The sequence below is a fragment of the Dendroctonus ponderosae genome, unplaced genomic scaffold, assembly GCF_020466585.1.
Source record: "Dendroctonus ponderosae isolate FM_Combo_2020 unplaced genomic scaffold, Dpon_F_20191213v2 Dpon_F_20191213_1, whole genome shotgun sequence".
Lineage (NCBI taxonomy): Eukaryota > Metazoa > Arthropoda > Insecta > Coleoptera > Curculionidae > Dendroctonus > Dendroctonus ponderosae.
Window position 1 is genome coordinate 28,077,700 of NW_026017110.1, and position 69,873 is coordinate 28,147,572.

The window sequence follows — 69,873 nt, forward strand, 5'->3', positions numbered from 1 at the left end:
CGTATCGACATCGTATAAAATTATCAGTTTGCAAAACGTTTTCAAACGCTGTAAATGATAGGTCAATAATGAACAATTTCAATTTTACTCAAGAGCATGCTGTTTTTAACGCACGCGGTAAATAATCGGTTAAAAATAAGCAACTTGAAATTGGTAGCAAGTTGATATATGCTCGCCCTATAACGCACAGTCTAAGCTAAACATCCCAAAAATTTCACTTAATCGTTTAAAATATTGACTTCTTACATCGCTGGAAACGATCGGTTAAAAATTAACAAAATCACTCAAGTGTGCACTTTTCTTCGGAAATTATTGCGACTTGAAATTTTGCCTGCCCTAGAGGAGACGCTTGAGTATAAAAGTACAAAGGCTCAAATCGTATAAAATTTTACTTTTTGAAAACCCTGTGAATTATTGATCAAAATGGACAATTCCACTGAAACACACGCTTTTCTTTAAAAACTGCTAAGTCCAATCCACAGCAGGTAGCGACTTGAAATTGACTCACTCTATAGAAGACGCATGAAGCTCAAAACGTTGAAATCGTAATCCATACCACTGAAACAGTCGCGTAAGATAAATATATTCAGCTGAAATTTAGCACTAAACTAAATCTTCATCTTCCAAGCGTACTAATTTTTCTGTAACTTTAACTAGGAACTTCTAGATCGTTAAAAAATCAGCAAAACCGATTTAAGACCAATTAAATTAGGTCAGTTCAGAAATGCTTCAACAAAAAAACCCTTCAAACTGTCGATATTTGAAAAAATGTCCTGTGGCTTGACCCATCCGGATCCGATGATCGATTTCCGGTCTCAAAGGATTTGGGCAAAATAATATTCAACTCCCCGATATCCCCGAGTTCATTTGCGAGACAATGAAAACGTAAATAAGGAATAAGCAACGAGGGCGAGCCGACAAGTCAGGACGAAATCAAATCGGCGCGTAGAAGAATATGGAGTAAGAGACTGGTGGATGATAAAAATTGAAAGAGGAAATTTCTTTTCAGACTCGATTGTTTCGCCTCGCTGGCTCGAAAATGGACTTCGTATAATTCGGGAGAAGAACCGAGTCAATTTGCTTGTACAAATTACGAGTAATAGAAAGGGCCTCAGATATCAGGGCTTAGGTTTATTGAGCGAGGGAGGGACGTATTTTGGCCACTTTCCGACCAACTTCTTCTGAATGAGATAATTTAATGAGCAACATTTCCATTAGCAAGCATCTTACCGCAAAAAAAGCACATTATCATAGCCGAAGTAGAGCGCAGAAATGCTTTATCTAGATGCGGGAAATAAATCAGCTTTTGTCCACAATCCTCCTACGGGGAACCCAACACTTTGTACATCAATTAAAACACATTTAAGTGATAATTGCTGTCGAAATGTCGCCCATTTCTGACGACAATCGTATCGACTTCTGATCTTTGCCACGCTCTTTCGCCTGCCTAATGCGTTTCGTTGTAACCGTTTTGTGTGGGCAACCCTTGAGAAGATCGGCAGATAACCCACGTCTATTTACTCCTTCAAATTGTGATTTTATCGTTCTTGTTTCCAGCAGATCGGGCTGCTTCTCAATTATTCAACGTACATTTACAGGGGTTTACGCAACTATGGCTAACAAGAGTGTCGCTAGAAATTGGTGGAGCTTGTCGACGATTTTGGCTGATGTTTGATCGGTATCTGCAGGGTTCTTTCAAAAACCCCATACTTTCACACTTCGGCTAATTGTTTTATTAATATTGGGCAAATTAACGATTTGTCCGTTTCTCCTCCAGTCTGAGAGCATTAATTTGTGTTCGATGCTGGCCAATGGAGAGACTTTTCAACGAAGTTTTCCTATTTTAAATATTGTAAGTAAAATTTGAGGAACATTTCTTTGAGCAAATTTCTTCTAGTTTAATGGTTTGGAAGCTAGAAACTTTATATGCGCCTCACTTAACACTTTATTAGTGAGAAATTCCAGCTGAAAGATTATTACGAGGCATTGGATATTTGCACCAGGAACAGATATACAGGGTTATTTAACTTGCAAACCTTATCAACGTCTTGATATTTTAGCTTCTGTTTCTTATGAGGTTAGGAATATTCGATTAAACCTAAGTGAAGAAAAACAGATTTTGTGATTGGCCGTCAAAAAGACCACTTCATTGATTTAGTTCCCACACTTTTTACTACAAAACAACCCGGATGAAGCGACGATTTTGAAATAAAAAAAAGCCGAAAAAATCGATGTTGGACTTTCAAACGCATTTTTGAGATACTAACAATACCTAAAGACGTTGAATCTACAGCCAGATTTTTCAGGGGGAGTAAAATTTTTTAAACCTTCCACACTTTTTCCTTCATGACAAAACACACTTAAAATACTGGCATTTCCTAAAGACTGAAACTGCAGTCTGATTTTTCCAAGAAAATTCGTTATTTTTAACCTCCCACACTTTTCACTTCAACAAGCCTGATTAGACGCCGATCTTGAAATTTAAATCAACCGAAGAAACCGAAGATTTCGGACTTTGTATCATGGAACCTCCCATACTCTTCATGCAAGGGCTATTAAGAGCCAATGAACTGTGAAAACATACCGTTTTTGGGGGTTAAAGATGTCTAACGCTGAATCTACAGCCAGACGAAACTCGAAACGACGAAAGAGTTTCGTTTTTTTGAAACTTTTCGAACTTTTTTTGCAAAACAAACCCAAATTTCGGTTAGTTAAGAATATGGCTAATATAGAAGCGCTGAAAATACAAAGAATTTTTCTATCTTTTTCCCAACTTCTTACTTCAAAAAAGCAATTAAGCGCCTATTTTGATATTTGAGAAGACTGAAGAAAGCGAAAATTTTGGACTTCATCTTATCAATTTCAGATTTAGACGGTAAAAATATCTGAAGATCCTGAAATTACTGCCGTATTTTGCCAAAGTGGTTGTTCCGTTTTGTAAGGCTTCCAGACGTTTTTTCTACAAAGGATCCCAAATCCAGGTTTCAGCCACTAGCGAAAAACGCTTCAAACGATTTGAGCAAAATTCTCAGGATTTTTAACATTAAATATCTTCTATAAAATGGGGGAATTTCAAATCGTTAACACCTTTGGATTTGAAGATACAAATTTTGAAAGAACGCACATTTGAGTGAAATCTCGCGAAAATCCACAAAAGCGAACGGTGAGGAAAGTGACACAAAATTTACTTTAAATTGAGGTAGAAAAGAGTGAGGTTGATTGAGTGGCTTACCTAGGAAGAATTTAATTTTTCTTCCTCTCCCACAGCGCTTACTGTAAGGGCCGATGACGCGACGATTTTAAAATTAAAAAAAAACGAAAAAGGAGAAGATCTTGGACTTTCAAACGCGTTTTTGGGATGCGAAAAATACCTAAAGACGGTGTTGAATCTACAGCCAGACATTTCAGAGAGAATTACATTTTTTTTAAACCTTCCACAATTTTTCCTTCATGATAAGCCCAACTTGAGGAACGTTTTGATATTTCTAAAAATTTCCGATAGCGAATATATCGGGCCCTCTCAGACACACTTAACATACCGGTATTTCCTAATGACGCTAAAACTGCAGTCCTTTTTACCTCCCACACTTTTCACTTCAATCAAGGCCAATTAGTCGCCGATTTTGAAATTTAAATCAACTGAAGGAAGCGAAGATTTCGGACTTTTGCACGTTCGTTTTCGATCTAAACACCTTTAACGACTACAAAACTACATCTGGCCATTTGACGGGGAGTTAAATTTGTTGAACCCTTCTACACTTTTGTCTTAAAACAAATAAACAAATCCAAATTTAGGATGATTTTATAAATTACAGACGGAAGAAACTAATTGCCTAGAAACGCTGAATGTACAGCCAAATTTGTCCAGAATAGTTCGCATTTTGAAACCTCCGACACTCTTTACCCCAAAGAAAGGTCTAAATGGCGCCGAATTTGAAAATATATATATTCAATATATATAATAATATTCAAATAGTAAAGAAAGCGAAAATTTCGGAGTTTTAAAACTCCTTTTTAAATGCTGAAAACCCCTAAAGACGCTGAAACTACAGTCGAACTTTTCAGAGCGAGTTCCTTTTTAGTAACACCAAACCCTTTTTCATTTGAAACGAGCCCGATTTGGATAAGATTTTTATATTTCTGAAGTCTGCAGATCGAAAAGATGGTGGTCCCTGAAGCATCGGACTCAAATATCGGCATTTCTGAAGACGCTAAGATTTCTAGAAGAGCTTTTCCGGAATGTTTGTATTTTGAATACTTTTTACCCCAAATCAAGCGCGATTATGCGCCGATTTGAAAACTTCAAAAACCAGAAGTAAGCGAATATTTTGTACTTTTGAATACCCTTTCCAGATGGTGAACAGCTTTAAGGACCCTAAAACTACAGTCGGATTTTATAGCAAAAGTTTCTTTTTTGAAACTTTTCATAAATTTTTCCCCAAAACGATCTCAAATTAGACCCGATTTTAAAATGTCTCAATCAAAAGAAAGCTAAGATTTTGGGCCTTTGAACGCAGTTTCAAATATTGCCCTTTTTCGGACACGCTCAATGTACAGACGGGCTTTTGGAGAGCGAAGATTTGGACCCTTCGACCGCAGATGTTAGATACCGGTATTTTCTAAAAATGCTGAAATTACATCCGGCTTCTTCGAGAAAAGTTCGTTTTTGGAAACCTTCCAAACTCGCTACCACAAAGCGAGCTTAATTTAAAACGGATTTTGAACTTTCTGAATACAAAAATTAGCGAATATTTCGTTTTATAAAGCGGCATTCAAATGTCGAAAATGCCTGAGACAAACTATATAAGGATTTTTCCGGAAAACACTGCTCTAAAACAAACCCAATTAAAATCTTACTTTTAAATTTAAAAAATGCAAAATCATTGAAGATTTCTAACAGTCGAATACCGTTTTTGGTGAGGAAAAGTCCTAACGACACTGCAACTACAGCCTAATTTTTCTTAGAGTTTATGTTTTGAAATCGGTTACACTATTCACCCCATAACGAGCCCAATGAAATACCGATTTTGAACTATCAAGTTGCGAAACAAAGCGAATATATCGGACTTTCGAAGGTTTTTTTAGATGCTCAAATTACCTAAATATGCTGAAGCTACAGCCGGACATTTCAGGGAGAGTTTAACTTTTTGAAACCTTTCACACTTTTTCCGCCAAATGGATACAAATTTGAAAAGGATTTCGATATTTTTCATATCTTCAGATGGCGTAAATATCGGGTCGGTGAAAATGCTGAAACTATAGCTAGATTTTCCCGGAAAAGCTTTTATTTTGAAACCTCCCACACTTTTGAAGCTGAAAATTCAAACAATTTTTCCCGTAAAGTTCGTTTATCGAAACTTTTTACTTCAAAAAAGCTCGATTAAGCGCCGAATTTGAAATTTCAGAAAATTCAAGAAAGCGAAGATTCCGGTCTTTCAATTTCCGTTTTCCCAGGATCCCAAAACCAGGTTTCAGCTACTGGCGAAAAACGCTACAAACGATTTGAGTTTCAATCGGAGTTTCAATTCTTTAGCAGTTCCGGATTTGAAAATACAAATTTCGAAAGAATTGAGCAAAGAAAAACAAACAAAAATGCTGATTCCTCATAAAGCAAGTCTTCTACTAGGAATGATTTCAGAGTTTCTAATATTCACTTCTTATTCTTCACGTCCCATTTAAATGGCGAATTCTTGAAGATTTTTTCTTCTGGAAACTTCATGGAAAATCCGATGTTTGTGCCAATTCACTTTACATCTTCAAAAATACCGCCCCTAATTAGAAGGCAATAATACTATTACCACGCTTCCGCTGCTAGAGGAAAAGAAGATATGAATGAAGAAGACACAAATTGAGCAAAAGCTTATATGCTGAATCTTCATAATAAAGTCTTCTGTTAGAGGTGATTTCAGATTGTCAAATTTCTACTATTATTGCACCTCTTTAAAGAGCGAAGTTCACAAACTTTCTTCTTTTTTAAACCTTTTCAAATGCTGAACTATGCGCCAAAAATGTCGCCCTAAATAAGGAAGCAATAATAGTATTACAAAGCCTCACCTCTAGAGGAAAAAGAAGACATGAATGGGACAAATTAAGACTTTAGAACTTCCATCTAATAAAGAAACGCCAAAACTATTAAACCAATAAAAAAACAGCTGCAGAGAATACGGCGCAATACCATTCAGATTGAGCTGAAAATAGGTAGCAAAAGCCACAAGGGGAAGTTGAAACATTGTGCAGAAACGAAAAAATTACTAATAGCCATCAAAATTTGCATTAATTGGGGTAAATCGGCTTGCAAACACACACTGAAATTTTAATTTTCTGCAGTCCCAAACACGATTAGTTCATTTCAAAAAGTTTAACTAAGGTTGCATTAATATTTATTCAATTTCTTCTAAGAACAACCAAGAATCCTTTCTACAAAACAGGATAGCTTGCAGCTGTAGCCACTCCACATTGATTCTCCTTGTTCCGGCTCATTCGTATAAATCCCTTCTCGCCCCAGTCGGCTCCCCAGGAGTTCTTCACCAGCCAATACTCCTGTCCATTATCGGTCCCATATCCCACAGCCAGAATTCCATGGTTTAGGGAAAGTCGCGAATTCAAGCAGGCATCATTATCAAAAACTCCTTCTTCGTAATGCTGGAAACCTAAAGCATCCACAGCTATGGAAACTGGACCCACCGTACCCACAGCTGCTTGGAGCTCAGGCTCGCTTCCACTGGTCACATCCACGAAAGATTTCACTTTGACCACAGCTTTACTGGAGTCGAAGTTGCATGTCGAGTCGATTCCCAAGTAGGGATAGTCGCTTTCCGACATGATTCCATTATCGCAAACGTATTTGAAGGCGTAGTCCATCAAACCTCCATTGCAGCCGTAGTCTCCATAGGAGGACGTACAGTCAACCAGATTTTGCTCACTTAGAGAAACCAGCTGGTTGTGGGCGATGAAGTATTGGGCTTCAATGGCTCCAGTCTGAAAGGTATTGCGGATTAAAGCATTGGAAACAGTTGCAGAATGAGTGCTTACAGCACTGAAGCTCCAACATGATCCACATTGGCCCTGATCTTTCACAGGCGTCACCGCCCCCAAATCCACCCAGTTGATTTCTTCAGGAACATCATCAGCTTGGAGGGAAAATGTTTTGTTCGTTTGGGGACCGACTTTCAGTCCAAGTCGCTGAGCAAACTCCTCCACAGTCAGATCGGCAAACTTGTTCACTCCCATTTTGTAGGACACCAATCCATTCTCATACTTGGCGTTGTGGGAGGCGATTTTTTCCAGATTGACCCTAAAAGTTGCGTAACGTGCTTGGTCCTCTAAGAGGCTGGAGTAGGAGCGGCCGAATTTCGTCTGAAATTGAGGATTGAGGTAGAAAAGAGTGAGGGTGATTTAGTGGCTTACCTTGAAAGAATTCCATTTCTCCTCCTCCCCTAGGGCGCTTACTGCAAGGGCCATGGAGGCAACCAGTGCCAAAAGTTTCCACTGAAACACGTTCAAATAGTGAATTTGCTTGAATATTTAAAAATTGAAAATTGTCTATGGCAAAAATAAATATTGATGTATTTGTGTGCAAGTTATGTGTGGGAGTGAGAGGTCGATTTGTTTGGGAAGGGATGACGCCATGTGGGCAACCGATCTAAAAGGAAACTTATAGTGCAACAAAGACATAAAGATCTATCTAAAGGACAACGCTAATATGAGTTCAAAGAAGTCGATATTTTGAGAAGAAAATAATCCGGAGATTTTTAAAGAAAAAATATCAGTATTTAAACAGAAAAATTTCAAAATTTTTTTAAATCTAAAACAATCTCGAAAAAGTGTTAAAAATCAAGAAAATTTTATACAAACCATTTCGATGAGTAGATGCCGTTGTTTCGACTGAATAATGCATCTCCTGCCTCTTTTCCAGCATTTATACGAATCGCCTCCAGTTCAATTCGGAAATACTTGAGATAAAAACAGGTTGCGATTTCCAGAATTCGAAAAAACAATCGCTCCTTATCAGCTGGACAAAAAAAGCCAATAACTCTCCCGTCTGAGTGGTTGAAGTCAATATACCATCAAAAGTCAGTAAACTGACCTCCCAACGGCTCACAATCCTCCAAAACGAGTTCAATTCCAACGCATTTTTCCCACTTAGAGAGTTCAACAGACTGTGAAAAAACTGCGCACAACTTAAATCCCTTACGCTGCATGCTCCTGTTGTTTCGCTGTTACCCGAAACCCTTAATGTTAGTGAAATTGGCCCCATCAATTTGGCCATCCATTTAAAACCAATATCGGGTAACCTACTCTTCTTAAATGAGGCGCGCACGTCTGAAATAAAAATCGCCCATGCAAACCGACCCTTAGCTAATCATCTGGAGGATTATTAAGTGAATTCGATACTTGCATCGGTATCAAGTCGAAAATCGCCTTTGATTTTCTGATAAAGGATTTAACAAAAAAAATGAAGATGGGCCAAGACATGAAGAACAATCATCAATGACTTCAGACTGTTCAGAACCCTCTTGCCTAGAGTAGTCAATCAATAAACTATTTTCAAACCATCATATCTTCATATATTACTGTAAATAAAATAAAACTAAAGCTGGCTCAAGCTGGGCAAAGCTCCAGCCTCATTTCCTTCAAGTTTTTCTGCATCTAAGACTGCATTTATAGTAATTTAGTTCGAAGCGAGAATCTTAGATCGATGGGCTTGGAAATAAACGGCGATTTGCGCTTGGTGGCTATTCGGATGTGTCTGAGGACATTTGCATAAGCTATTTTCAGCAGAGTCATTGCGTAGTGTTTTCCTGCAGGTAAACTCAAAATTTGAATTATAATGATCATCTAAACTAAGGTTGTGTGAGTGTTACCAATGCAACCTCTTCCCCCCCCCCCNCCCCGCCATGGAAAATGGCATATAGGAGCCAGGGACGACTTTCTGGACAGTTTCTGGCAAGGATCGAGTTGGGTCAAACTGCTTGGGGTTTTTCTAGTATTTTGGCTCTCGGTGTAGATGGTGAATGACTGCAATGAAGTCCACAACTTTCGGAAGAATCTTGGTTTTCCCTAAAGGAATGGTTTTTAGTTTCATCGTTCCATCGAGGTTTTCTTGTAAAAAAGCGAAATTGCCATGTCGTATTTCTTGTTTGCTGTTCCCGTGTTCAGTTTCTGTTGCACTTTTTCTAGATTCTCAGTGTTTCTTTATTTGATGTATTTTTGTGGTGTAACAAAAACTTTTATCCCTTTTCTGTATATTGACATTGTCTGTAGTCCTTGTGTCTTCTTTTTCTTTGGAACTAGTATCAACACTTTATTCCTTAATGAATATTTGTTTAATGTGTTAAATTTTATGCTTTTTTAACTTTAATTTGATTTTGTTTGTTTTTCCTTTGTTTTTTCTAAATCCATAATTGACTGTGTTGACCATTACTTGATAGTGTTTCTTAATAGAGTTTATTAATTTGAATAATCATGTGCTTGTTCGAATTCTTTAACTTTCTTTTAACCTGCTTCACTGTTTAAATTTAAATTTTGATTAAATTTAAAAAAAACTCAAATTTTCCAAGTTGTTTCAAGCTTCTTATCGCACATAATTTTTTTGTACGTTTTTCTTAATATTTCCAACTGAAAATTGCGGAAATGTCGATTCTAAAATTTATTGAGAATCGTTTCGCTTTGACTTTTTCCTGCTTTACTTTTGAAGCTTCTGGTTTTCGGTCTGTAATTTACAGGTAAATGAAGGAAAAATTGAAGTAAACGTTTGTTTGCTTTTTTCCACACACTTTCTGCCCTTTGTGTCCAGATCCTTTTATCATTTTACCTTCTTGAAAAGTTTTATTCCGTAGTTATTGTTCAATTGTTGATTTTTTTGTTCATACGATTTAGTTAAAACCTTTGTATATTTGGATAATTTTTCGTTTCTTATTTAATTTCTGTTGTACATATTCCAGATTATTAGATTTACAGTTTCTTCTTACTTGATGTATTTTATCGAAAATTGTTCTTGTTCTGCTTCGACTTTTTACCGTTTTACTTTTGAAGCTTTTGATTTTTGGTCTGTGTTTTCCAGTTATATGAAGAACAAAGTGAAGTCAACGTTTGTTTGTTTTTTTCCAAACAGTTTTTGCCATTTTTGTCCAGATCCTTCTATTTTATCTTCTTGAAAAGTTTTATTCCGTATTTATTCATCATTCGTATTGTTCAATTGCTATTTTCTTTGTTTTGGTTCAAACACCACTTGGCTCATATCCAGTAAGTTGGCTGCAAGCATTCAAAATTTTCCCGGATCCTGCCTTGAAAAGTTCATGCAAATCGAGAAATTGCAGAGTAAATGGAAGCTGGAAGCGAGAATCTTCCCTACTGGCAAAGAAAATCGCTTTATCAGCATCAAATCAAGAGGTTTTTTACTTACGTCTTTTTCCAGTCAATAAGGCCACATAGGCGTTCCCAACAGCAATTTTTTGAGCTGATGAGTCTTAATTACGTTATAAATTAGGCATTATCGAGAAGTTGACACAGGTTTACAAATTCTAGTAAACCAGTCACAAATGACTCAGTTTTTTGGAGAGAGAAGAGAAGCGGTTTGTTAGAAACGATCAGTTTTTGCTGGAAAAACCTGTGAAAAGTTCTCAGTGCGCTATTGATTTTTTGAGAAAACTCGTAGTTTTCTCTATTTTAAAGCAAACATTTTCTCTTCTTCCTGCATGAAGCAGAAAATGGAAATGTCTGACTTTCAGAGCAATACATTCCTAAAAATATATCAGTTTGGAGACTATACAAATTTTTCTCAGCCTGCTCCTGTATGCTCAATAAAAGTGAAAGAAAAAAATCTTCAATGTGCTCCCACCTGCCTAATAAACTTGGATGTTTTGTGACTCTCACAGCAATTATTTTTCTATCCAACGCTAGGACTTCTTTATTCTTTTTCCAACCTTTTTCGTGTCAAAGCAAAAATTTTCTAAAAATTACCAATACTTACTGGGAAATGCTGTGGACATTTCTTGGTGCGCCACTGACTTTTGAGAAAATTCACAATTTTCTCATTTCTCAGAGAATCTTTGCTCTTTTGACTTGAACAAATAAAAATGAGAATTATTTAGGCCTTTAGGCCTCAGAGCACTGAATTTCAAAAAAATTATTAGTTTCTATAGGACGACGATGCAAAAATTTCGAAGTACGCTCCTGATTAACCAATATACCTGAATATCATGTGGTTTTCAGCGCAAAATTTGTTCTTTAAAACCATCAACTGAAATATGGAAATTCCATTCAGGGTCAAAGCACTAATTTTCTTAAAAATCACTAGTTTTTACTAACAGAATTTGTCAGAAGAGCCCATAAATTTGCTAAAAATGACCAATTTTTACTAGAAACTGTAAAAATTTCATAAAGCGCCACTGATTTTTGAGAAATTATATACCCGAGAATTCTAGAACTCTCAGACGAAATATTTTCCTTTTCAACCATCAACTGAAATATGGAAATTCTTGTCACGTCCAAAACACCAATTTTCTTAAAATCATCATCACTCATTGCTAAGAGAATTTGTGAGAAATTTCCAGTGCGCCCCTGACTTTTTGAGTAAAACAACAGTTTTGCTACTTTTAAGACAACTTTTGTCTCCTGACTGTAAGAAGTAGGAAATGCGAATTTTGTCAGGTTCCAGAGGACTACATTTTCAAAACATGATCACCGTCTTTCTGGAGGAAAATCTTCAATACCTTCTCGTTTTCGGAGTAAACCAGGATATTTAGTGACTTAGAGCAATTTATTTTTTCTTGAAACAAAAGGACTGAATTACTGAAACACAAATTTTCTGAAAATGAGAAATTTTTACTAGGAGAAGCTGTAAAAATTTCATAGTGCGCCAATGAATTTTGAGAAACTGACAATTTTTCAATTTCTCTGCGACTCTTTGCACTCTTACTTCAAGAAGTAAAAAATCTGAATTTGCTTAGGCTTTAGAGCACTAGTTCAAAAAAATTATCAATTTTTTTTGGACAAAGACTCAAAATTTTCTAAGTACGCTCCTGAGTACCTATATATACCTGAGAATTCTAGGACTCACGGACTCACAGACCAAATATTTTTCTTCTAAACCCGTCAACTGAAATATTGAAATTCCCCTCACGTTCAAAGCACTAATTTTCTTAAAATCACCAGTTTTTCCAGAAATCACATAAATTTCCAGTGCACCCCTTATTTTTTGAGTACAATAACAATTTTGCTATTTTTAAGACAAATGTTTGTCTTCTGACTGTAAGAACTAGGAATACTAGGCATTGGTAGGTGTGTTAGGTTCCAGAGCACTAAAATTTGAAAACATGATCCGTTTGTCGGAAAGATTTTTTTTTAATCCTCAATACACTCAACTTTTCAAATAAACTTGTATATTTTGTGATTTTCAGTGACTTTCAGAGATTTTTGCTTCACACACAAGGACTGACCTAATGAAGAATTTTTTAAATTAATGTGCGAGAATTTTCTAAAAATGGTCAATTTTTACTGGGAGAATCTGCAAAAATGTCTTGGTGATTCACTGATTTCCAAATCCGAAAAATTTCCAAATCCGCTCCTGATTACTTAATTTACCTGAAAATTCTGTGGTTTTCAAAGCAAACATTTTTCTGTTAAAACCATCAACTGAAAGTTGAAAATTTCTTTTCGCTTCAAAGCACTCATTTTCTAAAAATTATTGGAGAAAAATCTTCTACCTGCTAGAAGTAGGAAATGGAAAATAATTTAGGTTTCAGAACATTAAATTTCCAAAAAAAAATATCAGTTTTTGCAGGGAAAAGGTTTAAAAAATCTCAGAACCAAGGACCCGGACCGAAACGAAATAACTGTTCCGTTCCGGTTTCGGTCCAAGGCAAAATTTTAAATTTCGGTTCCGTTACGGTTCCGGTTTAGAAAATAATTTCCAATTCGGTTCCGTTCCGGTTCCTGTTTTTTTTCGGTTCATTTCGGTTCCAAAATCTATATATAACAACGAACGAGGACAAAGATGTTCTAATTAGGAATCTCACTATATTTTTCCTTGCTTGTTGTATTATACAAGACAAAAGATGCGCAAAGGATCCACTGCTTCATACGATACTTCGGCTGGTTGTATCATAGGGGGTAGGAGTGTAGGAGGACTAGCAACCCCACACAAGGATTGAAATTCAGGTAACATTAAAAGGAACAACATTGCAATAAAAACTCCCATACAAAAATTAATTTAGTCGTTGTATTTTTGAAAAGTGATTTGTCAATGAAGTTTCTTCTGACTTTAGCGCTTTTCTCTTCTTTCCTTTTTCACTCAGGTCCACAACTTCGTCAATTCCTCTTCTTTCACTCTTATTTCCTTTTAAACATCGTTCTTCCTGGTTCATGTCTTCACCATCTTTTGAGGAGTTGCTTTTGTCCAACATTTCAATTTCAAATATTTCTTTGCTGGTGATCGAAAAACTAAAATGTTTTCTCCATGCAAAACCTGAAATATTGAAATTCGTTTTAGTTACAACGCAACAAATTTTTAAATATGAAGTTTTTGGTGGAAGAAGCTCTGAAATATTATCAGTGCGCCACTAATTATTTGAAAAAAAATGAAATTGATGTTATTTTTGAGACACTTTTATTTTCTACATTTTTTGCCCATTTTTCTTAAATTAGAAAACTCAAATATTGAAATTGACTTTAGTTTCAGAGCAGGAATTTTTTAAACGTGACAAGTTTATGCTGGGAAAATCGCAGAAAAAGTATCTGTATGCCACTGGTTTTCAAAAAACTAACAATATTGCTCTTTCTAAGTAAAACTTTTGTCTCCCAACTGCAAAAAGTAGGAAATGAAAATCTCTATAGATTTCAGCCAACAAAATTCTATAAATTTTTAAGTTTTTGTAGAGGGAAACTTCAAACATTCCTGGACCTGTTACTGCTTCTTCAATAAAATTAAAGTATTTGTGGTTTGTGGGCCTCAGAATCAAACATGTAAAATCACGTTTTAGTAGAAGATTTGAAAATTTCCTCGGTACACTTCTGATTGCTAAGTGAAACTCAATATATTCATTACTTGAAAGCAGAGCTTCATTTTTTGAAAGCAAAAAGTGGAAGTTACTTCAGGATGCGTCCATAATTTGTTTTAAATCAGTTTTCATAAAGGCAAGTTTTGAAAATGGCTGAATACGCTTCAGATTTGCCCAATCAACCTAAGAATGTGGTGGCACTTATTGCAAATATTTGGTTTCTGAACACAATACTTAAAATCTGGCGCAATTTGAGAAATTTCTAGAAAAAGTCGCCGTTCCAAAGCAACAAGTACAAACTGAAAAAGCGGCTCTGACCAGCAATTTTACGAAGCAAGACCAGTTTTCGTTAGGAAAAACTTTGAAAAAATTCCGGTACGTCTATAGTTGGCTGAAAAACTGATATTTTGTTTCCTGAAAAAGCGAGTTTTATTTTCTGGTTGGAACAAGTGAAAATGGAAGTTTTTTAAGACGCGTCTAAAAAAATTTACTCAAAATGGTCAGTTTTCGTAGGGGGAAATGCTGAAAAATCATGATTTTAATCCTGACAAATAAGGCGCACACTGAAAAATTTTTGGAAACAAAGCCAAACTGGTAGTTTCTTTGGGAAGCGTCCAAAAATTATATCAAAAGATTGTCAGTTTTCATAAGGAGAAACTCTAAAAATTCCTGAGTCCGCTCCTGATTGCTCCATGAAATACAAGCTTTGGTTACTTTTACACGTTTTGTTTGGCACTTGAACCCAATTAATAAAATCCGGAAATGCCTTTTAGTGTAACAGTAGCAATTTTTCAAAAAATTGCCAGTTTCTGTCAGGAAAAACTTTAAGAAAAATCCCAGTACGCCACTGATTTTCGTATGAAATAAGGCGCAAATTGACCAATTTTTTGTAACAAAGTCGTCGTTCGAATGCAACAAGTGAAGAATGGCCAGTGTTCGTTAGGAGAAATTTTAGAAAAATCTCGGTACGCCCTGGCTGGCTGATAAAACTGAAATTTTGCTTATTAAAAAAGCGAGGTTTGTTTTCTGGACAAATCGGGTGCAAAATAGAAGTTCCTTTGAGATGCGCCCAAAAAAATTTAAAAAACTGTCAGTTTTCATAAGGGAAAACTCTCATGTTTGGCTTTTGAACTGAAAAAATTTATTCTAGTAGTTCCTTTTATGATCCCAGCAGTAATTTTACAAAAAACTGCCAGTTTTGTCAAGAAAAGAATTTTAAAATAAATGTTGTGCGCCACTGAATTTTGAGACAGCAATTTTTTGAAAAAAGGTGAAAAGTGCAAAATGGAAATTTGTCAATTCAAGATAGTCAGAATAGGACGCTTCAAGATAGTCAGAATAGAAAAATCTTCATCTCTGGGCAACTCCGTTACCCTACTGCTAATCAAATTAATAATGCAAAAAAATGAGAAAACCATGAATCACATTCCATTTTCCCAGGAAATGTTAAAATTGCTACTGACTGCGCCAAAAAAGGGCCTGTCAATCCACAAGTTTCCCATGCAAATAAGCGCTCGTCTACAGCCAAAATGACCAAACCTGATTTTGCTTGTACGTTTTTAACGCTACATCGGCTTTTAAAAAGCAATCCTAATCCAATACATCCCTTGTTTGGTCGCCCCATGTTTACCGAATACTAATGCAAAGATTATAACATAACCGGGGATTAGTTTAATACTTTGCAAAGTGAATGTTGGCCGCTCCCTCCGCTTGTTTCACTCCCTCACTGGAAAAAAACAGAACGATTCCTCGCGGGGCCCTCTTTATTCCGCTGTTTTTTTCTCTCGATCGACACTAATAGGATTTAATGGTGTATGTTTTGTTACAATTACCGCCCTTCTGGCAGATGTAAATTGGACTGGGATCGAACGTGTTTCGTTTTAGATTACCGATGTAATCCCCTCGCCAATCTATGCGGGTTAGTGATGTTTTAATAAGGTGTGAAATTGCAGTTGACATTTTGTGTACCATCAGCTGGATTGACTGGAGGTTTTCGTTCTTGAGGAAGTGGAAGAATTTTTAGGGATTTTTCGGGAACATGCAGGCACTGCACTGGATTCAACTCCATACTCTGATTTTACTTAAAAACACTTTTATTGTCCTTCAAACAAAAGAACCCCCACTTAGCTGCAAATTACTATAACTACGCAAAGCCTATGCTTCTTGGGGTGCTTGGCTGTAGGGCGAATGAGGTCCAATGCCCAACTGATTGGGGTTTATCCACGTTTTGGGGTATCTGATGAGGTAGAAAACCAGCCCCATCAAAAAGAGCACGGTGGACATCAGTAGGATGATGGTCACTCGATGGGAGGTTTTCCCGTAGATTTCTGGAAAACATTCCGGCAAGTCCTGGTGGGTGAGGCTGAGAATGCGTTTCCTGGCCAAGTGGCTTGGGGAGGAGCATCTGGAACAATCAGTGATAATTTATAAATTGTGCAGAAAGATTTTCACGTCTAAAAGGAAAGTAATAGAGAACTCAGTGAAGATGAAGATGAAATCGAAAGAACAAAAATGGAAGATGATTGGTAATTAGCAAAATAAAAACAGAATAAAATGTTTGGAGAGACGCAAGGACATGACAGCAAGTATGCAAAGTGCAGAAGATATTGGAACAAGATGAGAATAATAAAACCGATAAAATGCAATCAACTAAGAAATTAGAAGGGTTAAAGAAAAGGCATTTTTAAAGAAAACACAGAACTGCAGGCAATAAATTAAAATTAGTCGTTAAAGCGAAAATGACCGTCAGTAACAGTAGGTTTTCCTAGTAAATCGAACTCAAACTTTTGTAAGGGAGAAAATGTTAAAACTATTCCAAGAAACAATCACAGATACCACTAAAATGAAGAACAAAGTGTTGAAATCTACACTTTAAAAACATTAAAACAACGGGTACAAGATACATAATCAAACAAAACAAACTCATGGAAAACGGACGCAAAAATGATTTGAAAATTGCGATGGCGCACTAATGAACGGAAATATGAAATATAAATATGAGACTAAAATAAGGAGAAAATTGAGCAAAGAAAAGTTACTATAGAAAATGTTTAAAACTAGTGCCAGTAAAATTTGAAGATATAGTCTATAATCAGTTTTTTCAATGTAAATTGTTCAGGCAATGAAAAGTATAAAAAATATTAATTATTAATTATTAATTATGCTTATAAACATAGTTATTATTATTATACCATAATTATGCAAATAAACATACAGTTGCAAAATATATTCAAACAATCAACAATTTGATTGCACAAAGTAAAACAAAGCAAAGAACATCGAAGCAGTTTTAAAGCTCAGAACGAACACCAAATAAATGTATGAATGCCTGAAAACAACTGAAATGAAACTATTGTTCTCTATTTCTAGCAATTTTTAAAAACACGCTGGAAACGGAATGTTTAAAAATAAAATAAAAAAAATAGCGCACACAACCAGCCAACCAATCAAACCATGAAACAACTTGTTTCTCAAAGAAAAGTAAACTCCAATTAGAAAGGAAATACCTGAAAGCATTGGAAAAATGATAAAGCATAAATAATTAAATAAAAATACTAATGGAAGTTTTCCAAAACTCAAAATCCACAAAAATTTATCACGAAAATTTTGAAAAAATAGCAATTACTATAACACTAAAGAAACCAATTAAATAGGAAGTTCAAATAAAGAAAATAATTGAGATAAACACATACATTTGAAGAAACGTCTTTACGCAGTGGAAGTCATCAAAAATGTCGAGAAAAAAGTTAATAATGACATACAACGCAAATAAGCAAAAAAAATATTGCAACCAAAATTTTGACGAAATTAAACAAATTGAAAAGCGCATATTAAATGAAAATATTCTTGGAGGAAATTACAACGAAACGCTAAAGAAAAAAGAAGATAAGTTTGGATAAAAGTGAGCAAACAAACAAGAAACGGGCTAATAGAAAAATGTTATCAAATAAAAAGTGCACACATTGACAGCACCATGAAAGGCATTCAGTTTTTCCAAAAAAGTGATGAAGAATAAAACGAACTCATTGAAAATTGATAAAAAATGATCAACTTAAAACAAAAAAGTGATATCGCAAGTGAAGAAAAAAAAGTATATTGAGCGTCAGAAACAATGGAAAGCACTTGCAGAAGCGCACAAAACTATTCTAGCGGAAAAACACAAAATGAAAATTTAAATGAAAACACATAGAACCGATGCAAAGTCAAGCAAACCGAAAATAATTTCTTAGGCACATGTTGAGAAAATTAAACAAATTATAAAACATTCGGGCAGTTTAAAGCTTTAAAAGCTCAGAACCGACGCAATACAAATGCTACCAAGCTTGACCAAAATTTAAATGATATGCTGAAGAAAAAGATACTAAAATACGACAAAATTTGGCAAATAATCTGGCAAGTGAATGATATAAAGACGACATCAAGTAAAGGCTCATATGTTTGGCTTAACATGAAAGACTTTCGTGTGTGTCAGTCGCAGTGTGTGTCTGTCTTACTAATAGGGGACAACACAGCGCAACCAAAAAAGCAAAAAATTGTTGCAAGCAAAATAAGTAAAACCCAATGAGGGCTGGAAGCAAAGGAATGAAAGTGTGAAACTGCAAGAAAAGGAATTCTATCTTAAACAATAGAAAATGAAAATATAAATGAAAACATATGGTGAAATAAAACGATTGATGTAGTTAACCCGTTAAGTTCAACACTCGAAATCGATGAGAGGTAAATCCAAACCGAGATGAACAAAATTGCAATGCAACACTGAAAAACATATTTAATTTAAACTAAAATAAAGTTTAGCTAATAAACCGTAAAAAATTTCAGTTTCCACAAAAATAACAGAAAAAATAGAAAAAAAATCAAACCCATGAAAAAAGTAAACACAAGCTTCAACTAAAATACCAGTAGCGTCACTCAGCTCGACCAAAGAGGCAAAAAGTGCTTGCAAGCAAAATAAAAGAAACGGAAATTAATGAGACCTGAAACAAAGTAAAGAAAGTGAAAAACCGCAAAAAGCGTTACAGCAGAAAATCTATATTGACAAAGACAAAATGAAAATATAAATTAACACACAATAAAATCAAATCAAATAGAAAATGAATTGCATGCCAAATACCAAGAAAATTAAAGAAATTACATAGCTTTGATACAGTTTATGGCCTTTAGGGTTTTCTAAGCTAAGAAACACCGCAAAAATGCAAACATGCTTGAAAAAAATCAATAGACCGCCAAAAAAAAAAAAAAAATTAATTCAAAATTGAGCAGATATACAAACGACTAATTGACATAACTAAAAACATTTTGTGTTCCAGAAAAAAGTTCAAAAAGATTAGGAAAGGAACCAAACCAACCAGTTAAAAACAACAAAGATTCAACAAGCTAAAATAAATACTAATAGAGGCTCACAGGGCGAACATAAAGCGAAGAACTTTTGAGAATAAATAATGCAAAAAACTGTAAAATACAACGCAGAAAGTGTGAAATCAGGCAAATAAAATATCAAAATACTAGAAGCGGCGAAAATAGTAAAAATAGAGCAAAACCAACAAAAGATATAGATTTTAGAATAATTTGTTGTAAACTCTAGTACGAGGACTGCTTGATGCCACTGCCATCACTAAATTCTAGAAAGCTTCTACTTTTATATTTCTTTTAGCCACATTGAGTTTAATCAGCAAAGATACTTGCTTCTTATAAAGTTTCAAAAATAGCAAATCAAATATCGCAAGTGATTATCTTATCTATGTCCTTGTTCGGTTTTAGACATTCTATCTAATCATCAAAATTCCAAATGTAAACTATGGATCATCGCATTTACTTTTAAAACAAATGAATCAGCAAACCAATCCCAAAAATCCGTCAGAACTTTACCTCAACTCTCCACTTCGGAAGATCTTCTTATTAAACTCCTGCAGCCAGAAAACGTCGCAATTGCACTCCCATGGATTGTGGCTGAGTTCGATGTGCTCCATGTTCCTAAACAGGTGGGCATAGGTGGAGTTCAAGGAAGTGAGGCCATTTCTGGCCAAAATCAGTTTCTTCGGATGAATATTGACGGTTTTCGATGCCAATCCGAAAGCGTAATCGGTGAAGTTGCGCACATTGGGACAGTCTGTAATAATGAGCTTTTCCAGAGCCACCAAGTTGTAGAAGGCGTAATGATGGATGTTTTCCAGGCTGGGCATCCGACTGAGTCTCAACACCTTCATGGAACTATATGTCAAATAGGCTGGCGACACGAAGCTGAGATTGTTTCCGGAAAAGTCCAAATACTCCAAGGAGTTGGGCAGGGCCGGAATGTAATTGAAACTGTTATCCTGCAGCTCCAAGTGCTTCAGTAAAGTATAAACCCCGAAAAAGTTGGGATGGAAATCGCTGAGATTGACGCTATTTAAGTGCAAGTGGCTAATATTGGCTGACGCCCCTAAATTCCGGTTGAAAACTTCCTCAGATTGACCAAGAAACACCCCTAAGGGATTGTAGCTGAGGTCCAAGAACTTCAGCAAGGACAAAGGAGCCAATAGTCCACCAGGTAGTTGCTGGAAAGTATTGTAGCTCAAATCCAAATAAACCAAACTTTTTAATGGTAGAAACACATCCGCATCCAGAGTGGTCAATTGATTGCGGCTTAAATCCAGCCAAACCAGTTCCGTGAGATTGCGGAAAAAATCCGCTTTCATTTCAGTGATATCATTGTAGGCCAAGATCAGTTTTCTCAATGAGCTTTTACTGGTTGAATCCAAGGCTTGGATTTGGTTCATTGTCAGATCTAGGATCGTCAAGTCGCTGGGCAGGAGGGAAAAGTCGGGAAAATTCACATAGCCCATACCATTGCAATTGGCCAGTGACGATGGCAGGTTGGTGTCTTCATTGGTGAATTTTTTGCACAGGCACTTGTTTTCGAAAGTGTCACTCGAACACATCGCATCCAGACATATTGTGGATGGTACACTACACACTGCAAACACTAGGAGTTTTAGATACATGCTTGATTTAGGTAGAAGATCGTCTGGGTGTGGAAAAACTGTATTTACCGATCCGCACTTGTCCTTATCAGTTAGTCGGTATTACTGGGAAAGTATAATTGATAAGATATTGAGCAAATAACGTTTATTTGTTTGTTTCATTGACTGAATATTTGCAGCTCCTCTATACCTACGCATAGATTGATATTCTCGCCAGTTCATTAAAATTCATGTTCCATATACAAGGTGGATAAACTCAAGGTTTTTCGCTCGATTTTTGCTACCGCTGCCGGATGTTTCGCTTGTATCTACGACGAACATCCTCAAAAGTGTTCCCCTGGCACCCGACAGTGGCTGCTTCCAATAGAGACCAGCACGGTTTTCTAATGATGCCTGTTTGGCAGCTGCAGCTTCATAAATGTTTATCTCCAAAGCTAAGAGAGCTGGAGCTTTGCCTGTTACCCTACTGGAAAGAGCACGCTCTTCTCTATGTGTGGCAAAGGTTTCATTAAAACCCCGCCCTTAACTGAGTTGAGGTAAATTTTCCAAAACTTGCGCAAATTTTCTAAAAAACCAAAAGAGCCAAAAAGGCGCACGTTGTCTAATTCATAGACCCTACTATTCTCTTTAATTTGTGAGAATTTAATTAAATTTAGGTATTTTATTGAGTTGAACGACTTTTCAATAACTTCAAATTTGCCATTTTACAGTTTAAGGCTTAAAAGGTAGAATTTCTATTTTGGTCTTCAACCTGGTACGCCACTGGAAAAAGCACCTTCTTTGCAACAAATCACAAAAGTGTTCTTGGAAACTCAGCTTCTGTTGACTTGGCGAATTTTAAAAAATTGGCTTGCAAAGCTGCCTTTTATTAACCACTTTGTTGCAGGTTCAACTCTAGTAATTTTTTTCCCTTAAACTAAGCGAGATAAAGAAGTGCCGGTTATTTCACTGAAAAGAGCGCACTTTTTTCTATTTCCGGCGGAAAAGGTTTAGGTAACATTTCGCGTTCTGATAAATTGGGGCGACGTTTGGAAAACTTGCATGCAAAACGCCTACCAATAGCACACTGTTTCGCCGGGTATATTTCAAAAAACGTTATCTCCCAGGCGAAGTGAGCTGGAGAAATTCTAGTTACGCCACTGGATAGAGCATATCTTTCTTTATTTATAACGAATGTTTCATTAAAATGGCACTTTCTGCAGAACTGAGACGAATTTTTAAAACCCCGTTTACAAAACTGCCTAGTAATGGCCAATGTTCGACAGGTTCAAGTTATCTAATATTTTTCTCCTAAATGGGGCGAGTTAGAGAGATTCTTGATATTGGACTGGAGAGAACGTACATTTGTCACTATAAAAGGAATGAAGGATTTGAACTCCCACTAAGCTTTAATATAAAACAATTTTTTTAAATTGGGTTGCAAATCTGGTTTCTAATGGCCGTTGCTCAGTTTTATATTTTTTTGCTCAAAACTAAAAGGGTTGAAAATTCCTGTTACGTTTCTGATAAGAGTGCAATTTGTGCTGTACCTTTTTGCTGAAAAAATAACGATAGTTCGACGTAAAAATCCTAATTTTTACGGCAAAACTCTTTTTTTTTTAGTTATCAGAAAGTTTTGTAAATTGGTTACCACATTGTTTGACAAATTCAACTTAGCAATTTTTCTCTCCTAAACTAAGGGGGCTAAGGTGCCTATAACCCTACTTAAGAGCGCATACTTTTGTCTAAATATCAGTAAAAGCGCCTTTAGAGTCACAGTGTACTTTGAGTTAAGGGAAATTTAAAAAACCATCTTACAATGCATGCTTTTAACCACTTTTGACCACTGTTGGTTCAATTTATTTAATTTTATTCCAAACTTATGCGATTTTCCAAAGTGCCTGATGCGCCACTGGAAAAGTCATAGCTTTCGCTACAAATGGCCGGAAAACTCAAATTGCGTGAATTTGAATTGAGTTAGAGTGAATATGCCTTCTAATACTCATTGAGCGGTCAAATTCAAAAAAATATTTCTTAAACTTTACGAGGTACAAAAATTATATGCTGGAAAGAGAATACAATTTTGCAAAGGTTTATCTAAAATCACCCCATTTCTTAGGAAAAAGCGAATTTTTACAAGCAAGCATTCAAATTTACGTATTGATGCCCAGTGTTCAAGGGCCTCAATTTAATAATATTTTATCTGCTATGTCGAATAAACTAGAAACAAATGTGGGCGCTCCTGAAAAGAGCATGTTCTTTGTTCTAAAAATACTAATTATTTTTGGAGATTCACAGTTTCGTTTCAGTGGGGAAAATTTTTTGAGAATTGGCAAGCAAACCCGCCGACTAAAGGTATTTTTTGGTAGGCGAAATTTCGCCTGAAAGGCCTGTTATTTTCCTCAAAATAGCATACTCTTGTTTATATACCAAAAATTTTCCTTCGAAATTGCACCTTTTCTGGAATCAAGCCGAATTTCAAAACTACCGTGCAAAACTGCCTTCTAATAGCTAAGTCAAATGAGCCTGAAAGGTAGTTGGACACAGACGCAAAATCTCTCCAAAAAATCTAATTTTTGTGTAAATTCCTGTCTTTCTTGAATTGACACAAAGTTTTGAAAATTGACTTCCAAATTTGCCTTCTACTGGCCCCTATTTGGAAAATTCAACGTAACTATTTTTTGCTTCTAAACTTGAGGAACTCAGGGGATTCCTATTGTCGTTTTGAAGAGAGCATACTTTTTACTATGTGCTAGGAAGTGGGGCTTCAAAATCATCGTGTTCTTTGAGTTAAAATAATTTTTTTAAATGGGATTACAAACCTGGCTTTCAACCATTTTTGGAGTGCAAGGGGTAATGAAACGCATGTTATAGCCACTCCTACCCAAAAGTCAACCTCGTCCTCTGTCCAGTAAGGACTTGGTCCACCCTGTTCCCACAAACGAGGCGCTGACGACCGAGTAAACGGCGGGATAACCATAAAAACAACGCGGAGTAAATGCCGTTGTTAAGATTCCTACACATGAAAAGAATAGCTTCCAACCCGCACTGGCCAGCGTGGTAGCGGAAATGCCCCCCAAAGTAACAGATGAGTAACGAACAAAGAAAACGGCTCTCAGTCTCCGGCAGCCTGCAGACCTTTGTTTACGGCAGCGGATAAAAGGAAAGGCAGGCAGAGGGTGCGAAGAATCCCCGGAGTATCCTAGGCTGCCACCGAGGACGAATACGGCAAAAGAAAGGAAAAAATACAAGACAGTTCTTACTGAAGACACACAATGCAAGGAATTTGTCGTCAGATGAAAAGTTGGTAGAAATTGAGAAAGAACTGAAGAAAATCAAATGGGTTATTGTCGGACTGAGCGAGGTAAGAAGAACAGCTAGGAAAATGTGTTTCACTATGTTGGCGAGACGGAGACAAGAAGAAGCGGTGTCGGTTTTATCATCTATAAAAAGATCGTCAAGGATGTTGTTCAGATCACCAGCGTTAGCGTAAGAGTTATTTATCTGATAATGAAACTCAACAGAAGGTATACCTTGAAAATCATGGTCTATGCTCCTACCAGTACGCATAGTGAAGAGGGAATGGAGGAGTTTTACGACGACGTAATTAAAGCGTATAAAGAGACACCATCAAAATTCAACATTCTGATGGGAGATTTCAATGCGAAACTGGCACAACGATACGAAGGTCACGAAGCAGCCTTGGGACTGCATGGCTTCGGCGAGAGAAATGAAAGAGGCAGAATGCTCTTGGAATTTGTAGGCAACATGTAGGCAATGAACTCCTTTTTCAAGAAGTTCCCCTAAAGAAAATGGACATGGTTGAGCCCCGACGGTGCAACCAGAAACGAGATTGGCATCAGGGACATTTCTGTCCTCAACAGCTTTTCAGTGGGAAGTGACCACAGGCTAGTAACAACCAAGGTGTGCATAAACATAAAGAATGAGGGGCGCAAAATATTGTCCAAAACTACCAACACAAAATGGACCGAGATACGAGATAGGGACGCATACGTAGGAACAGATTAGGAGAGACCTGCTGGATGGAGACATAACAGGCGAACACGATATAAATAGAATGAACGGAAATTTAATCCATGCACCAAAGAACGCCCAAGAACAACACTGCAACAAGAGAAGGACACGCCCAGAAAAGCTCAGCATAGAAACTAAAAATCTAATAAAAAGACGCCGACAAATAAGAGCAGAACAGAACATAAATCCGAACAAATTAAGAGACCTCAACAAAATTATTTCCTCAGCAATCAGAAAAGGCCTACGACAAAACAACCCCAGGGAAATACAGGCAGTGATTGAAACAAATAAGAGTCTGAAGATACTAAGGAAAAAGCTCCCCAGCCCAGGCTCAAAGAATATAACAATGTTGAGCTAAGAATATAACAAAGAGCAGAGCCGCTACGAATAAAGAAGAAATACTACGGATTCTGGAAGAGTTCTATGGGGAGCTCTATAGACGCCCTGGACACCGCGTTATAACCATTCCATTTGTGCAAAACGATAGCTCCGAAGACATTCCAGATATAACAACATCTGAGATTAATAATTCTCTACGACAAATGACGGACAACAGAGCACTAGGAGTCGACGGAGTAATGATAGAGGCCATTATGGCAGGCGGAAGATGTGTCCTACAGGCTCTTAGCAGACTATTCACAGAATGCCTGCTTAGTTTTCTAATTTAAGTTAATTTAATAAGTTCTTTAATTTTTTAACCGCTATTTTTTAAGTTGACACACATTCTTGAATTGTAGCTGGTAAGCCTGACTTCTAAAGACAGGAATGTTCAATTTCAAGTTTTCTCCTAAACTAGACGAGCTAGCGTGGTGCCTGTTATCGCACCGAAAAGTTTATTTTCTTTAAATATCAGGATTTATTGTCACAAAAGCACTTGTCTTTGAAACAAGACATTTTTTACATTGTATTTAAAATTTGCCTGCTAGTCGTCTCTGATCAGCAGGTACAATTTCAAAATATTTTATCTTCAAAGTTAGATGAGCTGAAAAGAAGTTGATTCGCCACTGGAAGGAGGATGCTTTTCTCCAAAAAATCAAGTTTTTCTGCAAAAATTCCTGCCCTTTTTGAGTTGACACAAAGTATTGAAAATTGGCTTGCAAATTTGCCTTCTACTGGCCCCTATTTGGAAAATTCAAATAGCATTGCAAAACGAGATGCAAAGAATCTATTTATCCCTTTGAAAGGAGAACACTTTGCTCTTTTCTTTGCAAAGGTTTTACCAAAAATCGCGCTTTACATTGAGGAAAGGCGAATTTTTACCATACAAAGTGGCCTCCTATTGGCCAGTGTATAGCAGCCGCAATAAAAAATATTTTTTTTACGATGCCAAACAAATTTAGAATACCTGTGGACGCTCCTGGAATGAGCACGTTTTTGTCTAAAAATCAAATTTTCCGGGGGAGAATCGCAGTTAGTTTTGTTTCAGTAAAGACAACTTTTTGAAAATTGGCTTGCAAATCTGTCTTCGAATAACTACTGTTGAGCACTTTAGCAATTTATCACTAATTTATTTGCCAAAACCAAATAAGTTAGAAAAGGTGCGCCACTGGAGTGACATATTTTGCTTTAAAAAATACTCATTTTGATGGAAAAGGCGGGTTTCTTCTGAGTCCAAGTGCCTTGGAAATGGAGTCGTCAAAAGACCACTATTTTGCCCACTAGTTTGACTTCAGGAATTTGTTTCTCCTAACCTAGGCTACCTAGAGAGATTCCTGTTCACCCACTGGAAATCCCATACTTTTGTGTATATTGCAGGAGTTTTTCGTTAAAAGCCCACTTTTATTTGAACCACGACGAATTTTCAAAAACAGTATCTCAAATATCCTTACTGTTCAGCGTAAGATCAATTTCAAAATATTTTAATCTACAATGTCGAACTAGCTAGAGACATAGTTAGGACGCCACTGAAAATACCGAGTTTTCTTCTAAAAACACAAAGGTTTTTCTTGTGATCCCATTTGATTTATTTTTCACCGTTTCAACTGTGTTATTTGCATTTTTACTGTTTTTTCACTTTCTTTCCCTTCTTACTCGCTACTGGTCTTCCTTTTCTACGGCACAGCCTACCCAGAAGGGACTTGAGAGCAAAAACAGCTGCAAATAATCCGAAAAATGCAATACCGAGCACATCCAGCATAAAATATTTGTACCAAGGCAGCCTAACTCCAGCCACCCTTAAATGAGGCGCTCCTTTATGCCGAATAACGTACTCAATCCAGTAGACCGCCGTGTCCATGGGTTTTTGTGAGCGATCGTGGAAAATCTTCGATTTTTCCTGAACATTCTTCCGATACTTGGGATTATTCAACAATTCCAGGATCAGTTTCTCCAGCAGTTCTTCGCTGAAGTTTGGATCATTGTAGTGCAACTTTAACCCGTAGCCGTTGTAAACTGCTCGATCCGCATTGGATGATTGATCTCCAAACACTGGAAGTGCCAGAATTGGGACACCATGGTAGACAGTTTCCGTGGTACTCAGAAGTCCTCCATGCGTTATGAAGAGCTTTATATTGGGGTGAGCTGAAAAGGTGTAAATTAGACAAATTTGAAAACCCTACTGATTGCAAATCGCCCAGGAGTTCTGTTCTTACCCAAAATGTCCTGCTGTGGCAACCAGCTGCGAATCATCACATTTGCAGGTCTCCCCGGTAAATCCTCCTCAAACTTCCACAGAACCTTCATTTTCAATTTCCCCAGAACATTCAGCAGAATTTGCCTCCTCTCTGGTGGTATGTCCTTGCTTTTCAAGTTGGAGCCCATGCTGAAGTAGATGGCGCCATCAGTGGCGCTATCCAGGAATGTCTGGATATCATCCGGGAGCTTCTTCGGAGGATCGACAAAGAAGCCTCCAATTTCCACCATATTGGGAACAGTTGGCAGCGCTGGATAGAGACTGGTGTGCGAATTCAACAGCACCAAAGACACGTTGGTGTAGATGTCGTACAGGGGCGGCGAGTTAGGGAAGGCTTGATGCATGATCTTCTCATTGGCAGGCAAGGTGATGAATTGAGTAACCAGATATTCCAGCAAATAGGCAACCATGTTAGTGGCCCTGTTCCAGATGGATAAATCTCTGGAAAAGTCCCCGCTCAGCAGATGGGGCACGTATGAGACCGGCTGCGGATTGCCAACGGTTGGATTCACCCAAGGGTTCGGCCCCATACTGCTCAGAACGATCAACGGACAGCTGTAGATGTGGGCAAACACCTTCAAAGCGTCGTTCCAGAATTGTTCCACAATAACAGCGTCGAATTGCTGGTTCGAAGCCAGCAGTTGTCTGACTTTCGGATGGTGGAACGTATCATTAGTATCGCGAATAGTCAAGTAGGACATGTGATACATCACTTGCAAGATTCCTTGGTTTTGGAATTCGAATAAATTCATTTTGAAGACCATTTCTGAAAAAAGAATAGAATCGAAAAGTGGATGGTTACTAGGAAAGGTCTGAAAAAGTTGACCCAATCATTTGCTTTTTTTGGACATCCAATGGGAATGGAGGATCCAAAGAGAACCCACTTTCTTAGCCAAGTTAGTATTTCAAGGCTATAAAAATTTAAACTTTTGCCCCTGAAAACTAAATTATCTGAGAAAGAGATAGGTGGTCAGCCTTCTTTAAGAAATACTGTCTGCAGCATCTTCACAAGCAGGAAATGTTTGCCTTTTGGAGATTTTCTGAATCTAGAGAAAATGGGCTGCAAGAGGCCCAATTTTGTTTGAGCTATTTTGATCATTTTAGGGCATATTTTGCTAATTATTTTTTGTTTCTTAAGAAATGAGTTTTTAATTTATTTTAAAAACTTTAACTTAAGCTTCAAATTTGTTCATTTTAAGTTTGTTTTAGCTTTGATGGTTTCTCCAATGTACTCAGTTGAACCAACTTCTACAATTCCATATTAAAATCGTCCTCTGGTTTCGGCCCAAAAATGCCTCAAGAAATCAATATCCTCTTCTTCTGCAGTTCTGAGGCTGGCTTTGCACCGTTTCAGGCTTCTTAACTTTCAAAAACACTTTATACTTCTGAAACGGGTTAACATAAGGAAATTACCACAAAATCCTAATCTCAAAGAGCTACAAGCAAAAATTCCAACATTTTGTAGCCCTTACGGTTTAAAAGTCCTTGGATCCCAGAAACGGACAGAAATATCTTGGTACTAGTTACGAACTTGTCAATAGGGACATGAGGTTTTACTAGAAATTCCTAACCTCCAAAAAATAGAAGCTGAATAACTTGAACGCCTCACAAACGATCGGAAACAATCAATAAAGCATAAAAACTATTTAGAAACGCGCATCTAGAAAAACCTTTGCCCTATTAGGGATCAAACAGCAGCTCTAACCTCCAAACAGATTAAAGAAAAATTTGCTGATTTTTAGACGATTTTCATTTCCATTTGGTAAACGGTTAATTGTATCTTAATAACCGTTAAGACTGTATGTAGTATATCTGTCACTAAATAGAATGTTTCGGGAATTATAACCTTTAATAAAATAGAACAAATATATAGGATTTTTTCGCAACTTCCTAACCTCTAAAGAAAAATAGAACAATGAAAAACATCTTATAGCTCGAAATCGGTGGAAAACGTATACGAATACAAAAGACTATTTTGATAATGCGTTTCTAGAGGTCTGATCTTTTGGCCACAAGACTCAAAATACCTCTTGCAATCTCAAAAAAACATACAAAATTTAACTCTTCTACTGTTCCATTTTCTAATGTTTCGGCATTAGGCTGTGCTTTTAAAACAAAGTCATGCTCTCAGTTTCAGTAAAACGAAGTCAAATAAACCACACATTCACATGATTGCTTTGCACAAAAAATTTTCCCTAAAAAAAAGAATTTGTAAGTTTTCGAAATTATCCCCAAAGCTCTGAAAATTCGAAAAATTTAGATTATTTACAATGCGGTAAATTTTGTTAGGCAACGATGTGAAGCATCCAATATCGGCCCGAACTGGGGATTTTAGGAGTGAATTTATAACGTAAGTGAATAACTTATATAAAACTTAATAACTTCCTGATTTGCCGATCTAATTGTATTTTTTTTCAGTACAAAAACATATTTTTGTGTTCAATAAGACACTTTACATTGAACCGAATTTGTTGCAACTTGTACACCAGAAAAAGCCTTAAAAACCGACAAATTTCAAGGAAAATGGTGAAGGATCACCGACACGTTGTATAGCAAGTATCGGCGCATTCATAATACTGCAAAGGATGATTTTCCTTTTATTTAATTTTCATTTTGTTTTCGAAGTTTGATTGGGGCTCATTTCATTAGATTACGCATTTTAAACAGATAAATTCATACTCATATGCAGTAATGGATAAACTGATAACAATAATCCAGCAAACCGAAGTACAAATTTCTCAGTATTTTCAATAGAAAGGTGGTTTTAAAAAATGTATTCAAAGCCAAATAATCGAAAAAAATTGCGGAAATCAATAACGCAAATGAGATAGTTTGCGTCTAATAGAGCCAACCTTGCTCTATTCGGAAGTGCAAAAAAGCGTAAACTTTGAACCATGATCATCAAGAATTAGGCACGTTTTTGCTTGAAATTGCGTTTTTTTCAATATCAGACCCAAAATCGAGTTGTATAATTGCAAAAATTAGCAACCGCTACCTCGAGTCAATTTTGATTGAGCAATTCTTGAAAAATTACTTGAGAAAAGTGATGGGTGCAAAGTGCAAGGATCAAATATTCGGCAAAAATTGTGGAAATTAACAAAGCAAATGAGAATTGATGCACTAAATCGAGCCAGAATTGCTCTATGTAACAGTGCAAGCAGCAAACACTACGTCCTCCCAGTTTTGGGGAAACAAAATAAAAATCTTGTAGAAGTGCGAAAAGCGCCGTTGTTGCTTGGCGCATCTTTGAAGCATCAATTTAAAATAAGCATCAAAACTTCAACACGTGTTTGGTTCAAATAGCAGTTTTTTTGGTTTCATGCTTAACATTGCGGCATATGTTTGTGAAAACAGCGACTCGTTAGCTCCATTGAGTGCCGAGGAACGATTTCTTAAAAAATTACTTCTACTTTTACTTTAATTAAGTGGTGGACACAAACAAGCTTTAAATTAAAAAAATTCTCAGAAATTGGAAAAATTAGCTTCAGCAATGCTAATTGCTGCAGTTCATATAGCAAATATTGTACGCTGCACTACAGCAAAGCAAAACTCTCTATCGTCTTGGATCTCTCTGGAGGACTCTGATGGAGCAAACATTGCGCGTTCCACTGCTACAAATCAAAACTTTTTGAGAGCTCTCCATATTTTGCAAGAATTTTATGAAAAATTAATTTCATAAAGTGGCAGACGCAAATGAAACTTTTTCAGTCTCGAATTCCAAAACAGATTTTTAAAACTGCGCAAATAGATTTTTAAAATGCCAATTGGTGCTTTTTATGGAGTAAATCTTGCATTTTTCACTGCTGAAAAACAAAACCTTTTTGGCAACTCTCTATATTTTGTATGCTATTTTTGAAAAATAACTCTCCAATTGCAAAAATTATTAAAAGCTGTAGAAGTTGATTATTAAATTGCCAATTTCTGTACCTGATGGAACACATGTTGCACTTTCTACTGCTGCAAAGCAAGACGTTTTAGCAACTTTGGCTTTTTTGCAAGGAATTTTTCAAAAATTACTTCCATAAAACAGCACACGCAGATAGCAGTGCAGTATCTCCAATTCCAAAATTATTGAAATTTGCGGAAATTGATTATTAAAATAATAATTTTTGCACCCTATGGAGGAAATGTTGCACTTTCTACTGCTGCAAAGCAAAACGTTTTAGCAGCTTTGCCTTTTTTGCAAGGAATTTTTGAATAATGAATTCTATAAAACAGGCACAAATAGCATTGCCGTGACTCCAATTCCAAAAAATCTTGAAAACTGCGGAAATTGATAATGATAATAATAATTTCTGCAGCTGATTGAGCAAATGTTGCAATTTCCACTACTGCGAAACAAAACCTTTTAGCGACTTCGGCTTTTTTACAAGGAATTTTTCAAAAGTTACTTTCTAAAAATAGCAGGCGCAAATATTACTTTTTGAGTCCCCAATTCTAAAAATTATTACAAATTGCGATAATTCATTGCAAAAATGCTACTTTTTGAGACTGATGGAGCAAACGTTGCCCGTACCACTGCTGCAAATCAAAACTTTTTGAGAGCTCTTCATATTTTGCAAGAATTTTTCCAAAAATTTGTTTTATAAAGTGGCAGACGCAAATGGCACTTTTTGAGCCTCAAATTCCAAAACTGATTTAAAACTGCGCAAATTCATTAGTGAAATGCCAACTGCTGCGCTTTATGGAGCAAATCTTGTACTTTCTACTGCTGAAAATTTTGGCAACTCTAGGTATTTTGTAAAGCACTTTTGAAAAATAATTTTGATTGAGTGGCAAGTGCAAGAAGCACATTTGAGTTTGCAATTGCTAAAATTATTGGAAGCTGCAGAGGTTGATTATTAAATGGCCAATTTATTCATCTGACGGAGCAATTGTTGCACTTTCTACTGCTGGAAAGCAAAATGTTTTAGCAACTTTGCCTTTTTTGTGCGGAATTTATGAAAAATTACTTCCATAAAATGACAGACGCTAGTAGCACTGTTGTGTTTCCAATTCCAAACATTATTGAAAATTGCGAAAATAGGTTATGAAAATAATAACTGCTGCACCTGATTGAGCAAATGTTGCAGTTTCCACGGCTGTGAAACTAAACCTTTTAGCGACTTTGGCTATTTTGAAAGGAATTTTTCAAAAACGACTTTCTTAAAATGGCAGGCACAAATATTACTTTTTGAGACTCCAATTCCAAATATTCTTGAAAACTGCGGAAATTGATAATTGAAATGTCTGCACACTATTACAGAACATATGGTATCCACTGCTGCAATGCAACACTTTTTAGCAAATCTGGATTTCTTGCAAGGAATTTTCGAAAAATTACTTTCATAAAGTGGCAGGCGCAAATTGCACTTTTTGAGTCGGACTTTCCAAAAATTATTTAAACCTGGGATAACTGATAACATTTTCAAGATCAGCGGTTAGTGTAACTTCCGGTAATACTGGAAGAATGCAAAGTAAGCAAGTTGATAATTTTTGGGGGAATTTTACCTAGCATCAAGAGTTAAAATTCGAAGGAAAATCGAGTAAAAGCCTTATGAGAATGAGGCGAGCAAAGAAGTACTCATAAATTATGGCTTGGATCGAATGTGAATCTGCCATTCAAGCAGCATTTACACAAAATGCAAGCTCAAACGGCTGAAAATTCTATAAAAATCGAATAAAACGATTTAGTCCATTAATTCAGTAGATAGAAAAAAGTCTAAGCCGTCGCAATTTGTTTATATTTGACTGTTTTGTTTACGCCGATCATTCAAACATTTTTGAATCTTTTGCCGTGCGAACAGGGACTTTCTACAAAATAGTAAACAATAGACGAACTGAAATCGCACTGCAATGAATCATCATCCAAAGGGCCATGAAGCAAATCATATCATCACCCTGCTTCGGTAGCTCGGTTCCTTTGAAAAACCTGCCTGAATATTCAGTTTATTCAGATATTGGACGAAATCGGTCGCCAGTCTTTGTGTGATCGCGATCTTAGATGGAAAATGTTGGATCATTGTGGCCCTTTAGGCAAATGGGATATTTTATTCTGCCTGTAGGATTAACTTTTTTAATTCGGAATGTATTTTCATTGTGTGTTCAAGTGTGGTGTGAACTGAAAATGCGGATTAATAGGAGAAAGTTGAGTTAGAGGAGAGAGGAAGGGAGGAGAAAATGAGGGCAGGAAATGGAGGATGGGGCGCCAGCTTGAAGAAAACTGGTAAGAATTATTTATAATCAATGAGTTTCTGGGCTTGGGTGCTTTTAGTTTTTCGAAATGCAACTGAACTTTGATGCCTATGAGACCTTGCGCATTTTTGATTAGCTGCTTTTACTTAACGCATTTTCTTCTTTCTTTCTAGGTGGCACGATGCAGCTTTCGGTAAGTTTGGCATTACTTTGCCCCTGGTTGCTGTGTAGTTTAGTAGTGATTTTTTAGTCCTCTATTGTTGAATTGTATTTCATAATATTGTGGCATTTAATATTTATGCGACGAGGAACGACGAGGGAGTTTCTGGATTCTGGATCGGGTTTTTCAAATTTTTTATTTTGTTTTGTAAAACTGGTTTAGAGTCACACATTTCACGTTAACTCGACGTTTTCCATGGTAGGCTGTTTTCAAATTTCAAGTTTTACAATCTAAGTATAAAATCAGTCGCCTTCTACTGAAGTACACTTTGTATCGTCGTGTAAGGTATTTTGCCATTAATGATTGGTGTTTTTCTGCTGAGAATCATTCGCTAAATTGAACGGTTTTAGAATTCTCAATAGGGATTGCACCAACCTTAACTTTTTTCGCTCAGTTTTTCGACATTAAATGATGAGGTTTTCCCGTTTTCCACAGAAGGCTGTTTTAATACGAAAAGTCCAGTGTTCTGCTGCAAACCCAACTATAATTATCTTCTTAGCAAATAATCAATTGTTAGTGTTTTTCTACTGTAAATTTCAGTTTTGACTGTTTTAAAGGCTAGTAATACTCCAGAATCCAGACTAAAGTGCCTAAAGGTATGTGAATATTTTTTATAAATTTGTGATGGTCTAGCGAACATAAGAAGATGCAAGCGGTTCTGGCCTACAAATCAAGTTTATAAGAAATTTAGAATGTCACTGTTTTTCTAAATTTTTTTCGGGATTTTAGCGGCCGGGATCCGCACAGCGCTTCATTTTGTAGAATTAGATGACAACCAGGGTTGTTTTTGATTGGTCTTCGGAAATTTAACAAATAATAAAAAAGTACATACAAAACTGCTAAACTAACTTAAATAAATAAACAAACCAAGACAATGATAAGTCTCAATCTGAAATATCTGTACGGCCGTAGAGTGTATTTTGCTATCTATAAACCAAAACGAGATAACGTTTTTAAATGCTCCTAAAATCTTTAATTCAGTTATGGTTATAATCATTTAAACAAACAGTCGACTGCAATATCACTCCATGAATTGATGATTTCAAGTGTTTTGCTAATAGAAACTTTAATCAACGTTTTCGGTTGCAACTTGTGTATTTATAAACTATAATAATATAAATCTGCAACCTTGAAACTTGCGGTAAATTTTGCAAATACGATGAATGAATAGAAACAAAAGGGGATTAGAGAAAACGTGGCTCAATGTTTTCTCCATTATTTGGCATAGAAATTGAACAATCACCATTCCTTACCCGGAAGATAAAATCCAAAGAATCAAGCAGCAAATTCGGAAGCATTTGGTGTTTAGCCCCGTTAGTGTGTGAGGTTCTTCTACTGCTTTTGCGTCAGATTTATGTTTTTTTATCAATGTTTTATTTGAATTATTTACCGTGCTTCTTGCCCATTTTTATTTTTCTCGTCCTCTTGCGCGCAACATTGACTCAACTAGCTCATCATTTTTCACAAAATCCCATTCGAAGAACCAAGAAAAACTATTTTATGTGTGTGCTTTCACTTACCAAAGTGCCTCTCAGCAAATCCGTCCAGCACAATATCGGTATATTTTCCGTTCTTCGGTACATCTTTCATGGGGTAACAACTGATCATTGTAACATCGTGGCCAGCAGCCACCAAACCCCTCATCAGCTTGGAAGTGAGGATGTTGTGGCTGGTGCCGGCCATTGGAAAGATCCCGAGAATGCGGGCACTTTCAGCATCGGTCAGCAGCACTAAACAACAACAAATTAACAATAAAACTTTCATAATTCACCCGAAATATGCCGGTAGAGGAGTCCACGCTCTTTTAGGTTTTATTTAAATGATGCCATGGCGGTTTGAGTAGCGCCGTCTCGCAGATAGTGGGAATTAAGTGTTTGCCTGTTACTTACTTTTAGTTGGTGGCCATGTGATGAGATTGTATTCAATGGAGTATTTTGCCTCCAACGCATTCAGAGGAGTTTCCTCTGATTTTCTGTTGAATAAAGTTTGGGAAGGTGGTGGTTAAAATTTAAAAAACTCATTTTTCTGGGCAAGTCCTGCTGCAGTTCCAGCACCCTTATAAAATATACGTATCTGAAACTCGCTGGCGAAAGCTCAAGACCTCGGCTTTATTCAAGTTTTGAAAGTTTCAAAATCGGACCATAATTAGGCTTGGACCGAGGTGAAGAGTGTGGAGGGTTTTAAAAACCAACTTTTTCGACTAAATCCGGCTGTAGTTCCCGCATTTTTCAAACTTTCGGTATCTGTAAAATGCCTAAAAGCTGGAAGCTCACTTCAACTTGGCTTTACTCAGATTGATACAATTTTTAAATCGGCACTTAATTATGCTTATACCGAGGTGAATAGTGTGGAAAGTTTGAAAAAACTAATGTTTGCGACTAAATCCTGCTGCAGTTTCTGCGTCCGTACAGGCTTTCGGTACATAAAAACATGCTTTCGAAAGCTCTTAAGTTCCGGTTTATTTTTTTTTATTTAAAATTCGATCCTTAATTGGGCATGGACCGAGATGAAAAGTGGGGAGAGTTTCGAAAAATAAACTTTTTGCCTAAATCAGTATAGTTGTCCTATCTGAAAATTGTGTTCAAGTGTTAAGTGTTGAAATTTTCGAAATCGACCATTAATTGGGCTCGGACCAACGTGAAAACTGTGGAGGGTTTCATAAAACAAACTTTTTCGATTAACTCCGGCTTTAGTTCCCGCGTTTTTACGAGCTTTGCGTATCTCAAAATTGCGTTTAAAAACTCAAAATTTCCGCTTTAATTGGGTTTTTTTAAAATTAGCCCTTAATTTGGCCTGCACCGGGGTGATAACTACGGATGATTTCAGAAAACGATATTTTTTTCATTAAATCCGCCTGCAGATCCAGCGTCTTTACGAACTTTCTTCTGAACAATGCGTTTGAGAGCCTTAAATCCCCGATTTTTTCAAGTTCTTAAAATCGGCACTTATTTTGCCGTGAACCGAGGTGAAGACTGTGGCATGTTTCAAAAAACGATATTTTGTCATTAAATTCGGCTGCAGTTTCCGCGTTTTTACGATATTCCGGTATCTAAAAAATGTTTTTTAACGCTTTATTTAAATATCCGCTTTTATTAGATTAAAAAAAAATTAATGGACCCAAATTTTAAAGTTAAACAAAAACTTTCGAATAAATTTGGTTGCAGTTCCCACATCTTTCCAAACTTTCAGTATCTGAAAAATGCGTTTCAAAACCCTAAATTTTCGTTTTTTTTATTTCAAAATCAGCTCTTAAATGGTATTGAACTGAAATGCAGATTGCGGAGGACTTTTTTGATAATGATATGAATGACTGAATGATAATTTTTTATTTTTTTTTGATGATGAAACGATTTTTTTCCCGATTAAATTCTGCATTTCCAGCGTCTTACGAACTTTCGCTCTCTGAACAATGCGTTCAAAAGCTCTAATTCTCTGCTTTGTTCGAGTTTTTTAAATTTTTAAATCGATCTTTAATTAGTGGAAACTGTGGAGGATCGCAAATTTCGCGAAATTTTCCGAATAAATCCGGATGCAGTTCCCGCATCTTTACGAGCTTTTGGCATCTGAAAAATGACTTTTCAAGCTCCAAATCTTCTCGCTTGTGGCCAACCGGTGTCCTAAAAACTTTACAAGCTTTCAGCAACAAAAAAGTTTGTTCCCAAGCCCAAAATCTCAGGTTATTTGGGTTTTTAAAGTTTTAATTTTGGTTCTAATTATAATTTCTAAAAACTGCGTTCGAAAGATGGAAATTTGTGCTTTCCTTAAGTTTTAAAAATTTGAAAATCAGCTTTTAACTGTGGAGCAAGTCAACAAACAACAAACTTTTTCGAGTAAATCCGGCTGCAGTTTCCGCGCCTTTACGACCTTTGCGTGTTTGAAAATTGCGTTCAAAAGCTCTAAATTTTTAATTTAATTGGGTTTTTACAATTGAAAAATCCGCACTTAAACGGAATGAAGAATATTGAGGACTTCAAAAACTATCTTTCTTAATTAAATCCGCCTGCAGTTCCAGCGTCTTAACGAACTTTCGGAATCTGAACAATGCGTTTGAGATCACCAAATCCCCGCTTTCCTCAGCTTCTTAAAATAAAAAATTTGGCACTTAATTCGGAGTGGACCGAGGTGACGAGTGTGGAGTTTTTCAAAAAACGAAACTTTGGGTGGAAACCAAGGACCAAGGTGGAAACTGTGGGAAAACTCCAGGGTCTCAAAGGACGAAATTTTCCGAATAAACCCAACTGCAGTTCCTGCATCTTTACAAACTTTTGGCATTTGAATAACGCGTTTTCAAGCTCCAAATCTTCGTCTTTTTACAGTTTTTTTAAAACTTCATAACGGGCTCTTAAATGGTCTTGCGCCGATGTGCAGACTGGCGGGTTTTCGGAAGCAAATTTGTTTGATTAAATCCTGAAGTTCCTGTGTCTTTACAAGCTTTCGGTATTGGAAAAATCTCTTCGAAAGCTCTAAATCTCCACTACTCAAGTCGTTTTTACATTTCAAAATCGGTTCTCAATCAGGCTTGGATCGAAGTGACAAGAGTGAAGGGATTCAAAAACGATCTTTTTCCAGTAAATCCCACCGGAATCAGGAGTTTTTGCGAACATTGGATATCTGAAAGATGCGTTCGAAAGCTCGAAATATCTGCTTTATGGAGTTTTTTTTCTCAATTTAAAAATCGAGCCGCCTTGATTGACCTTCTCCCGAGGTAAATAGTGTGGAGAGCTTCAAAAAACACACATTTTCGACTATACCCGACTACAGTTTCCGCGTCTAAATTTTTTTCGCGTCAGTATCTAAAAATGCCATTCATAGCCCTAAATCTTCGCTTTGCTCAGGGTTTGAAAACATAAAACAGTTTAATAAAAACTAACCATTTGACTAAATCAGGGTGAAGTTCGCATGTTAACGACCTTTCCGTATCTGCATACCGCGTTCAAAAGCTCTAAAGCTCCGTTTTATTCAGATATTTGATTAATTTTCACTTTTTTAATTATTAAATTTTGAAAATGGGTCGCTGTTAAGCTTCAACCGAGGTGGTACGTCTGGAAGGTCTCTAAAAAACCTTTTTTTTCGTTTCAAAACAGTTCTTTTTGGGTTTTTCAAATTTTAATTTCGGCCCCTAATTGGGCTTCTTGGGGTAATAAGTTTGGATGGTTCTAAAACAAACTTGTTCGTGTGATAACGGCCGTAGTTCCATGGTGATTAAATGCTTTCTAAAAACTGCGTTTTGAAGCTTGAAGCGTTTCTTAAGTTTAAAATAATTCAAAATCAGCCCTTAATCGAGCCTGTTTCGCGGTAAAGAGTTTAAAGGGTTTTAAAAACAAACTATTCGATTTAAAAACGACCGTAGCTTTGGCTCCGATGTAGAGTTTGGAGGGTTTCAACAAAGGAACTTTCTGGTTTAACAACGGCCGTAGTTCTTGGGTCTATATGAATTTTCTGCATCTAACTGTATTCGAAAGCTCCAAATGTGCGCTTCTCTTAGCATTTAGACATTCGTTAATTTGCGCTGAATTGTGCTAGTTCCCAAAGTAAATCGGCTCGTAGTTCCAGCGTTTTTACTGGCTCTCGTCATTTGAAAACTAGTTTTGAAAGCTAGAAATCTTCGGTTTTATCAGGTTATTGACGTGTCAAAATCTGCCCTTCTTTGGGCACATTTCGTGATAAAAAGTTTAGAAAATTTCAAAAAACAAACCTTCTTGCTTGTGGTCGGCCGGATGGTTCTAAAAACAAACTTTTTCGTGTGGTAACAGCCGTAGTTCCGGTGTGACAAAAAAGCTTTCTAAAAACCGAAAATCTGTGTTTTCCTTAAGATTTTTTTTTACTCAACCCTTCATCGACCCAGTTCCACGGTAAAGAGTTTGAAGGGTTTTAAAAACAAACTGTTCCATTTAAAAACGGCCGTAGCTTTGGCTCCGATGTAGAGTTTGGAGGGTTTCAACAAAGGAACTTTCCGGTTTAACAACGGCCGTAGTTCTTGAGTATATATGAATTTTCTGCATCTAAAAACTGTGTTTGAAAGATCGAAATGTGCGCTTTTCTTAGCATTTAGACATTTCCTAATTTGCGCTGAATTGGACTAATTCCAAGGTAAAGAAAAAGTAAAAACAAACTTTCCCTGTTAAATCCGCCCATAGTTCCAATGTATTAACGAGTTTTCAGTATTTCAACAGTGCATTCGAAACCTCGAAATCTTAGCTTTCTTCGAACTTCTTAGCTTTCTTCGAAATTTTGAAATCGATCTTTAATTGGCTTCGGACCGGGATGGAAACTATGGACGATCTCAAAAAGCAAAATTTTCCGTATAAATCCGGCTGCAGTTCTCGCATTTTTACGACCTTTCCGTATCTGCATGCTGTGTTCAAAAGCTCTAAAGCTCTGCTTTATTCAGGTTTGGGGGTGAAATGGGTCGCTGTTAAGCTTCAACCGAGGTAGTGTGTCTAAAAGGTCTTAAAAAATTTTTTTTGCGGAAAAATCCGACCGTAGTTCCAATGTATTAACGAGTTTTAAGTATTTCAACACTGCATTCGAAACCTCAGCTTTCTTTCAGTTTTGAACGCGTCAAAATCTGCCGTTCATTGCGCCCGTTAGGAGGTAGAGTTGAAAAAACACACACTCCGCTTGACAACGGCCCTAGATCCTGGAACTTTATAATCTTTCGGCGCTAAAACACTTCTTTCGAATGCTTGAAGTACCCGCTTTCTTCAGGCATTTGCACTTTTCAAATCGGCCGTTAATTGGACAAGTTCCAGAGCAAAAAGTGCGGCAAGTTTCAAAAAACCAATTTTCCCAGTTAATCTCGTCCGTATCTCCAGCGGTTTTAGTACATTCCAGTGCTCCAAAACTGCGTTGAAAATCCGAAATCTGCCAGGTTCTTGAGCTTAAATCGGCGCTTAATTGGGCTTGTTACCCATGTTTTGAGGGTTTCAAAAAACCGATTTATTCGGGCTAAATCCTGCCGTTGTTAAATCTACATATATTCAAACTGCCTGCTTATGAGAACTGCGTTTCAACGGTCGCAACTTCCGCGTTCTTCGACTTTTTGAATCTTCAAAATCGGCCTTTAATTGGATTTGTCCCGATGTGAACAGTTTGAGGGGTTCCAGAATTTTGATTTTAAAAACCGCTCCCAAATGTGTTTCAAAATATTTCTGCTCTCGGACTAAATATGTGTTCATCTATCAACTCAGGCTGGATTGATCACACTGTAATTAGACTTATCAAAGGTCATAATTTACAGACGATTACATAAAAATGCTTATAAATGGTGCAACAACACGTAAACAGACCGCATCCAACTTTGCAAGGACGGTTTTCCGAAAAGAATCAAACAATTATTACATCAAATTACGTTTATTGAGTCTACAGAAAATCGACTATTTTACAAAATTGTGGCCAGATATAAAAAGTATATTTTACTGTTAGATCTATAACGTCCATTACATGCGGGTATGATAAGTAGTTATTACATCAAAACGTTGTACAATTCCTCAAAAATACATTCTTATATCATATTAAAGTGTTCATCGTTTCAACCGCTCAAGGGTTTAACAATGACTACCTAAGAAAAATGAGATTGCGGTTACAGATCGATAAGATCAAGAAATGTAAAATGAGTTTTGAAAGCCGACAATTCCATACGAATAATCTTACCTAGTGTACACACTATTTGCGCTGATTTGTGCCCAATCTTAAAATGTATCACAAAACAAAGTCCGGGGATGCTTCGAACGAAACAATCCAAATTGAACTTGTTTTGGCCAATTGGCTTGCCTTTGGAACAATTTCATACTTAAGCTAAATTGCCGGACACGAACATTGAGCTTTAAGCTGTTCGATTCTCTAGAATGATATGCCGTTTTACCGTATGCTAAAAGTGTGCTTATCTACAAGAACGACTAAAGAGAAGAGGAATAAACACTAGTGGTATTTACAGGAATGAACCGAAAAAGAGCGTTTGTTTTTAGCACATTTTTCTTGGCCGATATGCTGTGGAGGAAACCTCTCGACTAGAGACACCAAGTGTTTGGAACGCAGCACTTTTGCTTTGACTAAAGATAAATCCAGATTTTTTCGCTTTAAAACCAACCAGCACCAAAACCATTTAACATCTATATTTTTACAAAAAGTGATTCAAAAATTTAATTTTTTACATGTGAATGTTCAACGAGAGGAAACCAAGTCAGCTTTGCTTTTCTTTGGTATTTCTGCCCGACGTTTCGGTTTAAAGCACAGGAATCGTCATGAAAGGCGCCGCAAAGGCAGCGAAATGACCCTAAATTGCTGCTCAAGGCTTTGAAAAACTTAGAGCAGGTGGAAATTATAACTGAAGAAGACAAACTGACAAAATTAGGGTAAAAAACTATTTTGCTTCAACATTTGGAAAATATTGCAAAAATGCCAGCAAGCCAAAAAAATATATTTAGGTAGGAATCAGGCAATCATACCTATTCAATCTCTCAACTCATATACACATTTAATGGAGGAAAAATAATTTTGCTTCTTAATTAAAACGAACTTGGTTTCAAGCAGTTTATCCAACAAAAAATTAAAAATTTCCAAAATTCGGCCAAAAAACCCTTTAGATTTTTTTCGAAAGTTCGGTTTTTCAAAATCTTGTTGTTTTCTACACAAAATTTCCCCTTTCTTAGTGTGTTAAAAATCCAAAACTTTACTAACAACAAATATTTATCTTCATCTTTGGGAGAAATCATGCGATGTGTAGCTCTATTTGGTGAGCAAAGCCAGCAAAAGAAGGCGAAGCTTGAAAATGTGTGGTTTTCATTGGTTGTACTCGCAAACGAATGATTCTGATTGCTTGAATATCTTCTGTTTCTTTGGCGCTTGTCTGTCTCTACCACTCTTATGATATACCCGGAGTGGACAAGAAACCTAAATCTGATCAGTTTTCCATGAAATTAGTAGATAAAATGGCAACAATGCGATTTTGTATTTAAGAGTGTGCTGGAAGTCGTCGATGTCGTCGATGTCGCCAACACAGATTACCAAACTCTCTCTAAACTGGTCGCCAATTCCAGTTAATCACGTAGTTGAGTAGGTTTCACCTCAAATGACAAAAAAAAATGGAAATTTGACAACACTGCACAGTTTGTGAGCCCGGCAGTATGTAAAATGTAGAGGATGAGTTTATACTGAAGAATGCGGTGCTGTAGTTCTTCTTGTCTTGTCTAATAATTGGTAAGCTGTGTGCTTTCACAGCAGTTTAGAAGTTTAAATAAACGTGACAACAATGTAAAAGATCAAGACTGCAGTGGACATTCACAACCAATCAAAATTGCTGAAGATCCATTAGAATTACATGGGCTGCGTTTTTCCAAAAGTGACTCTACTCATTAACGACGCATAGAATTGATCAAGTTGCAATGTTGCCGTTTGTTTCATGAAGTCTTCTGTTCATTTCTTCGTTAGACTAAGACCAGGGCACAATATTCAAGCACCAAACAGTCACGTTTTCTCTATTTATAGCGCCATTTGAAGAACTTGGGTAAAGTAGGATTTTTGGCTGGTTTACGAATATTCTGCGTTTACCTTCAGTTGCAAAGTTGCCGAATTTACGCTCAATTGCGCTATTTTACGCTTGAGAAATACTTCGGAAAAGTTAGGCCAGACCAAGCTGACTCTGGATCTTTTAGCGTTAGAACTAGGGACAAATAGCGGCAACATTGTCGATTCGAATAGGATTTCTGGACAAAAATTTAAAAAGACACGAAACTGTTCTAAATCGAGCGCTGCGTTCCAAAACTACAACTGATTAAATGGTGCGTGTTTGGGGAAATACGGCATTTTCACAGCATTCAAAGTATGGCCCAAGTGGAAAAATTGTACTAAAAAACAACCATCTACACAACCATCAGTATTAGAAATACGTTTCCTAAATTAAGAGCTCAAGTGCACATTAGCCAAATCCAGATCTTTTTTTTTTTAGTTTAAATAGTTCCACAAATATTCTTGAATTTTAGCAAATTTCTTCCGCCAGAATCCGCCAAGGTCCAGATCTATGCAGTAGATAAGGATTCACAATCTTGAAGCAGCCGAGTTTTCTTCTTCTTCTCCACTTGCCAAAAACCGTTACTTTTGGCGGCAAAAACCGTCATATATTTTCAAAAAAATAGAGATTCTTCCAATGTGCGCAATTGATATCATTGGACCTGAGATGGTACGAGATTGCACTTACTCTACTAAACTAAAATGACACAAATGTCGTCCCAAATGACAGCACTTGACGTGCGAATGTGGTTAAGAAAAACACAGTTAGTCTGTCCCAAGCTTTTTAATAGTTACACAATAATTGTAGATCTTTTTCTATTACTTGTCCAACGAACGAGACGGATGATGTTGTTAACGCACGTTTTTCATCAAATTGTTATAATTAATTTACCGATAGGTACAGGGTGTTTCCTCATAAGTTGATCCCCCCCCCCCTATATCGTTTATTTCAAAAACATTGCGAAAGTGACTAAAACAAAAGTTGTTTAATTTTACTCAAATTTTTTAATCTTAATTTAAAATAAAAATATGAAACAGGGGGAAATGTCAAAATTTGGCAGTATTTTTTTAATGAAACACCTTATATATTTGTAGGCATACCAATAGGACTTTTTCCTGATTTTAAAAATATATATATTTTGCCTATTGCGAGGCAGCTGTATTGCGAGGCGGCTGTATTAGCCGTTTTTTCCTATATTACGTTTCAAAAATTATAAATAGCAACAAATCAAATTCGACACGAAATTCATCATTGAAATTCGACAAGTCGCTTCCTCCACCCCATAACGTTCGGCCGGTAGCACTTTTTTAAAATGAAAATGTTGATATCTCGATCGCACGAGCGGATCCAATCCAATGGCCTCCAAATATCCCCGACCTAACGCCTCTTGATTCTTTTCTCTGGGGTTATTTGAAGAATATTGTGTATGAGACCCTAGGTAGACGCCTTAAAATAGTGGATGCAATTAACGATATTAATATTAACAATAACCAATATATTCAAAACGTTATCGATAAAATTCAAGTAGATTATAGAGCATGTCTAGCGTTAAACGGAGGTCACATACACAATCAGTGATTTTAATGATTTTGTTTTTATTGATTTATCTGTTTAGATTTTCATAGTGGCAATAAATTCCGTTATGTTGTCCTTCTAAAGTGTTTGTGTCATTTGAGACTACTTTAGTTTGTGGCTATTTAAAATTTTTAAAACATAATACAGAGAAAACAGCTAATACAAATCTAGGCAACATATGTATATTTCTGCAATCAGGACAAAATATCCAATCGACCAGTCTAAAAATATACCGGGTGTTTCATAAAAAAAAGACTGTCCAATTTTGACATTTCCCTGTTTCATATTTTTATTTTAAATTCAGATAAAAAAAAATTGGGTACAATTATACAACTTTTGTGTTGGTCACTTTCGCAATTTTTTTGAAATAAACGATCTAGGCGGGTGTCAACTATTGAGTAAACACCCAGTACATTTTCTAATTTGTGTTTTATTGTCGGGTATCGAAACGGTTAATTTTGCTCATATTTTTATAATTTTTATCTGCGATTTTCTTTATGATTTGACTGCAGGTTTGCTACCATGAAAATAACGCAATTTATCGCTCACAGGTAACGCCAACAGAGGCAAATTAATAACAGCACTGAAAAACGTGATTTATTGTCCCGATTAATTGTTTACGTTCTACAAATTTAACCTCACTTTTGCAACTTGAATAAAGTGAGGTTCTCAAAACTTTGGTTTTGTCAGTAGTTATTCAGGATTTAAGCAACTGGAGATTTAAGCAGGTTGTAGTCTGGAATGTATTTGCCCAGGAACTTCTGCAGTCTGGTCTACAAGTGGAAAAAGTTTCGATTTTGAGTCATCTTCAGGAAATTTTCTGAAATTTGGCTTGTACTTTGTGACAGTGTTTACGCAGAGTGAATTTTGCAGTCCGTTTTATAACTAGCAAAGGTTTTGATTTTGAGACATCATCAGGTTATGTTCAGCATTTTTTTAATTTGCGTTATAATTTTATGTTTATTTGTCAAGTTATGAAAACATTATGGATGAGGTAGGCCTGGGTAACACTGTGCTGAGTTGGCCCTTTGAGTTGTTGCCGCTCTCTGAGTTAATGGGTTTTAACTCATCGCTTAATGAGTTATAACTCATTTACCGATGATCCAAACTGGAATTTTAACATTAAGTTGTGAAGAAACTTAAAAAACTTCTTTCCATTTTGTCGCAAATTCAAAGGTTAAACGGGTATTCGAAAAAGACGATAGAGAAGTCCAAACTATACAGACGACGAATTTTCTGCTAAAATCGATCTAATTTTTTTTGCATAAAAGGCGTGCAGAATTTCAATTTTGCAGGAATTTCCGTTGATTTTTGAGAAATTTTCACGTTTTACTTTAAAACTGCTCTCCTAATAGTGCGCTGTTGTCTTGGAAAATCTGTGAAGTGCAAACAAGAGCAGCCAACAAAAAAATTGGTAGTTTGTAGAACGCTGTAGGATTGAATTATTAAAGCTGCAAAATCCAATTTTGCTGGAATTTTTATAGATTTTTTAAATCTGTTATAATTAGCGTTTAAAAATGCTCTTAATGGTTTTCTTTGAAAATTTATAGTGTAATAAAAACCACCCAAAAAAATTGTTTTGGATTTTGGCAGAAGACGCTTAAAATATTAAGGATACAAAACTATAATTTTCTATAAAGTTTTTTACAGGTAACTTTAGAAACTGCCGTCTTAGTAGTGCTCAGTTCTCTTTGAAAATTCATAATATTTAACGCTTGAAGGTAGGAAAACAAAAATCAATTTGGTATTTTTGTAAAACAGACTCCGGAGCTATTCAGAGTGCAAATTTTCAGTTTTGCAGAAATTTTCTGTGATTTTTAAAACATTTTCACATCTTACCTTTAAAACTTTCGTGTTAATAGTGTGCGGTTCTCTTTAAAAATTCGCAAAACTTAGTCAGTTTTCAAAGTTTTCCAAATAATTGTTTCTAAACTTTCGCTTGTTCTATGTTCTGAGAACTGACTTGTCAGAAATTCCTAACCTTTTCAAAGTTAAAACGGTATTTTGCCTTATTAAGTGCCATTGAAAGTTAACTGTGCTACCAGTCACATTTGATACCATAGCGAATATCGGCCCAAAAGTATCTTTTCAATAGAGCGCCTCGAGAAACATCCTTCGAATAATTAATATAAGCGTAATCGCAAATTTTTAACCTTTAAAAAGTTAGGGGCAAAAGTTTCAATATTTTAATGCATATCTAGAGAACGGTTGGAAATATCCAGCCAGCCGTACGGACTTTTTCGATGGAATGCACCAAGAGCTATATTGCTTGCATTAAGGTTCTCCAAAATTTCTAACCTTTAGAAAGTTAGAAGCAAAATAAAACTATTTTCTTTAACAACTTGCTAAGACAGACTAACAAAAGCTGCCTTCCTTTCGCAGGTTTTAACAGAAAGTCCTAACTAGGCCTGGGTGACACTGTGTTGAGTTGCGCTATCGAGTTGTTGCCGCTCTCTGAGTTAACAAGTTATAACCCATCGGTTAATGAGTTTTAATTCATTTGCTAAAGCCTTACGAGACCCGAGACTGGAATTTTCACATACTAAAAAGGGTTAACTTTTTTTCTGGGTAACGTTTTAATCCTTTGTTCAAACAATCAAAAAAAAGTAATCTAGATTTTCCCAGCAACAGAACTGAGTCCATAGAAAGTTTTCTTGTAAAATTGATCTCTTAATTTGTTTGCATAAAAGATTCAGTTTGCCAGTATTTTGCAGTAGAACGTTAGGAAAAATGCGGTTTTTCTGTTTACAAAAAGTGTTGTCTAGAAATATTGACCTAAAAGTGTAGAAACTCCAGTTTCCAAGAGTTTCCCAAAAAAATGATTATAAACTTTTGCTTTTTGAGTTCGGGAAAATATTTTTAGAAGACCTCGAAATACTTATGAGGGTTTTGTCCATAATTCGAAGCTGCAAAAAAGTTTTCCAAACATTTTGGGAAAGCGGTTAAGGAGGCGAGTGCTCCAATAAAATGTATCTCATAATTTTTCACAGAAAATACCTGAAGATTGCCAGTATTTTAAGTAAAACTATAAAATATTGCGATTTTTGCGTAGAAAGAATTGCTTAATAGAGACTTTGTTAAAACTGGAATGAGCTGAAAAGTTACAAAAACTTTAGAAATCATCAGCGATGAGGGCGGCGAATTTTCCCAATAATTATTTGTAAACTTTTGCTCTCTGGTCGATTTTTGAAGATAATCCTAATTACTTTCGGTAAGAAACTGAATAAATAAAGTGCCCTGCAACCCGACGAATGAGGCAAATTTTTAAGCAAAATTAATTTGGTCATTTTTGACGGAAAACACCCCGTTATTGGCAAACAAGAAGAAAATCGTCAGAAAATAATGCTTTTTTGCGTTTTCGATTAAAAAGTTTTAGTTTTGTGATCGGTTTTGGAGAAAACCTTTTCGGTTTTTGGTTTTTGAGTTTCGGGAAAAAACGGTAGGAATTAATTTTCGTTTTTGTCCCGAATTTGACACCGAAAAAAGTTTTTGTAAAATTTGTACAAAGCTATAAATTTATCTTGGAATTTTTCCCGTGAAAGACTTGATTGTCAGTATTTTTAAGTGAAACTCTTCAAAATAGAGCGTTTTTGAGTAGAAAGTAAAGCAAAAAATCGCAGTTTTTTTAACAAACTCTACAGTCTTCACGGGGTGGGGCTGACGAGCCCAAATAATGTATTATAAACTTTTCTTCTTCGTTGTTTCATAAAAAATTATTTGATTTTTATACCAAATTCAAAGCTGGAAAAGGATTTTACAACTTTTGACAAATCGACGAAGGATGCGAGTGTTTTAATAAAATGTATTTTATAATTTTTCGCAGAAAAAACTTTAAGAATGTCAGTATTTTAAAGTGGAACTTTAGTTTTCAGAAGCTTTTAAGCGCTTAGCGTTTAGAAGAAAGAGTAACTTTGCTAAAACTGAAATTTGAGAATTCAGAAATTAAAAACAACTGAAAAAAAGTCATCAACATTTTCCCAGCAACAGAACCGAGTTACTGCGCCGGTGCATTGGGTTGACGCACCAAGCCATTGCGCTACACTGCGCCAACTCCCAAAAATTCACTGAGTTGCCCAGGCCTAGGATGAGGTCACTGCCAAATAGCTTGGGACAGACTGTAGAAACCCAAATCGAACGTGTTCGACTCATGGATACTATTGGCTGCGAATTACGCAATCTAGAAGTTTGGATAACCCAAAATGGTTCTAGTTCAGATCCCCATGCACTGTGTTAAATGTTTTGTTTCCAACTTTTCAAAGATCAAGATTGTCTCCAAGTCCCCTATTGACTAACGAGTCGCCTTCATCCAACTCTTCCACATAAATATGCATCCTTCGATAAAAAAATACGTGTAGGTAATTAAGTACGCTCGCATTAGACACCCAGAAAACCCCATCAAATTCCCTTATCTAACTATTGCTTCATTCGAGCACGCACAGTAAACGCAACTAAATCAACCGATCCATCGATGTGTACATGGGTCATACGGAAGTCTCCGAGTTCAGCCTCAGCACAAACTTGTTGCTCTTGGGATCCACCACCTCCTCAGTGATATTAAAGTGGGGCAACTTCTTGACGCTGCACAACAAGGAGACGTCGTTCTGCCTGAGCTGGAACAGCGCCCCATCAGCGATCGGCCTGGTCAGCAGTTCCTCGCATATCAAAGCCCACGTTTGCACACTCTTCTGTTCCTTCTCGTTCTGGAGCACCGGGTCACTGACCAGGAACGGTTCCAGGAAAGCCTTCGGCGTCAGGTCGTTGCTCAGACAGTTGGCCAGATGGCTGAGAATGGAGTCCACGGTGTGTCGCGGCTGCTGCCTGGTGATCCGCAGGTACTTCTGCAAAGCCCTGGCCATCGAAGGGAAGATGGCCTGGGCGGCTTCATGCGGATCCATTGGAATGGCTGGCACTTGGTCGTGGTGCAAGCGCTTGATGTGGGTAAAGGCTTCTTCGGCTGCCGTCACCAGTCGGGCTCTCCGTTTCTTCACTCTGCGCTCGTACTCGTGCTCTTCATAGAACCGCTCATTGTGGCTGGAATCGCGCCGCCTGGCGTGAGCCGCCAACATTGCCCGGGACTGGGACTGCTGGATTTGGGAGTTGTTCGCGCCATCCACGTCGTAAAACTTGAAGCTGGTGGAAGTCTTGCGCGACTTCGAGACCGGGATGCGCTCTAAGTAGGGGTTGTAGATGGGGAACTCTGTGTAGTACTTTTCAAGAACCCAAACGGCTGCGCGCTGGATGCTCAGCTGGCCGATCCCATAGGCGCGACTCGCCCCGTCCGGGCTGCGCACGATCTTAATATAGTACTGCGGCTGCAGATGGCGGATTTCCACCAGAACCACCGCCAGATAATGGATGAAGAGCAGAGTGTCGGTTAAGCTGGACGCGTAGGCCACCAGCGCCTTGTAATCAACAGTTTCCTCTGGGGTAGTGGCGGCCCGAGCCGTTTCCGTGACTTGCACGATGTAGAACAGCCAGTAGGCAAAGCAACAGATGAGAACGAACAGAAGAACGCCCGCCCGGAACAGGAAGAACCTGGGCAAGGTCGCGTGGGGCTTTCGCAGGAAAACCGCCCAGGCGCCGATGGCCAGGATGGCCATCTTGAAGGCCAGCGAAACCAACTGTCCCTTGCACTCAGCGCCGCAAGCCAACAAGCGATCGCCCTCGGCCAATCCCAAGCGATTGGACAGGGCGGGGAAGAAGCCCAACTTGGGGAAAACGACCATGGCGACCGGACTGAGGAAAGCGACGGCCGATAGGACGTAAGTGATCAAAGCGCCCATGTAGCGCTGACACATGAAGCCGATCCCAGTGTCCGGCTCGCCTGGCCAATTGCTCACGTCTTCAGTGGACTGGGACTGTTCGGACGTGTTGCCCGTTATCGCTGTTGTGTTCTCGCCCCAATTGTCATCCTGCGGCAATATTTGCACCTCAATTATTTCCTGACCGTCTCTATTGTCGGGCGTTATTGTTACAGCTGTTTGAAACGGCGCCATGTCTTCGTTCTTTCGCGACTTACTGCTTCTGCAACAAAAATGGTTCGCATATAGGTAGTTACAATACTGGGCGCCTACAGTGGACTGACCTGCACCAGTCGCCATCAATAATCTTATCACCATCAAGAATACCATTAAAATTTAATCTTCCCCTGTTTTCAATTGGTTAATTGTCTGAATGATTGGTTGGCAAGGAGGAGGACACCTTGGGCTCACCCTACCAGTCGGGAATTTAGTTAATTAAGGGAGCGATTGCTACGTGACAAGACCAACAGGCTAAGAAGCTGAGTGCAAGTGGGACAGTTGCTCAAAGAAGACGTGTTAATTCTACGGCTGGAGGAAGAGGATTAATAGACCTTGACCCATTTCAACCCAAACCACTTAGAACGGCTAAGGTTGGGACCATTTCTCTACACTAATTGTGGCTAGTAGTGGTGCTATAGCAATAAAACTGGCGCAGTCGCAAGGGTCGCTGCAGTAGATGCTTTATTTCGGTTTGCCAGTCCGTTTCTTTAAACTGGGCACTTTTGTTCAAGTGTCAAGGTTCAAAGTTATCCAATTTGACCTTTTTTGTGCAAGATTAGTTGGTTTTGATTTTAAAAAAACGGCGCTTTCCTTTGTTTCAGATGCAGAAAGTAAAACTGGAAAACTGCCGATTTCAATTTAATTTTTCTGCACTACTGAAAATAAAAAAATGCAAATACATTTTTAAAAGATAAACATTTGCAGAGTTTACGTCACATAAGTAAAAAAATATACTTGAGAGCGTCCCAAAAATGTACATTAACCTGCGCTTTTTTTAAAGGATATATTTTGAGTTCATATTTATATATATTTGAGTTGTGTTTCTGAAGAAAGATAAAGTTCGTGCTTTCTCTGGTTGATTTCGGGTTTTGAAATTTTGAAGCTTTTTCGAGATTAATTTTTTGTAAACAATTGTTTAAGCTGGAGTGCTCTTTTATGGACATTTTCTTCAGCTTTCCGACTAATTTTAAAATTTATTCAATTCAACTTTTGCAAAGCTGTTTTCAGATTATTCCGGTTCTCAAGTCCAACTTTTTGCAGCCTATTTCTAAACAATTCTTTAAACTCTTGGACGTTGATTGAAGAATAACAGATTGCGTTAAAAATCTAATTTAATTCCCAAAAAAGCAGGTTTTAAATCAAACTTTAACAATATTTGCGCATATTGTGAACGCTTAAGGCTTTCTTAAGTCGCTTTGGAGTCTCGCCGTTAAAAGTTGATTTTTTTGGTCTGAATTTGAAGGTGGAAAAAATCAAAATTAATCTTTTAAATTGACCGGATGATCGGCCTAATGTAATTTCTAGATGTCTTTCAGTCAACTTTTGTAAACTTCTGGGCCGATTTTCCCGGCTTTTTGCAGTCTTCAAGTCGATTTCGAATGGCGATAGTTTAAACGACTAAACCAGATTGATCGGCGTAGAAATTTAAATGGAATTTACAATTTTCTACTTTTTATTGCAAATTCTAAATGTTTTCAGTCAACTTTTGCAGTTTTTTTTTGCGATTTTCCCGCGTTTATGGAGTCTTTGATGTCGATTTAGGATCATAATCTTCTAAACGATGGAACCAGATAAATACTTAGAGTTTCAAATAGAGTTTGCGATTTTTCCTAATTTTTTAGGAAAAAATGTGTTTCTTTTTAAAAGTTCTTTTTAAATTTTCCAACTTTCATTCATAGAGTCTTTGAAGTCGATTTACAATGAGAATCTTCTAAACGCTAAAACCAGAATGATCTGTTAGAATTTTAAATAGAGTTTGCGACTTTTCTCATTTTTAGCGTAATTTCTAAATGTCTTTCAAGGCAATTTTATAAAGTTCTTTTCCAATTTTCCGGCTATTGTCTATTGAGTCTTTGAAGACGACTTTGAAGGAGAATCTTCCAAAGTATTAAACCAGACTGATCGACTTCGAATTTTAAATTCTTTGTGCATTTTTTCGTGAAATTTCGAAATGTCTTTCAGTCAACTTTTGTAAACTTTTCTCCCGATTTTCCGGCTTTTTCCTATTAAGTCTTCAAGTCGATTTTGAATGGCAATAGTTTAAACGATTAAACCAGATTGGTCGACTTAGAATTTTAAACGGAGTTTGCGATTTTTTCTAATTTTTACAGTAATTTCTAAATGTGTTTCAAGGTAATTTTGTAACGTTTTTTTCCAATTTTCCGGCTATTATCTAATGAGCCTTTGAAGGAGAATATTCTAAAAGATTAAACCCGATTGATCGACGTCGAATTTTAAGCTCTATGTGCAATTTTTTCGTGAAATTTCTAAACTTTTTTTCCGATTTTCCCTATTAAGCCTTCAAGTCGATTTTGAATCGCAATAGTTTAAACAATTGAACCAGATTGATTGATTCAGAAATTTAAATAAAATTTGCAATTTTTTTAAAATTTTTGTTGCAATTTCTAGATGTCTTTCAGGCAACTTTTTTCTTTTCCAATTTTCCGGCTTTCATCCATTGAGCCTTTGAAGTCGATTTGGAATTTTAAACAAAGTTTGCGATTTTTTCCATTTTTTACAGTAATTAATTACAGTAAATGTGTTTCAAGGTAATTTTGTAAAGTTTTTTTCCCAATTTTCCGGCTTTCATCTATTGAGGCTTTGAAGACGATTTTAAAGGAGAATCTTCTAAGCGATTAAACCAAATTGCTTACGACTTTTTACGACAGTTTTAAATGGAGTTTGTGATTTTTTCTTATTTTTATAGTAATTTCTAAATGTCCAAGTCAAGGTTGTAAAGTTCTTTTCCAATTTTTCCGCTTTTATCTATTGAGTCTTTTAAGACGACTGACCAGATCGATGGACTTAATATTTTAAATGAAGTTTGCGATTTTTTCTAGTATTTTTAGAGTAATTTTTAGATGTCTTTTAGTCAACTTTTGCAGATTTCTTTTCGTTTTCCGGACGTTTATCTATTGAGTATTTGAAGACGGTTTTGAATCGACTTAGAATTTTAAATTGCATTTGCATTTTTTCAAATTTTTCGAGTAATTTTTAGATGTATCTCAGTCAACTTTTGTTAGATTCTTTTCCGATTTTCAATCTTTCATCTATTCAGTCTTTGAAGTCGATTTTCAATGAAAATCGTTTAACCGATAAAACCAAATTGATTACCTTAGAATTTTAAATTTCATTTGCAATGATTTTTTTTCAATTCAACTTTTATAAAGTTTTTTTCCTATTTTCCGGCTTTTTCCAATTGAATTTTTATCTACTGAGCCTTTGACTTTGTATGAGAATCTTCTAAAGGATTAACCCAGATTAATCAACTTAGAATTTTCGATTTTTTCTAATTTTAGGGCTACTTTCTAGATGTTTTTCATCAACTTTTGTAAAGTTCTTTTCCAATGATGCGGCCTTCTCCTATTGAGTTTTTCAAGGCAATTTCCAATGGCAATCGGGCAAGGTCCGATTTCCAATGGCAATCGGACCAAAAATCGCGTTACAAATATTTCAAAATTTCTCAAAAAAATCAGGTTTGAAATTGAATCTCAACAATATTTCAGAAATTGTTTAACGTTTAACTTACAAAATTATTACTCTTTGCGGTTCAACCATTTTTTTTTTGGCTTTCTGCAGCTTATTCGCGTTAATTCGATTATTTGCTATTTTTAACTGTTGGAATTAAAGTGCTAATCTATTAATTTATCTAATCAACCGATCGAAAAAATAAAAATTCTCAATCAATATTAAGGCATTTGCAAATTGATTGGAGTTTGGCAAATTTTGTTAAATAATTTTTTAATTGCCGTTCAAATCGTGTTAAGTTTAAAGTTTTTCAAGTCCATTTTCAACATTTCTTTATCGAATTTGCAATGTAAACCGCTTTTCGACTTAGAATAAAATTCAAGCTGTCCATCTAATTTAAAGCTTGAAAGAATTAAAATTCACAATAATTGAAGAACGCTTTGCAAGTTGAAGAGAGCTGCGAAAGTCGCATTAAAAAAACTGTATCAAATAAGTTCTGAAAAAATCGGATTCAATTAAAAACAAAAGTATCGTATTATTTCAGCTGCTAAAAAAGTTATGTCTGGTTTATGATGTACCTTTTGTCCTCTTTGTATTTGTAACTGCAGATGATTGTCTATTAAAAACGTATTTACATTTTCTAAATTCGTCCGGTTATAATGGAGCTAAAATATAACGTCTAACGCAGCAATTTTCCAGCTTTACCCTGTTTCTCAGAAACAACAGCAAAGACCAATTCTGGAAAAAGGCGCGCTTCATTTTTTTCTCAAAAATTGAGCTCAAAGCACCAAAGTTGCCCATCCAGTGCTTCGAGTCCCTCTTTGAGGCCTCTAAATCTGAACTAATTAAAAAAAAACAACCACTAAGATTAGACATAATGTATTGTCTTTAGTACAAACGTTTACATGTTCATAAAATTCTGATTTTGGAATTTTCTATGATTACTTACAAGAAGTACAGTTTTCTGGGGGTTATGAAGAATAGAAAAAGCCTTATTTCATCTATGTTATACGATAAATATGATTTGTGCTGTGGTTACTCAATAGTTAATGGGTCACATTCAATAAAAACAACCCACACAAATGGAATGGGCGCACAAAAGAGCGACAAAACGTCCAGCAAATTGTCGGGTTCAAATCGGTATGATAATGATGCCAAAAAAACCAGCAACAAAGATGAGATTGCGTCGCTGTTTAGCGCGCCCACCATTAAGTTCTAAACGAAACTTTTGCGAAATTTATTACAAAAAAACAATAGTTCTACATGAACGTATAGATAGTCCAACCAAAAAAAAACCAATGGGAAACTTTGTTTCAGAAAATGACATTCTTGATAAAACGCCGACTTTGCAAACAATATTCGGACCAAAAGAACCATCTGGATTTTGGAGTCATATGAAGACATCCCCTCAGCCTCCCAATACTCTATGTGCTTAACACTACTTAATCCAAAGAGTTTGCAAAAAACACTCTCATTACTGTTGCCCGCAACATTCCGGCTAATAAAACAACTACATGGATTCGCATCAGTAGATGGGAGTGTTTTTGGAGGCAATTGAAGTCTCGAGGCCCTCAAATGTGCGTTCTTTGTGCCGTAAATTTGTGTAAAAATTTCTGCAAGTTTCATTAATCACAATGTGTAAACAACGTAAACAGGGAGGTTTTGAGTGTCGATTTCCACACTGTTTGTTGGCGGAGACAATATGGCACGAGCTTTAATGAAAATTGCACTCAGAAGGGGCGCATGCTCGCTAAGCGTGCAAGGCGCAGGCCTAGAACCTGCGTTTGAACACCGACCGACCCAGAAACAAACAGATTTCATAGAACATTTTTGCCCGATTTCATCTCGAATTAGGCATGAAATTGCCAAAAATGACCGAATTAGTTCAGTAGAGGAATGATGAAGAACAAATTTTAAATGGAAGTCAACTTTGTCGCTTTCTAAGCTGCTTGCCGAATATCTCGGTTTTAAAATACCGAATTATTAGAAGCTATTGCTTAAGTTACTCGCGAACTTTTGCGAATTTTTTCTTCACTAATTTAAATGCAGCTTCTCTACTGAAAAAGTGATTACTCTACGACTACTAAATGCGTGAAAGAAGCAATTGTTGCAGAGCACGCACGAACTGTTCGCTATTAAACACGGTTTTTACGCTTTTCTATCGATCTGAGCAGAGATGAAAAGCCACATAAAATTGCGAACTTTATTGTCCGCTTTGTGGGTTTTGCTACTATCGTGTTCGATTTGTTCGCGAAGGTTCGCTCAAATCAGATTTATATTTTCCTTTCATCAATTCCAATTCCGTTCCCCTGTCGACTTGAGCAGAGGTACAAGCGGTAAAAAACTAAGAAGTTCAAATTTTAGTGCCTTGTAGTGTATAAGAAATTCACGTTTTTATCTATTTTGAGTATGGTTCAACACGATCTTTCGCGAAGTCTTCGACTTCTCTTCTTGTGTTCTTCTGCTACTATAAAGATCTGCTGAGCCCGAGAGTTTGCTCGCGAACGTTTGCGAATGAATCAAATGGACTTCAGGGTCTAATTTCAGATTCAAAACCGGCACTAATCAGTTTGGGTTAATAGGTTTGGGCTAAACTGTGGCTTGTGAGGTTTTTTCAAGACGATCTTTCCCCGGCGTCGATGAAAACGTAGCAAAACTCAAGATCTGCCAGTAAATAGTTGGGATGAACACGTTTTGTACGCGAAAGTTCTTTGGCTTGCCAGAACTGTTAAGCATTTTAAACTCATCAACACCTCTAAACAATTTCAGAGCCTCTTGAGGCATTCTTCTGGTACTAAGTGGGCGAAGAAGAAGCAATTGTTGAAGTTCCGCTTCAATGCGTGAATTTAAATACAGTTTCTCTATCGATCTAAGTTGATATTAAACAACTGCAAAAATGCAAACTGGGTACATTTTTGGATGCTTTTAAGGCTTTTCTTTACGCGAACAAAGTGATCACTACTTTACGATGACTAAAGTCGATAAAGAGTGAATATCCGCCATTAAACTGTTCTGATTAGCGAACTCGTTTTGTTCGCGAATGTCCTTTGGCCTCGAACGTTTGCGAATGCTTTTCAAAGCCGGAACCTTTAACGAGTTTAAACTCAGATACCAATTCTCCCTCAACCTGAGCAACGACGATTGGCTCGCGAACATTCACGGATGAACCAACTGTATTTCAGAGTCTAATTTTCGGTAGTCCAAACTCGGTAGACGAGCAGCAATTGCACTAAAAAGTTCGGACGAGCACACACGAGTTGTTTGCGAACGTTCGCGAATGTTTTCCAAAACCAATGGGTTTTTAGTTCAGCGTAAGGTTTGCTTGAACGACTGTTCTGGTGGGTTAACTATGATGAAATTATCCATATTGACTCCGCCCACAAAGATGTAGATGGCAGGTGGTTGGTTCAGAATGTGTCCTGATCATGGTTCCGCTTGAATTACATAGACAACATAGAAACACTGGAGCTGCTCGATATTTGCGGTTTAAAACTGGCTTGAAATGAACGTCGAGAAGAAGAGAACTGAGTAATTTGTGCTCGGTGATTACATCAAAATATAAACAATATAAACCAAGACTGTTGATCGAACTGGTAAATAATAGCAAATGTAATCCGTAGGTGGAAAACTCTTTATATGTAGTATGTACACAGTAGGTTGTTGAGATGTGTGCAAAACCATCGATTTCATTTTGGGAAGTTCAATTTGTTGGTTTCGTCTATCAATAATGCACTAAATTTCATCAAAAATGGTATTTTCATAGCAATAATTAGTAATAAAAACGTTTTCCATTTGCTGTCGACTTTATGGACCACCATTTATACAGCGACAATGAATTTTGTGGTCGATAAGACGCAAAAGTAGACAGAGGAGAGTCCGGTCTGTATAAAAAAATGGCACATCAAGTGAAGCACAACTTGACACAGATTACATATAATAGACAGTTAATTAGTTCTTCACAATAAATGTTCACTTGTTCTACGCCGTCGAACCGTCATCGTTTCACTCAAAATGGGACGATACTTAAGCCGATCACCTTAATTTAAAATAAAGTAACTCTAAACCAGATTATACTCGCGCAAGTTCGACTGTAGGATTGTATCTTTGACGGCGGCAAACACAAACTTTATATTCTCAGTGTCAGTAGCACAGGTAAAGTGAGAGTAAATAATTTTTTCACTATCCGGATTTAGGTCGACGAACATTCTTAAAATAAATTCTCTAGCTGCTATGGCGTCGCGCTGAGGGCCATCGTATTCAGGGAAATAATCGACCAAGTGGGAATACATAATTTTTTCTTCTAGAAGATCTTTCTTATTCAAGAACAGTATAACCGAAGAGTGCTGGAACCAAGGATAGGTAATAATTGTTTTAAACAGGGCTTTGGACTCTTCCATGCGATTCTCGTTCTCCGACTCGAACAAAATCTGGTCGTACTCGCTCAGTGCCACCAAAAAGATAATGGAAGTCACATTTTCGAAGCAATGAATCCATTTCCTTCTCTCGGACCTTTGCCCGCCCACATCGACCATTCGAAAAATAATGCTGTCTAGATCGAAGGGGTATTCGATTATGCCCGTGGTTGGGGCGCGCGCCCTCAATATGTCCTGTTCGGTAGGCAAGTAGTCTGGCGCCCTTATTCGCTCCAAGTCGCTCAAATAGTATTTAGCGGAATCGGTCAATTGGTATTCTCTACGCCGATCGTAGCATTCCTGTATTCCCACGTCGTTCCACAAGTCCCTTATGGCTTCGACGAATGGGCTCTCGAACGTGGTTACCGTCTCGTAATCAATGTTCTTAATCAACTCGGCCTTGTCGCGACTGGTACCATCCCCGTACTGGATCTTAAGCAGATCCATCGCTTTGATCATGCTCTGCATGGCCATGAAGATGTTCTGGTAAACCAGCTTAATGAACGATCTTTTGTCGTCGTCCGAGTACCCGGCGCCATGGATAATGCGCATCTGCTTGATAAACGTCGATTTGCCAGACTCACCGGTACCCAACAATAGCAGTTTGAGCTCCCTGCGCGCATCTCGCTTATCTCTGCGCAGTTGCTTTTCAATTTCCGCGTTAATTCGCTCCTGCTCACGCGCCTCATCCGATTGACAACACTGCGGGCACTGCATGGTCATCGAATTTTGCTTTTGCGGCCTTTACTTTACCAATCTTCTCTAGCTGAGGCTTAGCAGTGCACTTTTGGGGCCCAGACGACCTTTTTTCTTGAACAAAAGAGAAGAGTGTGTTAATTTAAATCCACTACGTAGCCCAACTATTATTAGCATTAAACAGAAAATGAAGAGGGGGTCAGACACATAAATGCTTCGTTCGGGTGGTGGATATATGTATAGACAAAAGGCGGGGGAGGATGAGCAGCACTTTCGGATGCGGCGGGGCCCAATGAGTTTGCTTATTTTTGCGTTCGGGTACTGTTAAATCTGGATCTAGAACAGCGGTTAAAACAAACAGACAAAACAAAACAAACGGGATGTTTGAAAAACACAAAAAGCGTTTGAAGCGAACTGGCTTGATGTAGGTATATGATGATGGTGATAGTGAATATTATTGTGTTATGAGACTGTGAAAACACACGACAACCACAAACATCAACTACTAATCAACATTCTTACGAATAAACTGACGCCGCCATTTCGTTCTTCACTATGCAGCGTGGCCAATTTCAGGCCTTGCTGCCAAAGTCGTTGAAAAAAGTTGTACTTTTGCTTATACCGAAAGCAGACGCCAAGTCGCTTATTCTACATGGATCGCTCTGTATATTACTATAAATCTACGTTCTCTCAAATATTCTGGACACCTTTTCTGTGCAAAGTGTATCCACATATCCAAGGGCTCCGGAAAAATTTGCTATTTATTGCAATTAATGGCAAAATATCCCGCACAGGGAATTTGCAGTCGTGAAATAATCAAGTCCTACTTTCATATCGGTGATTTCTTTAAAAATATATAGGTAATATTAAATTTGCCATACATTTACTTTGAATTTCTTATATTTGAATGCACATTATTCCTCATTAATAACGACATGAATTTCGTCGGTAATATCCGAACAAGAAATAATGTAAAATAGTGCAAGCTTCGAGGTTTGCCAATCTCAGGCACCCCCAGAACCGTTACATCTTGGTAATAGGGTCGAAACTGGTCCTGGGGGTGCCTGAGGTTGGCGATCCTCGAAGCTTGCACTATCCTACATTATTCCTTTTTTAATGTTAATTTTAACGCTAAAGCAAAGCCAATTACACTTCCTTACACAAAAGAAACAACTGTTAATTTAATTCCGCATGAAACGGTTTAAAACATTTTACAAATCCAACAAAAATGTACTTCACTTTTTTTCGGAAACTATCATCGAGTTTGTTTTTCTTTTAAATCCGGTCCTGGTTGTTTCCTAGCCAAAGCAAATAAACTGTTCAACAAAATAATCGTTACAGAGCCAAATTTGCGCTACCTTTGGAACTGTTTATTTAATTTGTTAACTTCAGTTTAAAGCCTTTTCTAGTGTAATTGTTTTTCAGTCAGTGAGTGTTTTTGTTAAAGTTCCTACGAGGTGGAACATGAAACAACACTGAATTTCTGAAAATTCGGCGTGGTCCCAATTTGGAGAAATATTTTTTCGGATTTTTCTCGGAACTCAAAACGATTTTTAAATTTTTAAATCTTTTACGTACAGGGCCAGCTCAAAAAAGCAACTTCTTAGTCTTGCAATAATAACATTTTTCATATTGAAACTAACACTTCATAGGTGACTTAAGACGAAAATCCGATATACAGGGTTGCATCATTAAAGGGATTGTTTGAAAGTGAAGTTCACTTTAATTGAAGCCCTGCCAGAATCCGAGATTTCGAAGGCAGTTCTGATTTGGGTCACTTTCAATGCAACCCTGTATATTGAAGTTTTATCGTCAGTCGACTATGAAGTTTTAGCTCCAACAAGAGCTCTACATTTTGAAAATCGCTCCAAGTGGAAAACAGTTATCCCAGCCAAACCAAAGAATTGATTCTTTTGAACACCCTCTAAATACAAGAGATAGGCGAAAAATGTGTCTTTCTTTGTGCCTTTGGTGTTGGAAGTCAATGAACATATTTTTTCTGCAACTGCGATCATGAAAAACGTTCAGTTAATTCGCATTTTAATTTCTAACTTGTAGGAATTTCACCTGAAGCGCAAAATAAAAAAAAAAACATTGTCTTCAACAGAAAACCAATGCGGCTAAGTAACGCTGCAAACAGAAATGAAATGGCTCACAGCAATCAAAATTTTCGTTTTTAGTTCGTTTTTTTTGTTTTGAGTTTGAATCCGCATAAAAAGTTTTTTCACCAGAAACCACCATGAACTTGCGCTACTTTTAAATACGGTCCTGTTTGTTTCCATCAAAAGCCAATAGTTCCAATCCAAAGCCGACTTAAAATATATTAACATTTAATTATGTTTTTAACCGTTTCTTCAAGTTCAATATAGAATTGTATAGCAGTATCTTAAGATTTGCGTGAACTATTTAAAAACATAAAATGTTATCTTTGCCACCCTGTATCTCAAAAAGGAAGCCGGTTTCGATATATATTTGTATGATATTTTTATCTGAAAATTTGGTTTTCTATCGACCGTTAAGGTCCTGTTATTATAAACTGACTCATCCGGTATAAATTGGTCAAAATATTGAAGAAAATGCATTGTTTAAATATGCCTAAATTCCCGATTTTACATGCTAAAGCCATTAAAACCGGAACAATTTTGTTGGTTTAACCGACTGGTTATTTCCTGTAATAAGCAAGCAAGGAGAATAGTTGGACCTTTGGCAAGTTTCCCTCATACTTGGGACACAAAAACGCATTTTCTTCTGCTGTTTTTCAGTCAAAGGCAGACATTTTCCTTTATGCACTGGGGGCACAAAGCGTGTTTCTCTATCAGTGAGTTATATGACCACTTACGCAGACCACTGTATATTTCACTGAATAAATGTCGATGCAGCAAGTAATGACTATATAAGCTGTGCATTCGGCATAAGGAAATCAGTCTTAAGTTAGTAGGACAAAGTGTAACATCTCGTTGTTGTAAAACACACTTTTGATTCGTAATAAACGGTTTTTTAAAAACAAGTTTTTTACAATCAGAAACAAAATTAGTGGTTAAATATCGTCCTTCAGAATATTTGCCGCAGGTGCAACCGAAACGTTTCCTTCGCCGTCTATAAACTCACAATCATGTAAACAGGGTGTTGTTGCAAAAAACGTCCTCACATAGAAGAACAACTCGTTCTGATTTGAACCACTTTTGCCCAATAAAAATGCGCTAAATAAAGTGAAAGTTTCAAAACATTCATGAAATTCTCCGGCATTACCAAAACTGTTCTTGTTAGGTTAAGTGCGACATAGATATTTATCCATTTCAACGCCCTCGGTTCAAGGTGCTACTGGAGGAATCTTGTGAAACCACCGAGAAGACAAAATGTGCAAAAAGTGTTCGACTTTTACCTAAAAATTAAACATTTTTTGCTTATTTCAATGCAAATTATATGCGTTTGGCCAAGGGACCCTTGATGGTTTTACTCTTGACTAAATAATCAGTCAGTTATCGCTTTCGGGTCTTAAACACTGTCTTGAAAATATCAGAAAAAATTGTTTGAGCCCCGAAATTTTTTTATTTTATATTTGTTTCTAATTGAATTCATGCTTATTCTTTGTAAGAAAATAGAAAAGTGGAATTGGAAAAACATTTAAATTGAAATTACACCGGATAACAGTCCAATTGTTATGTCCATGTTTAGTTTCATGTAGGCGCTGACCTCTGCACTTGCCTGTATCTAAAATCCCATTATTACAGGGCCTATCAGGACGTCTTGTTAAAAATAATTGCGGAATTGCACACTTTTGACGAATTCATATGGAATTTGTGTGAAAAAATTGCAGTGGAAATATCAGGCTTTTGCAACTAGGCAATTGCTGAGTGCAACCCAAAAACTTCTACTAAAATCTATTTTAAATAGTTGACTGGGCCAGATTGAAGCCTGCATGTAAAGCAAATATTCTTCAGCAAAGGGTCTGAATCATCAGCCAAACTTCCATCATTAATCTTTTCGTCACAAACTACTTAATTTTTGCTCGGAAGTTCTTTCAAAGGTTTAATTTCCTTGTACTCTTTTCCCAAGATTTTAAGCCCATTGCTGCCATCCAAAGCGTAAGTGAACTCTGTTTTAAACAGTGAATTTTCAAACTTACTCGTCTTCAGAGGAGAAAGTCTACATTTAAACCATCAAGCAATCTTCCACTCTCATCATCTTCATCTTCAATTGTGTTTACTGTCTTAATTTAGTTTCAATATCCCTCCGTTTGGACTCGCAAGCTCTTTGAAACATGTTAAAGTTCTCACAGGGTTTTTGTATAGGTATAGTTCAGGTTCCAATGTTAATGTGTGTGTTTAGTTTTCATCATTTCGCCCGTCAATGTCAAACAGTTTAAAATAAATTTGACTACGATATGCAAACCTTGTGACCTGACTCATTCTTTTATGGAATTTCGACTATTATCTTTATGCCTGATAATGTTGTTTAATCCCTTTACAACTGACAAGAGAAGTGTTTTTGGCGAAAAAATGGGCAACATCTGGCTAAAACCGTGGATGAATCCATTAAAAAACCAAACCGCAAATTAAGTACCTACTTCTTTGTCATAACAGGAGTAATTGTAAAATAGGCCAATTAGTAAAACCGGTGAGTTTGTCGAGCTTTTAGGCCGTGCTGAAAATAGTTTTTTGCAGAACGTTTTGCAAGCACAAATGGCTTGCATCTTCAGATGTGGTGGCTGCAACGAGCAAACAATGGGTCTCAATAGCGAAAGGCTTCCAGGCTTATTTTAAATTATTCATTTGTCAACAATCCTTAATTAAGTTTAATAAAAATCCTAGTTTTCTCTTTCTGAATGTCCACCTTTCAAACTCTGAAGATTAGAGGAATGAATCAAACATGCAACAACTACCTATGTTCCCCCAGACCTGTCTACCTTTATACCTTGGTCTAAGTATCTCTAAAAGCATCTACTTTGGGGGGTTTTTGAACTTATTGGCCAAGTGCCAGTAGATAAGTATTATTATTGTATCAAGGCACTTCTCTATCTATAAGCTTGAGGACCCCAAATATTAAGCTAGAAAACTGAATTTTCAATCATTGCAAACAAATAAGCCCGATTACTCTGATGCCCACTAGGTGATCATTTAAAAACATCTTATTAATTGCCGATACCTTGGCGGCTTGGGTAAGCAGGCAATAAACTGCTTAATAGACCCAGTGCGATCAGGATCATCAGGTTTCTGTGCACTAATGAAAGGTTTTCTTATTGAAGTTGAACCAAGAATGCCAAATATTTGAGCCAAACTCAAACCATGAGTCACCAGGTGGAGTTTCAAGAAATTTAGGCAGTTTTCCTTGGAAATATCCACTAGGTTTTGGCTGCATCCTTGATCAAAAAGTTCCACTATGGGAGTGCCTAATCAGGCTTCACTAGAATCACTTGTTTTTTAGTGGTTTTACTCGATGCAAGCGTTAGATACAACACGAGTCGCGAGATATGTTAATCAGTACCCCCCAGTGATGAATTTTCTAGCATCTAGCACAGGTTGATATTAAAACACTAGCTGAGCAGGAGATGTAGATGTTTAGCATTCAGGTGTGTGTGTATTTGGACAAATAATGCGAATATATTTACCTTGTGCTTCGATGCGAATGTTGCCTGAAGTTATTTCTATCTCGGTGGCTGCGAGAACGTCTGGATCTTGAACTATTCTCAGACTTTATAGATTCAGTTTCCATGATACTAACACTTTCATTACCCATAAAATAGCTCCGAAAGGTCGCCGAATAGATGCACTCATGGATTCCAACTTCCCAATCGCAGGAATACCTGCTTTTCACCAAATTATTGGGAGTTCATTGACTCGCTTGATGAGGTGTTGACGTTATGTAAACATTGCTCGAATTTTCAATGATAGATCGGTCCAAATCGCACCACACTAGACGCGGCACGGTCCCGATAAACTGCGGAACCGATTTTACTCACTCAATTCCTATTTTAAGCCATTTCAATGGGAAAATGCAATTAAATATTTCTCAATGAAGTGCTCAACATGGCGGACGTTGTTCGTAGCCGGTTGACAGCCGATCGATGATAGCTGTCAACTCGGGACTTTTCGTGAAAGATCACCAGCCGATCTGGCGCGCGAGCGGCTGAACGGGTGCGCGGAACACTCGATCGAGCACTAGGTATCAACTGTGCTGCACCGCCAAATATTAAGCAGTTATAATTGAAAATCCCCAACAAATATTTGCCTTTTTCAGTTGAAAATAGTTCTAGAAAAATTCGATTTATTTCTGAAGGCCAATTCAGCCATAAGCAGTGAGTCTATTAAAAGTAAAATTATTAACAATGCACTGGAAAACCTTCAATGAATTGCTAAAAGTTGTCCTCATTTTTGTTATAGCAGCAAAAAAATCCGGGATTTTTTAAAAAATAAGGCACACTTTAATGCATCAACTGCTCTGCTAAGCATCCAAACCAACCAGGTACGAAAAGTGCGCTCCAACTGGCGCTGGATCAGTTCGGAACTGCTCCCAAATAGACGCCCCTTTGCTTTCGCTCTGAATTCGAGCTCGAATTGACCGTTCTTGCGGTCTTCAGCTATAGCTCAGACTACACACGACGATTTTATCGCGCAAATTTAATTCAAATGAACAGAGCGAAAAAATCCAATGGCGCCCGGTTGCGACCTGATCATAGAACAAGACTTAAGGACCTGATAAGCCTTGTTCTATGGACTTGATCCAGTGGAATTTCCGTGCAAAAGCGCGACAAAGAGCTTACATGTAGATGCGTCCTTTTTCAATAATCAGTGCAGCTCCCCACCTGAATGACTTCGCCCACTGCGCGTTGCAGTGTGCGTAGAACCAGAAGCTGCGCACTTGATTATAACGCCGCAGGGGGCGCCAATGAACATCTGAAATTGATGACAGGCTATTGACACAACCTCACTTTTCCTTTTATTGCTAAGCATCTATTATTAGTTCGGCGAGTTTCGTTTGGTAAGTTTTAAATCACTTTTGCTCCATATTTTGTTTAATTAAGGCGTAGTTTCAAGAGGGGTTGACCTAGTGAATGTTCAGCGATTTGTATAATGCGCAGCAACGCAGCCTTTCAAGGTCATTTTTCTTGCTAAAATTGCCGAGTTTCGGGTTTATTTTGCTAGCTAGAGAGCTGGCCCTTGGGGTCACATGATAGTTTAGCACCTGATTAGGGCGAGATGTGCTTGCCAATGGTAATTTTTATAAATATGCGTTGCAATGTGCAGTTGTCTTATCTCCGCAGTGCATTTGTGCACAGTCATGTACCTACTATTTCACCTCTATTCTGGGCTCCTTGAGGTTATCTGATTCGTGGCCTGAGAAGTTGAATGTAAACCTTCTTTCACTGTAGTAACCGTAGGCATGCAATTAATTTAATTAATACTCTGCATGTTACATCAATTTGCGTAATTCAAGGCCCGATTGCGCTGGAAGTTAAAACAGATTTTTTACCAGTTTTCTCTGGTTGATGAGGTTTGCAATTTTTCCATAAGAAAACAGGCCACCCATTTTCATGCACATTGCAAACTATTGGGAAACAAGTTGCCAAAGTTCCACCAAATGGATGGATTTCCGTTTTTTGGAGTTGGAAGCTTAACGTTATTAAAAAGGCACAAGAATCAGTTTGTTGGAAAATTTACGAAAACTGAAAAATCAACCACAACTAACCTAAATACCTACGAAATGTGTTAAAAACTATTTCTATGGCATCAAAGGCTTCTAATCGGTCGTCGTTTTCACTTGTAGCTTGAACGTAGGTGCAATAGGTATCCCCATCACATAAATTATTTTCTAACAATATTTACGTGACGCTCTATCTCTAGTCTAGGGACAAGGCATCTGGCAAAGCCCTAAATTTTGCCTTGAAATTAGTATCAGAAAAAGCGCATCAGTTTTCGGGCCGGGATTATTACGCCGTGCACTCCCGAAGTCTCTCTTACATCGATAATAAGCCACTGAGCTCCCAAGTTTTTGCAGCTGAATTTGAAACAATAATGAAGACTAAGAAGAAAAACCCAGTTGCATCCCATAAGCGCTTTGGTAGAATACACGAAATAAGTGTGTGTGTGTATTGTGTTTTTTCTCACGACTTTGGTTTATCTGTGTTTGTGTTCTTCTAGATTATCAGCAACTGAAATCTCATCTCAAACCTGCATAGAAATGGCAGCAGAAGCAGCAGATGATGCAAGAAACGCAATTAGCAGATTTTTCAATAATATTGGAAAATCCGACGCGACCAAACAAGTGATTATTGGGGCAGTTTCCGGATTTGCCACCGGTTTTATTTCGGCCAAGGCCGGAAAAACGGTGGCTCTTTCCGTTGGAGGCGGCATCATCATTCTGCAAGTGGCAAACGATCAGGGCATCATCAAAGTGAACTACAATAAAGTTAATAGGAAAATTGATAAAGTGGCGGACAAAGTGGAAGAGGTTCTAACTGGCCGTTCAGCCAGTTGGACCGATAAAGTGGTGAATTTCACGAAGAGAAATACTCCGTTTACTGTGGGCTTTGTTGGCGGCGTGCTCATTGGAGTGGGAATTTCCGCTTAAAGTTTAGCATCGGATGTACTTCCACTTAATCCAAATAGTATTTAACTTAAGTGAAAAACCCTTGTATGGTAGCATTCGAAAAATCATACTGTTTAGTATTAAAGCTTTAATGAATCTCGTGTAAAGCTGTGTTAGATCGCGCAATAACTTCCATCTGTTTTTATTAGCAAAACTGCCTTAGGTCAAATATGTATTTCTGTTCACGCTGTTTTATTTATTAAACATATTGGTCACCTAAATTAATTGCATTATTAAGTTTCTCAGCCCCATCATTAACTTTTAGCTCACAGTGTTAAAAAGACGCTTATGCCAGTGTCTTGTCTTCTAGTGCTCAACATAGACCAATGGGGGAAGCAGTTGATAAAGCAAAGAGCTTCATTTCAAGATACTTGGGCGATGTGGACAAATCGGACACGACCAAGCAAATCCTAATAGGAGCCGGATCCGGTTGGATTTCCGGCTATTTGACCATGCGTGTGGCCAAAACGACCGCATTTGCGGTCGGTGGCGGCATAATACTGCTCCAACTGGCCAGCGAAAGAGGATTTATCAAAGTAAACTGGTCCAGACTGAGCAAGAAGCTGGAAAAAGTGGTTGATCGGGTGGAGAGCGAGATCAGCAATCAGGATCGCGCCTGGACCGACAAAGTGATGGATTTTTTCAAGAACAACACCCCGTTTACTTCGGGATTTGTCGGTGGGTTTTTGATTGGAACTGCTACTTAGATGCGCAACTCTGGACGTATTCAATATTTAAATAAACATGTTTATTTGAGTAGAGAAGATGAGTCTGTTTTGAAACCAAAACACGGAAATTTTTTTTGAGTGTTTAACTGAGTGTATGTGCATGAATAACATTGATAAAAGGGCAGCTGAAAAACTACCTGATGATGCCGTTTTATTAGAACAGTCGCCAAAAATCAGCATCATTCAATAGCTATTCACAAATAGCCTGATGATGAGTCAAACGTGAAACACACAGTACTTTTTCACCATTCCAGAATGTTTTCGCACAGAACGCACTTTGCCGTACAAAAAAAAGCGGAAATTAATTTTTTGCTTTACTGGTGTCTGAGAAAGTTAGACCTGTAAAAGTAACGTCAAAATCAACAGCACATTTAAAAACTCCGCCAAAAATGGCTGTTGATGAGTCAAAATCGAATCTTCTTTCACATGCACAACCCATTTTTCCTTGCAAAATAATCCCGAAAGTGAATTTGCACCTTTGATAGTTTTTGAGAAAATAAATGAGAAACAGGGCTGGCAAAGGAGCGCAAAATTCAAGAGCGCATTTAAAAAACCTCAAAAATTTCCTGATAATGAGTCAAAATCGAATCTTTTTCCACATAGAGATCGCACTTGGCATTACTAAAACAAACCGAAAGTGAATTTCCAGCTTTACTGCTTTCTGAGAAAATAAATGTTAGACTTGGCCCTGCAAAATCAATGTCAAAATTCAAAGGAACATTAAAAAACTCTTCAAAAATAGCCTGATGATGACTCAAAATCGGAACATCGCATACATGCAAACGTCGCTTACAAAGTTAACCTGTTTTTGAGCAAATAACTCTGAACCTCCGTCTTGCATAAACAATCGCGCAAACTACAAGCAAAAGTTTGAAAAAATC

The 69,873-nt window shown here is 37.1% G+C and overlaps 7 protein-coding genes and 1 long non-coding RNA gene across 10 annotated transcripts; 3 read left to right on the forward strand and 5 right to left on the reverse strand.

Annotated features, from left to right (window-relative positions):
* Positions 1-6,363: 6,363 nt before the first annotated feature.
* LOC109533661 (procathepsin L-like) lies at positions 6,364-7,934 on the reverse strand. The gene is made up of 4 exons (XM_048668228.1): positions 7,855-7,934; positions 7,408-7,488; positions 7,033-7,356; positions 6,364-6,978 (listed from the first exon to the last, which is right to left on the reverse strand). The coding sequence occupies exons 1-4, from the start codon at positions 7,855-7,857 to the stop codon at positions 6,418-6,420; spliced, it is 969 nt and encodes a 322-aa protein (XP_048524185.1). The 5' UTR covers positions 7,858-7,934; the 3' UTR covers positions 6,364-6,417.
* An 8,141-nt stretch (positions 7,935-16,075) lies between these two features.
* On the reverse strand, positions 16,076-21,113 carry LOC125502536 (chondroadherin-like). The gene is made up of 2 exons (XM_048661009.1): positions 19,866-21,113; positions 16,076-16,404 (listed from the first exon to the last, which is right to left on the reverse strand). The coding sequence occupies exons 1-2, from the start codon at positions 20,978-20,980 to the stop codon at positions 16,155-16,157; spliced, it is 1,365 nt and encodes a 454-aa protein (XP_048516966.1). The 5' UTR covers positions 20,981-21,113; the 3' UTR covers positions 16,076-16,154.
* Positions 21,114-26,891: 5,778 nt separating this feature from the next.
* Positions 26,892-35,876, reverse strand: LOC109533030 (UDP-glycosyltransferase UGT5). The gene is made up of 3 exons (XM_019898218.2): positions 35,520-35,876; positions 27,565-28,371; positions 26,892-27,493 (listed from the first exon to the last, which is right to left on the reverse strand). The coding sequence occupies exons 1-3, from the start codon at positions 35,761-35,763 to the stop codon at positions 26,973-26,975; spliced, it is 1,572 nt and encodes a 523-aa protein (XP_019753777.2). The 5' UTR covers positions 35,764-35,876; the 3' UTR covers positions 26,892-26,972.
* Positions 35,877-48,531: 12,655 nt separating this feature from the next.
* LOC109535572 (vang-like protein 2-B) lies at positions 48,532-65,414 on the reverse strand. 2 transcript variants are annotated; one of them, XM_048661015.1, is made up of 2 exons: positions 65,287-65,414; positions 48,532-51,106 (listed from the first exon to the last, which is right to left on the reverse strand). In XM_048661015.1, exons 1-2 carry the CDS (start codon positions 65,412-65,414, stop codon positions 49,564-49,566), a joined length of 1,671 nt encoding a protein of 556 aa, XP_048516972.1. In that variant the 3' UTR covers positions 48,532-49,563. The 2 variants fall into 2 exon arrangements, with proteins under 2 accessions (XP_048516972.1, XP_048516973.1); XM_048661016.1 differs by lacking the exon at positions 65,287-65,414 and adding an exon at positions 51,168-54,196.
* Positions 55,434-65,358, reverse strand: LOC109535571 (guanine nucleotide-binding protein G(q) subunit alpha). 2 transcript variants are annotated; one of them, XM_048661017.1, is made up of 2 exons: positions 65,287-65,358; positions 55,434-59,792 (listed from the first exon to the last, which is right to left on the reverse strand). In XM_048661017.1, the coding sequence occupies exon 2, from the start codon at positions 59,703-59,705 to the stop codon at positions 58,629-58,631; it is 1,077 nt and encodes a 358-aa protein (XP_048516974.1). In that variant the 5' UTR covers positions 59,706-59,792; positions 65,287-65,358; the 3' UTR covers positions 55,434-58,628. The 2 variants fall into 2 exon arrangements, with proteins under 2 accessions (XP_048516974.1, XP_048516975.1); XM_048661018.1 differs by lacking the exon at positions 65,287-65,358 and adding an exon at positions 63,805-63,986.
* LOC125502538 lies at positions 64,036-64,504 on the forward strand. The gene is made up of 2 exons (XR_007280305.1): positions 64,036-64,295; positions 64,343-64,504. It is a non-coding gene; the product is annotated as an uncharacterized LOC125502538 (long non-coding RNA).
* Positions 65,415-66,649: 1,235 nt separating the features above from the next.
* Positions 66,650-69,025, forward strand: LOC109533296 (FUN14 domain-containing protein 1B). The gene is made up of 2 exons (XM_019898583.2): positions 66,650-66,656; positions 68,575-69,025. The coding sequence occupies exon 2, from the start codon at positions 68,591-68,593 to the stop codon at positions 68,969-68,971; it is 381 nt and encodes a 126-aa protein (XP_019754142.1). The 5' UTR covers positions 66,650-66,656; positions 68,575-68,590; the 3' UTR covers positions 68,972-69,025.
* LOC109533295 (FUN14 domain-containing protein 2) lies at positions 67,817-68,485 on the forward strand. Its single transcript, XM_019898582.1, has one exon. It carries the CDS (start codon positions 67,857-67,859, stop codon positions 68,244-68,246), a length of 390 nt encoding a protein of 129 aa, XP_019754141.1. The 5' UTR covers positions 67,817-67,856; the 3' UTR covers positions 68,247-68,485.
* Positions 69,026-69,873: the final 848 nt, after the last annotated feature.

What these genes read in the sequence shown, in the direction of transcription:
- LOC125502536 (XM_048661009.1), bottom strand. Translation starts at nt 20,980, where the DNA reads ATGTATCTAAAACTCCTAGTGTTTGCAGTGTGTAGTGTACCATCCACA. An exon ending in TTCCGAAGTGGAGAGTTGAG is followed by an intron (nt 16,405 to 19,865) that starts GTAAAGTTCTGA and finishes TGATTGTTCCAG; the next exon opens with ATGCTCCTCCCCAAGCCACT.
- LOC109535571 (XM_048661017.1), bottom strand. Translation starts at nt 59,705, where the DNA reads ATGACCATGCAGTGCCCGCAGTGTTGTCAATCGGATGAGGCGCGTGAG.
- LOC109533295 (XM_019898582.1), top strand. Translation starts at nt 67,857, where the DNA reads ATGGCAGCAGAAGCAGCAGATGATGCAAGAAACGCAATTAGCAGATTT.
- LOC109533030 (XM_019898218.2), bottom strand. Translation starts at nt 35,763, where the DNA reads ATGAAAGTTTTATTGTTAATTTGTTGTTGTTTAGTGCTGCTGACCGAT. An exon ending in ATTTGCTGAGAGGCACTTTG is followed by an intron (nt 28,372 to 35,519) that starts GTAAGTGAAAGC and finishes TTCTTTTTTCAG; the next exon opens with AAATGGTCTTCAAAATGAAT. An exon ending in GCCACAGCAGGACATTTTGG is followed by an intron (nt 27,494 to 27,564) that starts GTAAGAACAGAA and finishes ACACCTTTTCAG; the next exon opens with CTCACCCCAATATAAAGCTC.
- LOC109533661 (XM_048668228.1), bottom strand. An exon ending in AGAAATGGAATTCTTTCAAG is followed by an intron (nt 7,357 to 7,407) that starts GTAAGCCACTAA and finishes CCTCAATTTCAG; the next exon opens with ACGAAATTCGGCCGCTCCTA. An exon ending in CATGTTGGAGCTTCAGTGCT is followed by an intron (nt 6,979 to 7,032) that starts GTAAGCACTCAT and finishes AATACCTTTCAG; the next exon opens with ACTGGAGCCATTGAAGCCCA.
- LOC109535572 (XM_048661015.1), bottom strand. Translation starts at nt 65,414, where the DNA reads ATGGGTAATGAAAGTGTTAGTATCATGGAAACTGAATCTATAAAGTCT. An exon ending in CATTCGCATCGAAGCACAAG is followed by an intron (nt 51,107 to 65,286) that starts GTAAATATATTC and finishes TTTTTGTTGCAG; the next exon opens with AAGCAGTAAGTCGCGAAAGA.
- LOC109533296 (XM_019898583.2), top strand. Translation starts at nt 68,591, where the DNA reads ATGGGGGAAGCAGTTGATAAAGCAAAGAGCTTCATTTCAAGATACTTG.